At 41.9% G+C, this 72,089-nt stretch overlaps 2 protein-coding genes across 9 annotated transcripts; both read left to right on the plus strand.

The window, feature by feature from the left end:
- Positions 1-12,954: 12,954 nt before the first annotated feature.
- LOC132829039 (polypyrimidine tract-binding protein 1-like) lies at positions 12,955-38,641 on the plus strand. 8 transcript variants are annotated; one of them, XM_060846319.1, is made up of 16 exons: positions 12,955-13,021; positions 14,838-14,868; positions 22,601-22,682; positions 22,937-23,112; positions 23,436-23,582; positions 24,826-24,993; positions 26,013-26,123; positions 26,594-26,789; positions 28,237-28,311; positions 28,687-28,713; positions 29,235-29,386; positions 32,970-33,003; positions 33,424-33,516; positions 34,583-34,799; positions 35,093-35,170; positions 35,295-38,641. In XM_060846319.1, exons 1-16 carry the CDS (start codon positions 13,014-13,016, stop codon positions 35,425-35,427), a joined length of 1,728 nt encoding a protein of 575 aa, XP_060702302.1. In that variant the 5' UTR covers positions 12,955-13,013; the 3' UTR covers positions 35,428-38,641. The 8 variants fall into 8 exon arrangements, with proteins under 8 accessions (XP_060702302.1, XP_060702303.1, XP_060702304.1 ...); XM_060846320.1 differs by having other exon boundaries at positions 26,594-26,768; XM_060846321.1 differs by lacking the exon at positions 28,687-28,713.
- A 24,698-nt stretch (positions 38,642-63,339) lies between these two features.
- Positions 63,340-68,814, plus strand: LOC132828954 (ubiquitin domain-containing protein TINCR-like). The gene is made up of 2 exons (XM_060846176.1): positions 63,340-63,786; positions 67,164-68,814. Exons 1-2 carry the CDS (start codon positions 63,531-63,533, stop codon positions 67,166-67,168), a joined length of 261 nt encoding a protein of 86 aa, XP_060702159.1. The 5' UTR covers positions 63,340-63,530; the 3' UTR covers positions 67,169-68,814.
- The last annotated feature ends 3,275 nt before the right edge of the window (positions 68,815-72,089 follow it).

Below are 72,089 nucleotides of genomic sequence, written 5' to 3' on the forward strand. Positions count from 1 at the left end.
GAAAAAGAAGCCCACAAAAGGGAAATTAAGGCAACCATGGCTGACAAGGGAAGTCAGGGACAGCAAAAGAGAAAGTATATAATGTAGCCAATGGCAGTGGGAAGCCTACAAAGGCCAACAGAGGACAACTAGAAAAGAAATAGGAGGGAGAAGATTAAATGAGAGTAAGCTAGCCAGTAATATAAAAGAAGATTACAAGCATTTATTTAGAAATATAAGAGGTAAAAGAGAGGCAAATGTAGATATTGGGTCGCTGGAAAATGATGCTGGAGCAGTAGTAATGGGGAACAAAGAAATGGCAGAGGAGTTAAACACTTTGTGTCAGTCTTCGCGGTAGAAGTTTTGAATAATATCCCAAAAATCCAAAGGAGTTGGGGGAGCAGAGGCAAGTATGAACCATCACCAAGGAGAAGGTGCTAGAAAAACTGAAAGGTCTGAGGGTGAATAAATCACGTGGACCAGATGGACTACACCCCAGAGTTCTGAAAGAGATAGCGGAGGCATTAGTGATTGTCTTATAGTCAGGGATGGTCCCAGATGACTGGAAAATCACTAATGCCCCTGTTTAAGAAGGGAGTGAGGCAAAACATGGGGCATTAGAGGCTGATTAGCCTTACCTCAGTCATTGGTAAAATTTTGGACCCCATTGTGAAGGATGAGATTTATGAGTACTCAGAAGTGCATGGTAAAATAGGGCAAAGTCAGCACGGTTTCATCAAGGGGAGGTCATGCCTGACAAATCTGTTAGAATTCTTTGAAGAGGTAACAATGAGTAAATGGATGTTATTTGCTTGGACTTCCAGAAGGCCTTTGACAAGCTGCACGTAGGAGGCTACTGAGTAAGATAAGAGCCCATGGTGTTGGAGGCACAGGAGTAGCATGGATAGAAGATTGGCTCGCTGGCAGAAAGCAGAGAGTGGGAATAAAAGGGTCCTTCTTGGAATGGAAGCTGGTGACTAGTGATGTTCCTCATGTCTCAGTGCTGGGAACCACAACCTTTCACTTTATACATTAATGATCTAGATGAAGGAATCGAGGCATTCTGGCTAAGTTTGTAGATGATACCAAGATAGGTGAAGGGGCAGGAAGTATTGAGGAGGTGGGGAAGCTTCAAATGGATTTAGACAAGTTAGGAGAGTGGGCAAAGAAGTGGCAGATGAAATACAATGTGGGAAAGTGTAAGGTAGGAATGCACTTTAGTAGGAAGAATCAAGGCATGGACTATTTTCTAAGTGGGCAGAAAATTCAGAAATCAGAAGTGCAAAGCAAGTTGGGAGTCTGGGACCAGCATTCTCTTAAGGTTAACTTGCAGGTTGAGTTGGCGGTTAAGAAAGCAACTGCAACGTTGGCCCCTTAATTCGAAAAAACTAGAATATAAAAGCAGGGCTGTACTCGTGAGGCTTTATAAGGCCCTGTCAGACCACATTTTAGAATATTGTGAGGAAATTTGGTCCCCATATCTCGGAAGGATGTACTGGCCCTGCAGTGGGCCCAGAGGAGGTTTTTGAAAATGATCCAAGAAATGAAAAGCTGAACATATGAGGAACGTTTGAGGACTGAGTTATACTCGATGGAGTTTAGAAGGATGAGGAGAGATCTAATTGAAATTTACAGAATGCTGAAAGGCCTGGATAGAACGGACTTTGGAAAGATGTTTCCATTAGTAGGATAAATCAGGACCTGAGGGCACAGCCTTAGAGGAAAGGGAAGATCCTTTAGAACCATGATGAGGAGAAACTACTTCAGCGAGAGAGCAGTAAACCTATGGAATGCATTGCTCTGAAGGCCAGGTCATTGAGTGTATTTAAGGCAGAGATTGATAGATTCTTGATTGTTAAGGGGATCAGAGGTTACAGGGAGAAGGCAGGAGCATGGGGTTAAGAAACTTATCAGCCATGATTGAATGGCAGAGCAGACTCAATGGGCTGAATGGCCTAATTTCTGCTCCTGTGTCTTATGGTCTTATAGGGAGGGAAGAACATAAATAGCAAATATCAATGCAGTATGTGGAGTTGGCGGAGTGAATATAAAAATTTAACGACAACTGAAAATCTCAGACGTTTTTGAAGTGTAGCCTCTGTTGCACTGTAGGAAACACAGCAACCAACTTGTGCACAGCAAATTCCCACAAACAGCAATATAATAAAGACCAGACAATCCATTTAATGGTGATATCAATTGAAGTATAAATATTTGCCCTGGACAGCATGAAGAACTCTTCAAAATTGGGCCATGGGATTTTTACAACACCTTGTAATCTATTCATCAATTGAGAAAGTAACAAACTCAATTGGGTAGACTCACTGGTCCAGACATGTTGCTGATTACTCAAGTATCCTACCATGACCTTGGAGTTACTTCTGAGGTTGAGGTAAGACTTTCCAAAATCAAGTGTAGGGTTAATGAATGGTCCTTAGATTGGAGCTGTTGAAGGTATGCACAGACTGGAAGCATCCAGTGAACACCAATGATAACATGATCACCATCACAGCATTTCTAAACACAGGAGAGAGCTGGATCCTTTATCCAAACAATTCTTTCCTGGAGTTTACTCTCAGGATTCTGTTCTTGGATTGTTTTCAAACTCAGCTCACGCAAGGAGAGCAAAAACAAGTTTGTGATAAATCTGTACTGGATGCAGAATGGAGCAACCCTCAACACTGTGAAGCAGAGATCATTCTCTCCAGCAGAACAAAACTCAGAGGGGATTAAGAGAGACGTTCAAATCTACAAAAGATTCCAACAGATCAAGAGGGAGCACAGTCACCAGTGGCTGAATGATTAGTAGCCAGAAGATACTGATTTAAGCCCAAGTAACCAAAGAAATGGCAAAACCATCTTTTAAAGATGTTTTCCCCACCGCAGCAAGTTATGAATTCATTGCCTAAACTTTACTGCCACGAGTAAAATTCAGAAGTTACTTTGATAAAAACATGAACAGAAATTCTTATGAAGGCTGAGGAAAGGCAGGAACTTGGCATGAATTGGATTTCTCATTTGAAGAGATGGCAGAGATGCTTTTCTATTAACTGGTCATGGGATGTTCAGCATTTATTGCCCATTCCTAATTACCCTGCAGAAAGTAGTGGTGAGCTTCCTTCCAGAACTGTTGTAGTTCTGGGGGGTGTAGGGACATCCACCAATGGAGGGAGTTCCAGGATTATCCCTGGGTTTTCTCAGAGACTTCGAGTCACAGAGATGTACAGCATGGAAACACACCCTTCGGTCCAACTTGTCCATGCCGACCAGATATCCCAACCCAATCTAGTCTGATCTGCCAGCATCCGCCTCACATCCCTCTAAACCCTTCCTATTCATATACCCATCTAGATGCCTTTTAAATGTTGCAATTGTACTGGACTCTACCACTTTCTCTGGCAGCTCATTCCATACACGTACCACCCTCTGTGTGAAAAAATTGCCCCTTAGGTGTCTTTTATATCTTTCCCTTGTCACCCTAAACCTATGCCCTCTAGTTCTGGACTCCCCCACCCCAGGGTAGAGACTTTATCTATTTGCCCTATCCATGCCCCTCATGATTTTATAAACCTCTATAAGGTCACCGCTCAGCCTCCAACGCTCCAGGGAAAACAGACCCAGCCTACTCAACCTCTCCCTATAGCTCAAATCCTCTAACCCTGGCAACATCGTTGTAAATCTTTTCTGAACCCTTTCAAGTTTCACAACTTACATCCGATAGGAAGGAGACCAGAACTGCACACAATATTTCAAAAGTGGCCTATCCAATTTCCTATACAGCCGCAACATGACCTCCCAACTCCTGTACTCAATACTCTGACCGATAAAGGAAAGCATACCAAACGCCTTCTTCACTATCCTATCTACCTGCGACTCCAGTTTCATGGAACTATGAACCTGCACTCCAAGGTCTCTTTGCTCAGCAACAGCCCCAAGGACCTTACCATTAAGTGTATAAGTCCTGCTAAGATTTGCTTTCCCAAAATACAGCACCTCACATTTATCTGAATTAAATTGCTGTGAGGAAGGCATATGGTGTACTGGGCTTTATTGGCAGAGGAATTGAGTTCCGGAGTCCTGAGGTCATGTTGCAGTTGTATAAGACTCTGGTGCGGCCTCATCTGGAGTATTGTGTGCAGTTTTGGTCGCCATACTATAGGAAGGATGTGGAAGCTTTAGAACGAGTGCAGAGGAGGTTTACCAGGATGTTGCCTGGAATGGTAGGAAAATCTTATGAGGAAAGGCTGAGGCACTTGGGGCTGTTCTCATTGGAGAAGAGAAGGTTTAGGGGAGATCTGATAGAAGTGTATAAGATGATTAGGGGTTTAGATAGGGTAGATACTAAGAACCTTTTACCGCTAATGGAGTCAGGTGTTACTAGGGGACATAGCTTTAAATTAAGGGGTGGTAGGTATAGGACAGATGTTAGGGGTAGATTCTTCACACAGCGGGTTGTGAGTTCATGGAATGCCCTGCCCGTATCAGTGGTGAACTCTCCTTCTTTATGGTCATTTAAGCGGGCATTGGATAGGCATTTGGAAGTTATTGGGCTAGTATAGGTTAGGTAGGATTCGGTCGGCGCAACATTGAGGGCCGAAGGGCCTGTACTGCGCTGTATCCTTCTATGTTCTATGTAAACTCCATCTGCCACTCCTTAGCTCATTAGATTAGATTAGATTACTTAGTGTGGAAACAGGCCCTTCGGCCCAACAAGTCCACACCGACCCGCCGAAGCTCAACCCACCCATACCCCTACATTTACCCCTTACCTAACACTACGGACAATTTAGCATGGCCAATTCACCTGACCTGCACATCTTTGGACTGTGGGAGGAAACCGGAGCACCCGGAGGAAACCCACGCAGACACGGGGAGAACGTGCAAACTCCACACAGTCAGTCGCCTGAGTCGGGAACTGAACCCGGGTCTCAGGTGCTGTGAGGCAGCAGTGCTAACCACTGTGCCACCGTGCCGCCCGTGGCCCATCTGATCGACATCCCGTTGTAATCTGAGGTAACCTTCTTTGCTGTCCACCACACATCCAATGTTGCTGTCACCTGCAAACTTACTAACTGTACCTCTTATGCGCATATCCAAATAATTTATGTAAATGACGAAAAGCAATGGACCCAGCACCGATCCTTGTGGCACTCCACTGGTCACAGGCCTCCAGTCTGAAAAACAAACCTCCACCACCACCCTCTGTCTTCTACCTTTGAGCCAGTTCTGTATCCAAATGGCTAGTTCTCCCTGTATTCCATGAGATTTAACCTTGCTAATGGGGAACTTTGTCAAACACCTTTCTGAAGTCCATGCAGATCACGGCTACCACTCTGTCCTCATCAATCCTCTTTGTTACTTCAAATAATTCAATCAAGTTTGTGAGACATGATTTCCCACGCACAAAGCCATGTTGACAATCACTAATCAGTCCTTGCCTTTCCAAATATGTGTGCATCCTGTCCCTCAGGATTCCCTCCAACAACTTACCCACCACTGACGTCAGGCTCACTGGTCTATAGTTCCTAGCTTGTCCTTACCACCTTTCTTAAACAGTGGCACCACATTAGCCAATCTCCAGTCTTGTGGCACCTCACCTGTGACTATCAGTGAAACAAATATCTCAGGAAGAGGCCCAGCAATCACTTCCCTAGCTTCCCACCGAGTACTGATGTACATGTGATCAGGTCTGGGGGATTTATCCACTATTATGCATTTCAAGACATCTAGCACTTCCTCCTCTGTAATATGGACATTTTTCAAGATGTCAACATCTATTTCCCTCCATTCTATATCTTCCATGTCCTTTTCCACAGTAAATACTGATGCAAATACTCTTTAGTATCTCCTCCGTCTCCTGTGGCTCCACACAAAGGCCGTCTTGCTGATCTTTGAGGGGCCCTATTCTCTCCCCAGTTAGCCTTTTGTCCTTAAGGTATTTGTAAAAACACTTTGGATTCTCCTTAACCTTATTTGCCAAAGCTATTTCATGTCCCCTTTTTGCCATGCTGATTTTCCTCTTAAGTATGCTCCTACTGCCTTTATACTCTTCTAAGGATTCACTCAGTCTATTCTGTCTATATCTGACATATGCTTCCTTCCTTTTCTTAAACAAACCCTCAATTTCTTTAGTCATCCAGCATTCCCTAAACCTACCAGCCTTTCTTTTCATCCTAACAGGAATATACTTTCCCTGGATTCTCATTATCTAATTTCTGAAGGCTTCCTATTTTCTAGCAATCCTTTTACCTGCGAACATCTGCCCCCAGTCAGTTGTTGAAAGTTCTTGCATAATACCATTAAAATTGGCCTTTCTTCAATTTAGAAATTCAAGTTTTAGATCTCGTCTATCCTTTTCCATCACTATTTAAATCTAATAGAATTATGGTCACTGGCCCCCAAGTGCCCCCCCACTGACACCTCAGTCACCTGCCCTGCCTTATTTCCCATGAGTAGATCAAGTTTTGTACTTTCCCTAGTAGGTACATCCACATACTGAATCAGAAAATTTTCTTGTACCCACTTAACAAATTCCACACTTAACACTATGGCAGTCCCAGTCTATGATTGGAAAGCTTAAATCCCCTACCATAACCACCCTATTCTTCTTACATATAACTGAGATCTCCTTACAAGTTTGTTTCTCAATTTCCCTCTGACTATTGGGGGGTCTATAGTAAAATCCCAATAAGGTAATCATGCCTTTCTTATTTCTCAGTTCCACCCAAATAACTTCCTTGGATGTATTTCCGGGAATATCCTCCTTCAGTACAGCTATAATGTTATCCCTTATCAACAACGCCACCCCCACCACTCCTCTCTTGCCTCCCTCCTGTGTTTCCTGTAGCATTTGTATCCTGGAACATTAAGCTGCCAGTCCTGTCCATCCCTGAGCCATGTTTCTGTATTTGCAATGATATCCCAGTCTCATGTTCCTAACCATGCCCTGAGTTCACCTGCCTTCCCAGTTAGGCCCCTTAATCTAGCTCAGTGTATAAAGCAATGCCAATGAGCTTTTCAAATCCCACTCTGGCCTGGATTGACCTATTTATACCACTCTGCTGCTTGTGAACCATCACAACTTCCAGGACTCTTCCTAAACTCTGACTGCAACACTTTGCTACAGAGTAACCCCTCAAACTTGACCTGAGATCCAACAGCACAGAGATACTGAACTGTTGATTTTGTGTTGGGGTCCAATTACACAAAATCAGTGTAGCACTAATGTCCTTTAAGGAAGGAAATTACCATCCTTACCTGGTCTTGCCTACACGTGACTTCAGATCCACAGCAAATTGGTTGACTCTTAACTGGTCTCTGGGTAATTAGGGCTGGGCAATAAATGCTGGCCCAGCCAGTGAATCTCATTCTGTGAATGAATAACTTTTAAAAAAAAGTAATTTCTGCATAAAGATTGTTTCTCTTTCTCTTATGATTTCCCTCAGTCCAGTTACTCAGTTAATGATTTCTCTCAGATTTCTCTGAGCATTCTAATCACATGATAAGAATAATGATAAGATCAGCACTCCAAACATCTTTTTCAGTCATACTTTCAGTCTCTGTCTGCAATCTTTTGAACTGTTCTTCGAAAAAACTGCCTGAAAGACTGAGTGAAAAGCTCGCAATAAGTCCCTCCCCTATTTCTGGGCAGCATTGAATGTTTCTGCTGAGCAACGTTTGGAACTACAAGGTTGATAAATGTACCAGTCATGGATGGCTTGTTTGTTCAGCACAACACAAATGTATATAACTGAAGGACTTCATCACAGTATACTATCTGGGACTATTGATCTTCATTGCATTGCATTGGCCGCTCATCTTCATTAGTCATCTTGAGATGAATATCATTTTATATTTTTAACCTTATTTTTGAGAGCTTCATTCTTTTGTGATTGTTTTGAGCCATTTTTCCCAGGTCTGGCAAGCTCATGAGATTGCATGAAGCCCTAATGACTGACACTTCATGGGAATTTGATGCTCTTCTTTTGCAGTCATAATTCGAACAATTACAAACCAATTTTTCACATTACTGGGCAAATGCCAGCGTTGTAACTATACTGGAATAGCTTGGATAGGTCACAGCTAGTTCTAGAGTATTATCAGAAAGTGGGAAAGGGTCACCTGATGCTGCCAACTTGTATGGTGTGGCATTATCAGCTGACATCTTTCCTGTAGGCATCTTTATAGAGTTGCTTTATTTCTTTCTTGCTGAATATTTTAGGTGCAAAGTGATTCAAGTTCTTGCTGATAAAGCTCTGCTTTCCCTAAGCTAGATCTGCTTCCTTTTCTTTCTGTGTTGTCCTCCACAGTATTACATCCTACTCTCTGTTTTGAGTTTTCTGCGGGATCTTCTGCAAACTTTTTTTTGCAAAATGTTGTTTTTGTTCATCCTGGAATGTCAGCATAATGTCTTGTCTGTTCTCCCATTAATATGTTGAAGCTAATATTTGTCATTTCAAGACCTTCTGCACATGTTAATAACATAACATTCTAGAAAATATGCTTCTCCCTTCTTAACAGGTGTGCTCCATGTTGGGACAATCCTATCTGATGCAAATTGATTCAGTTGTCCAAACTCTCAGGATTCAGTTAGATCATCACATTCTAGTCAAAATGTCTCCCTTTCCTCTGAAATCTGATGTTGAATCAATATTATTCATAAATAATATTAAATGGGATCCAAAGCAGCAGTTCAAGGTGGTCATCTTACCAAATTGATTGAAAGTTAGAAAACGTCACCCCACTATTTAAGATTGGAGAGAAAGAGAAAATGGGAAATTACAGACTTGTTAGCCTTGCATTAATAATAGGATATATGTTAGAATCTATTGTAAAGTATGTAATAAATAGAGATTTGGATAATAATTATCTAATTTAGTATAGTCAACATGAATTTGTGATTGGGAAATCATTTTTGATAATCTTTTTTGAGTTTTGTCAGGACATTACTAGCAATCCCACAACCAGTGGATCAGATTTAAGATCTACAGTACTGCCACATCCAATCATGAATGGTGGTGGACAATTCAACAACTCACTGGAGGAGGCGGCTTCACGTGTCCCCATCCTCAATGATGGAACATCAGTGCAAAAGATAAGGCTGAAGCAGTTGCAACAATCTTCAGCTAGAAGTGCTGAATAGATGATCCATCTCGGCCTCCTCCAAAGGTCCACAGCATTACTGATACCAATCTCCAGCCAATTTGATTCACTCCACGTAATATCCAGAAACGGTTGGAAACACTGTATACTGCAAAGGTTATGGGCCCTGATGACATTCCAGAAACAGTATTGAAGGCTTGTGCTCCAGAACCTGCCACTCCCTTAGCTAAGCTGTTCCAATACAGTTACAACTGCAAATGTGTTGCTGGTCAAAGCACAGCAGGTTAGGCAGCATCTCAGGAATAGAGAATTCGACGTTTCGAGCATAAGCCCTTCATCAGGAATAAGAGGAATACAGTTACAACACCAGCATCGACCTGACAATGTGGAAAATTGCCCAGGTGTGCCCTGTATGTAAAAAGCAGGACAAATCCAATCCATCTAGTTATGACCCCATCAGTTTACTCTCGCTCATCAGTGAAGTATGGAAGATGTCATCGATAGTGGTATCAAGCAGCACCTGCTCCTTGATGTCCAGTTTGGGTTCTGCCAGGGCCCCTCAGCACTTGACAGTCTTGGTTCAAACATGGACAAAACAGCTGAATTCCAGAGGGGAGGTGAGAGTCACAGGCCTTGACATCACTTTTTCACACAGAGGGTGGTACGTGTATGGAAAGGACTGCCAGAGGAAGTGGTGGAAGCTAGTACAATTGCAACATTTAAAAGGCATTTGGATGGGTATATGAATAAGAAGGGTTTGGAGAGATATGGGCCAGGTGTTTGCAGGTGGGAATAGATTGGGTTTGGATATCTGGTTGGGGAAGGGTCTGTTTCTGTGCAGTACATCTCTATGACTCTACAGTGTGACATCAAGGAGCCCTGGCAAAACTGGAATCAATGGATATCAAGGGCAAACACTCTGCCAATTGGAGTCATACTTGGCACATAGGAAGATGGTTGAGATTGATGTAGCTGAAAATGTGTTGCTGGAAAAGCGCAGCAGGTCAGGCAGCATTCAAGGAACAGGAGATTCGACATTTCGGGCATAAGCCCTACTTCAGGAATGAGGAAAGTGTCCAGCAGGCTAAGATATAAGGTAGGGAGGAGGGACTTGGGGGAGGGGCGTTGGAGATGCGATAGGTGGAAGGTGGTCAAGGTGAGGGTGATAGGCTGGAGTGGGGTGGGGGCAGAGAGGTCAGGAAGAAGATCGCAGGTTAGGAAGGCAGTGCTGAGTTCGAGGGATTTGACTGAGACAAGGTGGGGGGAGGGGAAATGAGGAAACTGGAGAAATTTGAGTTCATCCCTTGTGGTTGGAGGGTTCCTAGGCGGAAGATGAAGCGCTCTTCCTTCAACCGTTGTGTTGTTATGGTCTGGCGATGGAGGAGTCCAAGGACCTGCATATCCTTGGTGGAGTGGGAGGGGGAGTTGAAGTGTTGAGCCACGGGGTGGTTGGGTTGGTTGGTCCGGGTGTCCCAGAGGTGTTCACTGAAACGTTCCGCGAGTAGGCGGCCTGTCTCCCCAATATAGAGGAGGCCACATCGGGTGCAGCGGATGCAATAGATGATGTGTGTGGAGGTGCTAAATTTGTGGCGGATATGGAAGGATCCTTTGGGGCCTTGGAGGGAAGTAAAGGGGGATGTGTGGGCGCAAGTTTTGCATTTCTTGCGGTTGCAGGGGAAGGTGCCAGGATTGGAGGTTGGGTTGGTGGGGGGTGTGGACCTGACGAGGGAGTCATGCAGGGAGTGGTCTTTTCGGAACACTGATAGGGGAGGGGAGGGAAATATATCCCTGGTGGTGGGGTCAATTTGGAGGTGGCGGAAATGACGGCGGATGATACGCTGTATATGGAGGTTGGTGGGGTGGTATGTGAGGACCAGTACGGTTCTATCCTGGCGGCGTTTGGAGGGGCATTGCCTACAGTTCTGGTCACCGCATTATAGAAAGGATGTGCAGAGGAGATTTACTAAGGTGTTGCCTGGTTTGGAGGGCAGGTCTCACAAGGAAAGGCTAAGGGACCTGAGGCTGTTTTCATTAGAGAGAAGAAGATTGAGAGGTGACTTAATTGAGACATCTAAGATAATCAGACGCTTAAATAGTCTGGACAGTGAGAGCATTTTTCCTGGGATGGTGATGGCTAGCACAAGGGGCCATATCTCTAAATTGAGGGGTGATAGATGTGGGGCAGATGTCAGAGACTAGAAGGGGTGTGGAATGCACTGCCTGCAACAGTAGTAGACTCGCCAAATTTAAGGGCATTTAAATAGTCATTGAATAGGCATGTGGACAAGAATGGAATAGTGTAGGGGTTTTGCAGGTCAGCGTAATATCGAGGGCCGATGGACCTGTACTGCACTGTAATGTTCTATGTTCTAACTCACTTAAACTAATCTATATCCCTTTGTAGTCTCCTTGTATTCTCTTCACAAGTTCCTTTCCTACCTATCTTTGTGTCATCAACAAATTTTGATGTCGTATTTTTGGTCCCTTCATGCAAACCATTTACCCTGTATACAAATTGTAAAGAGTTCAGGCCCTATCAAGACTCCCGTGGCAAACCACTTGCGAAATCCTGACAGCGTGAAAACTCAATTATTCCTACTCTCTGCTTGGCGAGTCCAATACTGTTGCAGGCAGTGCGTTCCACGCCCTATTACTCTCTGAAATCTATCACCCTCAATTTAAAGCTACACCCTCTTGTGCTTGCCATCACCATCCGAGGAAAAAGACTTTCAAAGTCCACCATACAGTGTCTTAATTAAGTCACTCGGGGCGGGCACGTGGCTGCTCGCACAGCCCGCGCACTTTCCACGCTTCAGGCCCTGGCTCAGTCCCCGCTCTTTGTCTGTTGAGATGCCCTCCCAGGTCTCTGACTTAATTTGAGACGTAGACTGCAAACTTTTTTGATGTCACCGTAGTTCAATAGAAAGATTGCTGTCCTTAGAGCTGTGTGCAATTTATTGGGGGATTAATTTGTTAAAATTGCGGTGCTGGAGAGCTTACATGCTTGGTTCCAGTTGTGCATAATTCTTTTAGTTTATTTAGGCCAGTTTCGCTGAGATGTAAGAAGTGCTCCCTATAGATGGAGCGTACTTCTACAGTCAGTCTGCGATCGGGGGAGTGGGGGTTCCCTCGAATCATCCTTTGGCTGTATGTTTCACTGCTCAATCTTCTTCTCTAACAAAACCAGCCTCCAGTCCCTCAGCCTTTGCTCATAAGACCTTCCCTCCATACCAGGCAACATCCTAGTAACACTCCTCTGCACCTTTCTTATAATGCAGTGACCAGAACCGTACCAAGTGCAGCTACACCAGAGTTTTGTACAGCTGCAGCATGACATTGTTGCTCCATAACTCAATCCCTCTACCAATAAAAGCTAACACACGGTATGCCTTCTTAGGTTCCTCAGTGATTTGCAGCAACATCGGGGATGCACTAGTATCCTCCCAAGAGAAGAAGGGCACTCCTCCATCTCCAAGCTTTCCACCCCATTCCATCATCTTCCAGTACCTCCATTCTCCAGCCCCTCCCCCTCTAACGGTTCATCGCTTGCCGTTGGAGTGGGAGGGTCCAATCTCCGTCCCCGTGCCGCGTATTGCTGGCGCGCGGGTCCATCCTCAGCCCCTATGAGCTTCTGTCCAATCAACAGGGCGGACTGAGTTTGATTGATGGTGGTTTGGGTTCTGTTTCCGGTCTCTGGTCTGATTGACAGACACACTTGCCCCACTTCCGGCCCGCGGACTGGATTGACAGGAGGCTCCACGTTTACTCTTTGGAGCCCTCCTATCAGAAGGGCAGTAGCCACGCCCCTTGGTCACCCGCCCCCCAATGGGGAGCGGCGGCGGGCCGTGATTGACGTGGCGCCATTTTGTGTGGGTATATCTGAGACGGGAGGGCACGGTCGCGGCTTTTCTTTCTGCGATCTCTGGTCTGCAATGGACGGGTAAGGAGTTCCAACTTCTTGACCGCAGCGAGCCGTTGGGCTTTGTCACGCTTCACTGAGGGTGTTGTGCCTCGGGCGGGAGTGGAGTAGCGTCTGAAGATCGACGCAGGCGTCGTGGCAAAAGTCTCAGAAAAGTTGGGCTCGAGCGGCGAACTCGGGCTGCGCGGATGCACCAGGCCCGCGGGAGGGGGGAGGGGAGGGGTGGTAGTGTGGAGTCTGTCGAGGGGCAGCGGTTAGGGGATCCTGGAGAGTGTGTGTGTGTGAGAGAGGAAAAAAACTGGCCAAGAGGCCCTGTTTGCCCCGAGTCTGCGTCCGTCTCTCCCCGATCGGCGGCCCGTGCTGTTGGAAGGTTTCGAATCGGAGCCCAGCTCTCGGCGGGTTTCCGGGCTTCGGGCTGGGCTTCGCGAAATGGCGGCCGACTCCGGGTGGAAGCTCTCGCTCTCTTTCCCCGTCCCCGTCCCTGTCCCGTCCCCCCCCCCCGAGTCCGGGGTCGGCCGGTTTCTTTGCCGGGGCCGCCTCGCCCTGATTGCGCTCGGGGCGGGCACGTGGCTGCTCGCACAGCCCGCGCACTTTCCACGCTTCAGGCCCTGGCTCAGTCCCCGCTCTTTGTCTGTTGAGATACCCTCCCAGGTCTCCGACTTAACTTGAGACGTAGTCTGCAAACTTTTTTGATATCACCGTAGTTCAATAGAAAGATTGCTGTCCTTAGAGCCGTGTGCAATTTATTGGGGGATTAATTTGTTAAAATTGCGGTGCAGGAGAGCTTACATGCTTGGTTCCAGTTGTGTATAATTCTTTTAGTTTATTTAGGCCAGTTTCGCTGAGATGTAAGAAGTGCTCCTTATAGATGGAGCGTACTTCTACAGTCAGTCTGCGATCGGGGGGGGGTGGGGTTCCCTTGAATCATCCTTTGGCTGTACGTTTCACGGTAGGTTTCCTTATAGGCATTCCTACCTCTCGTCATGCGATCGAGCAATTTACGAATGAGGAAATTGGCTTATAGCAATGACTCCACCCTTTTGATATGGGCGTGCTTCTTTGAGATCGGTTGCACAACCCTTAACATTCCTGTGTCCTGCATAGACGTGACCGTCAGTCTCTGGGGTGCAGGGAAATAATGGAACTGCTTTCTGGTTTTTGTCGTGAATTAAAGGCATCGTGCTAGGGCCCAGTAGCGGGGAGGTAGTTGGGTGCTGGAATTGGTCTGTTGTCCACATGGTTGTAGTCTTTGGTGGTAGATAGTGGCTGATATGTAGCTTCGGTTTCATAAAAACTGATTTCCTATATGGTGATGCCACATTTGTATCCAAAATCCTTTTATTTTGCTGAGTCTTAAGTACATCTAATCTGTATAGCACTGTCTGACCTCTGCTTAACCATGCTTTTTTTCACATTATCTTACAATTATTCTGCTTGAATCACTGGCTGTAAAGGACATACTGTTCTGAAATTTAGTCAGTTGCACTAAAGGAGATGCAGTGAGTTCTGGGCAAATTATACTTCCAAATGTGAAAGCCAGCACTTGTGTAAGATGGGTTCTTAAATTTGAGTGAGAAATTTTTATGTTGTAAATTTTGTGCTTTATAAATTTTAGTTATTTTTCAGGACGTTTTGTTGACCCTATGATTAAATTCCGTTTTTTAAAAGTAAAGCTTGTAGTAGCACTGGAGGTGAGGTAAATTTAAGTGTTAGGCTGACTGGCTATGGCGATGCCTGGTCCATCCCTTAATTTGAGGCTTTATTGAATGCTTTGCTCTGTTCTTATAGCTCCTTTGTATAATGCATTTGCTAAAAAAAATTCTGTTTTCTTCTACAGCATTGTCCAAGATATAACAGTTGGTACAAAGGTAGGCATTGTTGCTGTGACTTTCACACCTGAACCTATGAATGTTTGTACTTTCAAATGCGAAAACTGCTATGTTTGGCTTCACTTACATGGATGTAATTACCTGTTTTCATTTCTTGTCAGCTTGGGTTTTAAATCTGTTCAGTAGTCACAATTTTCTAAAGTGGGAGTATTGGATTTTCAAATAATTCACTCCAGGCTAAAGGTATAACTATTGTGTGGAACTTCTGATTTATTTCTTGATGTGAACTGATGGCTGGGTGTTGATTGAAGATCTTCCAATCAGGTTCCTCTCTGGAGTCAGGAGAGAACTATTTCACATTTGATGGCGTCATCTAGACTTGAAACATTTAACTTGCTGTCTCTCCACTGATGCTGGCTGTGTTTGACTGGTTGTGATCTCCAGCATTTATTTTCAATAGCTTTACATCCTTAGTATCAACTGTCTTTTCTGTTGGGAGATGGTCTCTATTTGGGATGCAATTCCACTTTCTGGTGAAACATCCAACTGCATGAGGAGACACATTACTCTGTTTCACTGGTATGTTTGCTTAAGCGTCACCTTTTGACTTGAACTGAACAATAGCCTAGCAATGGTGGTTTATATTTTACTTGAGAAAGCTCATTTGTTAATTCTCTTCTTCCTTGAGAAAGGAGGCTTACACTGCTTTACAAACTAAAAATTTGCAATAACGATGTGAGTGAACAGGTCTAAAGATCATTTTCAACCTATCTAGGGTTTATTGATGCTTCTGCAACTGTCGTATCTGGCCATACTGTGCACACTCTTGATATTTTTACTTGTGCAAGTTTGTACCAGCAGGAGAGTAAGGCTTGTTTTCTCCAAGTGCCTTCGGAGGTGCAGGGAAGCCACTTTGTGGATTAACGTTTTGGACTCTACTGTCATAGTGTAATTATGTTGTAACAGACTGCGATTGTTGGCTCTTCTCAGATCCTTGAGTTTGTGCCCAGTTCAGTTAGAATTTGCAGATAGGTTTTTTTAAATTCAGAGCTCGCTGCTTATTTAGAGAACTGATACAAGCTAGTAAGCTTGCCTTTTATGAAGAGCTGTATGAACTCTTAAATGTTTTCTGTTAATTTTCACACACCCCCTCTGTTCACTGGGCTTGTCAACTTGGCATGGTTTTTGTTTAAGAATTGGTGCTGTAGAAATCAACAGGTCTTGAAGCAGCATCTGAGAGAAAGTTGATGTTTTGAGTCAGACGTAACTCCTCTTTGTGGCAATTGTTTCTCCACTTTTTATTTCAGGTTTTTAACATCTACAATATTTAGTTTTATTAATCCATTCCATGTTGTATGAATATAGCTCTTCTGGAGAGCTTCCGTGCAAGCTTGTGAATTGTTTTAAGAATTGTTCTGTAGCCCTTTGCGTTTTAGATCCCATAAGATGATGATATAACAAAGTGATCTTATCACTTTGAAGCTGTCCTTGTGGTATTTATAATATAACAAGCCACTTGGAACATGGTTTACCAGTAGTGATGCAGACCTTGATTAATGGAATGCAATTGTAGTGATGGGTTTGAAGTCATGTAAGCAGCTGCTGTTTCATCTAACTAAATCTAGAGCTGGCAGCTGATTGTAACCCTTGATCTGTTTCATGATGTCTGCTGTGACCTTTTGAAGAGTTTGAAATGGAGTTGTTAAAATGAACTGTGGTTGTGGATGCTGTCTGGTTGTAATTCATCAATGTTGTGATAATTTTGAAATTTTGTTTTAATTTTTGAGATTAGTGTATATTTGAAGGATAAAGCTGTGAAAGTGAGATTGGGATGAAGCTGAGCATTTATCTTGAGCTTCCATTAATATTGAATGGTCTTCTGAGTAATTTGATGCTAGTACTGAGCTGGGCATCTGCTCTAATTTCAGTGACTTGTCTAAAGTTTGCAGGCAATATTTCTCCTGTGATGCTGTTACTGGAGCTCAAATTGGCATCTGTGCTTGCTAATTCCCAAATAAATGTTTTGACCAAAATTTTGGACTTCAAGTGAGCAAGGCATAGTGACTACTCTTCCTCATTTCATTTTCTCTCCTGCCGCAAAGGAGGTGGTTAAAGTTGAGATGGAGTTTGGAGAGGGAGACAACCTACTGTTAAATTAAGGGCCAGATATAGGTAAAATTCAGAACAGTGAAAGGCAAGCATGCAGCATTATGTAAAGTTATTCAATTCATCTGCACACTGGAAGGATTGGATCAAGTTTTAAGAATAAAGCAATGCAGATAGAGTATAGTTCAATGGTAGTAATGATCAGTACAGTAAAATAATTGCTCACAGATTTAACAAAAAACAATTGGAAGAGAACCTATTTGAGTTATTTCTACGACTGGAATATTGATGCTGATGGACAGAACTGAAAAGATTGGGTAGAATAACTTGTCCTTTTAGATTGAAGTAGTTGTCTATGATACATGTGCATTCTCCAGAGTGGTAGAGGATGGTAATGGTAGAAGAAAAACAATGCAGTGCAGATTGTGCAATTTTTTTGCACGATTATGAACCTGATGAAGGGCTTTTGTCCAAAATGTCAATTTTCCTCCTTAGATGCTGCCTGACCCGCTGTGCTTTTCCAGCACCATTCTAATCTTGACTCTGATCTCCAGCGGCAGTAATCAGTTATTGAAACATGTTCAATTAATGACACCCAACTGGCCTCAGGAGTTAGGGATAGGCTAACGTTACTGAGCTGACTAATGATGTCCCCATTCTGTGAATTGATTTAAAGTTATAAATTAACGCAATTCTGCTGAGATGAAAAGTGTGTAAAATTGTGGGTGGTGGCAACTGGGGATTGCAGTTGACTAAGGATTGAAACAATCATAGATCTATTTTTTTGACTGGGGGTATATGAATATAGATTGTGAATTTTTACATTTAGTTTGTACTATTTGGTTCACTGTCATGAGGACAAATACTAATGAAATTGAAGCCAAATGGTAGCTGCCATTTATTGAGGAAGAGTACATTTTGGAGAAATTGTATGGTGAGGCATACAATTGGTGTTGTGATTTTTGGGGAGCAACTAATTAATGCTTAGATGCAGATTCACAGATAATAGAGGGTGGCAAGGCAGCTCTGATATTATGACTCAAAGCATAGGACACTTGGCTTTATGTTGGATGTTTGAATATGCAACAGATGAATTATTGAGACTAATTCTGGGCTACTGATGTCCATTGGTGACTGATGCTAATTTGTTCTGTTATTCAGAAATCTGGTTTCAGTGACAAAATATTGTTTGCTACAACATTCCTTTATTTAATTTGCAATTACTTATCCTGTTTTATGGACCTGAGATTTTAATCATTCCAGGGAGCTATGTTTCACATCCATCAGTCTTAATGTAAAGAGGTGACTGTCTGGAGCTTGTGGCTTACAAGGTTCTGTCACAGCAATGTGCTGTGTAAAATTTAAAAAAAACACCACCACTTTGATGCAGGAGAAACTTTGTTGCTGCAATATTGCTATTTGAAACAAATATATTATGCAAAATGAGTCCTGGTTAATTAAAATTGTACATTTCCTGTTCCTTGTCACTATTATGCCTAATTGTAGCCTTGTCCAGAGTTTTCTGGCAAATGTCAAGCAAACGCTAATGCTAAAATCTGGAAAGATGCATTTAACACCCTTGCATGCAATCAGCCAAACATCTGTTTCCTCTTTCAGAATGAGGAATTTGTTTGAAGTTCCAATTTTTCAATAGTGTTTTGTATCTCTGGTTTCTGTAGACATTTTTAATAATACTAAGCATGTTTTGCCATGTTGAGTGTTCATTTCACAGTGGATCTTCTAAATTAGGAAATTAAGTTGATTTTGTGTAGATTGTCTTTTATTGCTTTATTATTGTGAACAGAGTCACTCTTCTGTAGTAGTGAATGCTGTAGAAACCACTTCAGACAGAAGTGCGTCTGCATTTAATTTGAAAATTGACTGATTTCAGTGCCAGGCTGTGAATGTATTTGAAATTCAAAGTTAAACCAGTGTATTTCATGTACAATAAGGCAAAAGTGTTTTGGTTAGCATTCAAAGAACTCTTGGAATTTTGAAGAGCAAATATGCCAGCAAGGGTCTATTTGAGATGTTCCGCCTGGTCTTGAGTTGGCACATGTGCCAAAGTCTAATCTAGTGAGTTGATGAGATTATTGGAAATTGCCCAGAGCTATGTCTGATGTGCTTTGGGGGCATTCACATCCTGTTTTTGCTGCAAACTCATTTAGTAGCCATTTCCTTTCATTATTTGATCTCAGTACAGCTTTCCACAGAGGAAGTGTATAGGCCGCCTGTTTAGCAGGAATTTTTGTTTCACTCTACACACCTTTTCTCCCCTGTAACATTTCAAATAAGCATCAAATGTCTGAAATGAATCTTAAGAAGAAACAAGTCCATGTTGGTATAAATGAGATGCTGGGCAAACCAGGCAGTGTTTGTTTATTTTCATTTGAGCTTGTTTTTTTTTTTGTTGACTGAGCTTATTTAGCTGTCTTAATAGCTTCTAACCTGATATGAATTGCATTTTTTTTCTTTTGAAGTACTAATTATGGTGATCCTTAAGCATAAACCATGTGCACTTGGCACAATACATTTCAAATGCTGGGTTCTAAGTTGGTCCGATTTTGTTTTTGTTTCCTTGAGATTAACTCCAGTTTTCCTGTAATTGGATACTACTGAAGCTGTAAAGTTTCAGTAAACAATTGATTCACTCTGTTGTCATAGCAACTCCCTTTTGTATGTTCAGTTTTTTTTAGTGCCTGCCTGTACACTGAAATAGTTTCAAGGCTCTCAATTTTAAAAGCTTATTAATTTTAAGTTTGATTTGGTAAGCAGTGGTTTTCCAAGTTTAAAATGTGTCTAATTGTCCCATTTGAAAATGTGGAAGTGAAATAGGCAAGCTGCATAGTACCATGTTTAAACTGCTTCATTGGTTGTAGTGTTTTGAGATCGGCATGCCAGTGTTACATACATTTTGGAAAGGCTTCTAACTTGGAATGGATGTTGTCATTGGCCAGTGAACTCCATGAATCTCCCATGTCAGCACTGTCAAGGTGCTGCACTTTTTGAAATAATTTTAAGGTCCTGTGTAAGGAAGTAGTAACTAATGGCCTACAACAAGCACACTCTAGGGATGTGCAGAAATCATCTGGATGTTTTCTTGTGCTGTAGGCTAACTTAATGCTTATAGTCATGATTTGGAGATGTCGGTGCTGGACTGCGGTGTACAAAGTTAAAAATCTCTCAACACCAGGTTATAGTCCAACAAGTTTAATTGGAAGCACACTACTTTCAGAGCACTGCTCCTTCATCAGGTGATCCTTCATCACAGCACTGCTCTGAAAGCTAGTGTGCTTCCAATTAAACCTGTTGGACTATAACCTGGTGTTGTGATTTTTAACTTAATGTTTATAGGACACTTCTGTAGCATTTCTATCAAGGCTATGGTTGTCATCTAAAATAGCCATTTTCCTTTTTAGATGTAAAGTTGGTATAGCACTCCATTTGACCTTTCAGTTATAGGTCACCAAACTCTGCAAACCAGCCTTACCATGTAGTCAGATCTGGGATTGAGGGTTGATCTTGCTGCTGAATTCACACAGATTAGGTTACTCTGAGTGTGCCTTGCTGACGCTCCCTAAAATCCCAGACATGGGTTGCAGCTAATCTAATGTCAGCCAGCAGCTGACAAATATTTCTCCAATTAAAAATTTGAGCAGCAGAGTTCATTCCAATCCATTAAATGATCAAACTTTTATTTTAACATTACTACCATAATCAATTCAGAGCTTCAGTTGGACAGTGGGGATGAATAGGGAGAGTATGGTTGCGTCTTTTGAGACCTGATGAACAGTACAGTAGGTGTCGTATGGTTGATGTCTTCAGTATCATAGTGTAAATAATAGATGTTGACTATCACTGTTGTGATCCTGCCATCAAATTTGAGATATTGCTAGTATGAAACAAAACCCTTTCAATGTTTATTTATGATGCAGTTGCATTCTATTATTTTCCATAGATTGTCCCATCTTTGTAGAAGGGGCAATCTAATGTGACCAGTACATAGTAGTTGCTCCCACATATATTTTGCTACAGAATGTTAAGATCTCTACTAACACCAAGTTGTGTGTGCACTGACAGGTTTGTTTTTTTTTGTGAAAATGTTGGCCACTCTCCCAGACCAAGTATGAATTGTAGGGGCTCAAATTACCTTGATTTGGAGGAGCTGGCCTGGCACTAACTACTGACTATTCTAGCTGACTAAAACATTACAATGTATCTACTATCAATATAAGGAAAATCGGCAGTGACATTCTTTGTCGTCAAGTGGTTTGCTTAGTAATTTGCTTTACAGTTGAAGTGTAGTGATGGGTAGGAATGTGATAGGCTTTTAGCTTGTCTGTCTAAGATTGTTAGATGGATTTCCCATTTTTGAAGTTATCCAGTGTTTTAAAGTTTTTTTTTAAACTGAAGGGTGGGAGGTTTGCTGTTATCTTTTTGACTCAGTGGTGTAACTTCATACCATGACTGGCTGCTCCGCTGTGCTATTGCCTTGTGGCGTAATTTAAATGTTTACTTTGAGCTGGTCACTTCCTGAGGGCAAGCATGTTAGATGATCCCTCGGCAGCTCTGATTATGCAAAAAAAAATTCTATGATTGAAAACCCCATTTCTTTGAGAAGGCGCACTTGAATCTGTTTCCACTTAAAATGTCAATTTTTCTTCATTAGCTAGAAAAGCTAAAGGCTGTTCCCTCTGCCCTAATCAAACATGGACCACTTCTACCAACTTAATTGATGGATCGTTACTAGAAGTCTTGCAATGCTTAACTTAACACATTCCTTCTATTCCATAGGATGAGAGGTTGTGAGCTGACTCGGGCAGGATACTGCTAGGGGACTCCGTAACAGGAGTCCATTCAGTCTAACAAGACTGGGTTAGCCCTTCAGAACAATCCAGTTGCTGTCGTACTGAGCTCCTGTAGACCTGCAGGTTTATGTTCAAATACACTTTTTTTTGAAATTTGCTTCTGTACATCTCTAGGATCAGAGTGCATAGTTTAACTGCATGTAAAACTGATGCCCGGTAAAGGAAAGTTGAGACCTCTACACGGGAAGGTTCTGAGTTTTAATTGTAAGATCAATGCCTGCTCTTGGGAGTCTATTAATGGGTATCAGTTTGAGATTTAGTTAATGCTAGTAGTGTCTAATTGGATGGTGCAACAACTGAAGTGCCAAGTCCTTGTTTCTGATGCTTCAAATCAGTTAGTGGCTAGTAAGTGGAAAGTGGCCCTCACACCAAACACACTGCCTGGTTTACCACTTCATAACCTGTCAACTGCTTCCAGGCATCTGTACACAGAATTTAACCACTGCTTAATAAGTGATGCAGGATATATCTTTGTGACCAAGGAATAGATAGGGTAGTTCACTCTTGGCTGTTGTATTAAGTCACAAGCACCTGATCACATGCGAACAGAAGTAGGCTTGATGACAATGAGAAATGGAGGGCATACTATGGTGTGGAACAGTTTTAAAATCAAAATGTAGAAGTTTAGCAACTTATGAAAGAAGAAAAAACAAGGTTCTGGAGAAAAGTCATTAAGTGGAAAAATTCTCATCCCTCTCGACAGGGAAGCTACCTGATCGGAGCTTCCAGCACTTTCTTTTCTTTTGGGAAACACTGCTTGGGGAGATGAAAAATTGGATTTCTCTTTTTTTTTGCAGCGGGGATCTGACGAGCTTCTATCTGCTTGTGCTACTAACGGTCCCTTTATCATGAGCAACTCTGCTCCATCTGGTGAGTACAGTAAGTATCTTTTTAATAAACAATACCTTTTTGAGCTATAGATTGAGAGAAATTAGCCCCATGGCATGGGGTTGAGCATGAAATCAATATCTCTGGTTGAAACGCTCTTTAGCTGAATTGTGACACAAGTTAACTGTAGTTTTGTTTTTAAGCAGTAAACTTGTTTGGGCTGATGGTTAATGAAAAACATATGTGTTTTAATATACCATGCCGAGAGAATGCTAGTGCCTTCACATTGTCTCAAACTTTTCTAGCCAATGGCAACGACAGCAAAAAGTTCAAAGCAGAGAACAGAACGTCGGGAATCTTACCTTCTAGAGTCATTCACATCCGTAAACTTCCCAATGATGTCACTGAGGCAGAGGTCATCTCCTTGGGCTTGCCTTTTGGCAAAGTAACCAATCTTCTCATGTTAAAAGGCAAAAACCAGGTGGGTAACTCTTGACTTCTCTATGCCTAAGCAAGTTCTTTGAAATGACAAGCAAATGTTGCTTAAAAATGCCTAAAGGTAAACTTTCTATCTGGGTTATTGATTTGAAGTGAACCCTTTATGCAATGATTGAACCATTTGTTGTTGGCTGAAATGTTAATGACCACTAAGTTTAGTAAGTAGCTTTTCAATGTCTCCAGGCAGTCATGAGAAGACACTTGTATAATCCCCAAGTTCGAGTTTGCTTTATACAGTTGCTCCACTATGCTCTGCACATTGTGTGATTGTTTTATAAGATTATTGTATGAATTTCTAATTTTCAGGCTTTCATAGAAATGAACTCTGAAGAAGCTGCTAACACAATGGTGAGCTATTATAGCACTGTCACTCCATACCTGAGAAGCCATCCTATTTACATTCAATACTCTAACCACAAGGAACTGAAGACTGACAACTCTCCCAATCAGGCTGTGAGTACTCTTGACCTTTCTGTAGGATTGTGTACCTTGGTTTACTAATGACTTCCTCTCAGTTTTGAGGAAGTTTGGACTGCAGCTGATTTACTTGTTGCCATGACTTTAGTGGGAAGGGGGTGTCAAAGTTGACCCCACCAGCTGTACAAATGTCTAAATACCTCATTTAAGCCAGAAATAACCACTCTGACTACTATTTGATCAAATCAATTCAAACCTGGTTTCGTTGTTAATTGAAAGTAACTAGTGAACTGCATTTGGCCTTGAGGCTTGAGGCCACTTTTTTTCCCCCCAACTGTCTTCTAGTGCCCTCAAAATCAGGCTTCTGATGAAGTAGTTTATTAATTTAATCGTGCGAATCAGGTAAACTAGACAAGGCATGTGACAGTTAATAGATCAATGGTCTTTGAGTGGACTGATGTACAGTGAGTAATGATCAGTGTGTCGTTACACTGTCTTCTGCCTCCTAACCTTCCTGTGTGATAAAGGATGAAGCCACAAGAGATCGCCTGGAAAAGCTTGCCTATCTGTTTCCCTTGAGCTTTTTTAAAACTAGGTCATGAAGTTTGCATTTATTAGGATGCCACTCCCACTAGAGTTCTCCATTTAGCATAGCTAACAGGGAGCTTCCTTAAGGTGGTTTCATTGTTGGATAAAATTTTAATACTTTTTTCTATGTTGCTTAACTGGGCTTCTGTGCAACATTAAAACAAGAATAGGCTATTTTGATTTGTTCAACCTTATCATGGCTGATTCTCTCCTGCCTAATATTGATGGGTCTGTTTTTTTTTCCTCTGCTCTCCTTTTTATGGGTTGGGAGGCATGAAGAATCAAACTTTATTGAGAGGCAACTTTTTCATGCAGAGGGTGATATGTGTATGGAATGAGCTGCCAGAAGTAGTGGTGGAGGCTAGTACAGTTGCAGCTTATAAGAGGCATTTGGATGGGTATATGAATAGGAAGGGTTTGGAGGAATATGGGCCGGGTGCTGGCAGGTGGGATTAGATTGGTTTGGCATATCTGGTCAGCATGGACTGGTTGGACCGAAGGGTCTGTTTCCATGCTGTACACCACCTTGACTCTATTGAGGGGATTGTGAATTTAAGGCTGGTCAGTTCAAAAGGCCTTCCTTAATTTTGGTTTAGTGTAAACTGGAGGCTGGCTGAAGACAGTTGTACCTTGAGCAGCAATGTGCATGATATTTAAATCAATGGCTTAACATCCTGTTTTTCTTTTTCAGAGAGCACAAGCAGCTCTTCAGGCAGTCAATGCTGTGCAGACTGCTAACATGGCTATTGCTGGTAGTGGTGTGTCAGATAGTGCAGCTGGTCTTGCTGGTCAGAGCCCTGTTCTTCGCATCATTGTGGAAAATCTCTTCTATCCTGTTACTCTAGATGTGTTGCACCAGGTAAATCCTAATTTTCAAGTTTTCAATGATAAATTATCACCCCTCAGGATGTAGAAATGATGAGAAACACTGTAACTGTCAGTTTGTATCCAAGGAGGGCGTGTGTGGATGTTGAACACTGGGAAGTAAGTCCTGCCTGGTGGGTTGGGATACAGTAGCAAATTTGCACTAGATGGTTTGGACATGGGTGCTAATGATGATTTGAGTTATAAATATATGCTGGGACTTCCACTGGAGTGTACAGTGTTGAGGGGTGACCTTTAAAGTTCATAAAATCATGAGTGGCATTGATAAGGTGAATAGCAAAGGTCTTTCCCTAAGGTGGAGGAGTTCAAAACCATGGGACATATTTCATGTGAGGAGAGGGAAATTTCAAAAAGAATATAAGGGCAAGTTTTGTTTTAGTGGTTAGTGTTTGGGATGGAGTGCCAGGAAGTGGTGGGTGCAGCTATAGTTAAAATAGTTAGAAGACATTAAGTACTTGACAAGGAAAGGTTTAGAGGGATATGGGCCAAATGCAGGCCACGTTTAGTTTGGAAACATGGTCTGCATGGACTAGTTGACTGCAGGGTTTGTTTGCATGCTGGATGATTGACTATTGTAGTTTTTTGCTGTTCTTTACAGCTCAAACTACAATGAAAGCTTAAGTGTTTTTGTGGGACCTGTGGAAAGCACAACTGTCCTGATTAATAAGGCCATCAAAATGAGGACACTGTGGTTCCTTGTGAGCCATGTTAATTGTCCAGCATGGATGGTTTAAAGACCATAAAATGGTCTGGTTCCAAGGCAGGTATTACACGGAGGCTCTGAAGAATGATTACACCTGAAATGTTGACTTCTCCACCACCTGATGCTGTCTGGCTTGTTGTGTTCTTCTGGCCTCCTGCTTGTCTACATTACACTGAGGTAGACAGGCCAGAGGATCTGCTTGGTTCTGTGCACGGTGACTCATTTTGATGCAAGAGCTATGCAGTTAACTTAATTTTTAAAAAACATTTTGAACACTATTTGGATTTCAGATTTTCTCCAAGTTTGGCACTGTAATGAAGATCATCACTTTTACAAAGAATAACCAATTCCAGGCCTTGCTGCAATATGCTGATGGTTCCAGTGCACAACATGCAAAACTGGTATGTTAATTGTTCTCTGAACTGGGAGTTTTATCAATGCTGTCTGTGGGTGCAAGTTTTATTTACTCCAGGAAACTAATGAAAGTATCTTTAGATAGTAAAAAGTTAGGAAAAGTCATTGTGTTTAAGTATTGTGAAAGTGGATGACTTTTGAATCACTTAATAAACTTTCTTCACCCTTTTTATATCTTTGTTGTCTGTTACTTGTGCTTTTCATCAATCCTTGTCGGTATGCTGTTTGCTGAAGATATAGATTAAACCAGTTCCAGTCTTCACATGAATCTGCTGCCCTACAGAAAACAATTAAGCTTATCTACTCTTTTCCCCGAATCTAGCAAAGAATAGTCTTAATTCTACAGGACTTCAGCACTAGTAAATATTAAACATAGTATCTGTTCTTCTTGACAAGGCTGAAATATAACATGAGCTCATTGAATAATTGTTTTAACCTCCACATGCCCTCCTTCTAGGCCCTAGATGGACAGAACATCTATAACGCCTGCTGCACTCTGCGTATTGACTTCTCCAAATTGACGAGTCTTAATGTTAAGTACAATAATGACAAAAGCAGAGACTACACACGTCCTGACCTACCATCTGGTGACAATCAGCCAACCTTAGACCAAACCATGGCAGCCGCTTTTGGTAAGGAAGCCTCCCTACTAGGTAAATACATCTTCTGTGATTTTGCTGTTTGCTAACATTACAACAGTGGATTCATGTGCGTTCAAGCAACTTTGTGCAGTGCTGTTTTTAAAATATAGCACTATAACCAAACTATAGGGGATTCAATGGGCTGTTTTTCTACATATTTATTTATAGCTGGAATACTGAGTGACCTGGAGCACTGAACAGTTTGAATTTCATCCATTTCTAGGGTTTAGAACACTGAGGGTATGGGTGAGGGAGTAGGAGATACATTTTTGGCCATTTTCTTGATGCTGAGAGAGTACATAACTTTTTAGCAACATTCTCATTGTGAAGGAATGAGAGAAGATTGAGCTGAGCTGTCTTCAATCCACAGGACTGCATCCTCCCTGGTCTTGGTGAGGAAATAAGTACTCAAGGGATGTCTTTGTTTTCACTGACCTTTTTTGTCTACCTTGGTTATTGCTACTTCCAGAAAGCCACTGTCCATATATTATCAAGTTCTGCTTGACAGCAGAACCTATGTTTGCTTTTGGAAGCAGTGTTCTGTCCGGTTACATTTTAGCCTGGAGAGTTGATTATTGTAGAGGTGTTGCTAGACAGCAGGGCCCCTGGTATCTTTCCTCATGTCCTTTCATGGAACTGTACTGATAAATAGGTAAGCATGCTTCTGTGTTTAGCCACTTAAGTCTATGCAAAGTCAGTTTGAAAGGGCGAATCTGGAAATGACTAGATTTATGCTATGTTTCTACTAGTAAAACTTAATTGGAAATTCCAACATGAGGACTTTTGGCTATTGATGTACTAGGCATGTTGATTTAATCTTAATTCTTGTGGCTACAAAACCAGTCATTGGGAAGTAGATGGCACAGGTGAAGTATATGCTAGAATCAAGATCACACTATAATGAGACTGCTGTTGTTAATGTTTAACCTCCTCTGTCAGTTATCTGATTTGTTTTACAGGTTGGAACTTTCCTAGCTTAATTTGCATATTGGTTTTAGTTTCAGTAATACTTAAGTTCAGTTTAACTTGTCTGTTGCTTAGCTGTACAAACTGTACACTGGTGTTTGGACTGTCGCCCAAATACAGGATTGAATGGTGGTTTTCCCAGCTGAGTTTAATTTTCCACATGTTTAAATCTGTAACTCTCAATCTATAACTGACATTTGGCCCTGTGCTATGAAATCCAAAACCGACCGACCATGTACTTAACCAGAATTTTGCTGCTAAACTTTGACTGTGAATTAATAGCATTGCTAGGGTGTTTTGGCAATGCTTGTTTCAAAAGCTTGGCTGTAAGTGCTGCAAAATTGACCTGATAGCAGCTTAAGATTGAAGTGAAATTCTGCAGCATTCCTGAAACTTATTGACACTTGACAGGAGGCAGTGCAGGCAGAGAGATGAATTGTAAAAGCTATTTTTGTTACAAAAGTGCTTACTGACAGACTTGTTCTCTCGTCAGGTGCACCAGGTATCATCTCCTCGCCTTACGGAGGGGGAGCTGGTTTCCCTCCTAGTATTGCCTTCCAGCAAGCTGGTGAGTTGCTAATGCAGGAATTTTATTTTTGAATGGCCTTGTGTATTAAAAATCTTCTGTATTCGGGCCTAACATTCTTGAGTAGTCTGGAGTGCTATGAAATAACCCTGAAAGCTTTGAGCTCAGGTGTTCCCTAGATGAACCTTTTTGGACCAAGCTTCTTTGTGGCTTGTCAAAGTAATTCACTTCTATTGAGTGGCTTGTTGCATCTGCCTGTAATATGAGCAAGTGGAGATCTAAATCCAGACTTGGGAAAGCCACACATTCAAACTTGATCTTGCACTTCAGGAAGGTCATCTTATTAAAAGTATACGGTTCAACAGGCACCTCTATATTTTGAAGTTGCTTATTATTTGAAAACTTGTGTCTCTACAGACTTTCTCCAACATCCATCAGATTACTGTATGTACACTACTCATAGACTCTGCCTTATTGCCAGTATCGTTCTGCCATTCTATATATTCAATGTTTTAACTGCTTTGTTTACAATGGCATTTGTGCTGCTCAGATTTGGACAAAAGTTTGGGTTCAATATTGAAGGAAATGTGTAACCACATTTGTGAATGGGCAAAATGTGGAGTATTGGGTGCAGTTTTCGTGCTGGTGGGTAGCTTTTTTCCTTTTGGTATCTAATTAGAAATTATCTGTACATGGCTGCACCATCTCTCTATTGGGTTTCACATAGCTTGCTATCGTGAAGTTAAGACTTTGTGCCTGTTTCCTTGCAGTGGGCAGGATTGTTTTGGGTGTGGCAGTCAGGCTTCAGCCAAACTGCTGTAATTTTAATGGGTAGATTTGGACAGCTTAAGGACATTGCTAAATCTGAACACTCCACATTGTCTATCTATTTAATGTGCATTCAACAAAACTGAATATTATCCGGTGAAATGTTTTGTCTAATGACTTTAGTTTCTCATCAATAGGTTTGTCCGTCCCAGGGGTTCATGGAGCTTTGGCTCCACTCGGCATGCCGTCAGCAGCAGCGGCTGCTGCTGCAGCAGCTAGTCGTATTGGCATTCCGGGATTTGCCTCTGCAGCCAATGCGGTCCTGCTGGTTAGCAATCTGAATCCTGAGGTTAGTGTGGTGTCCTAGTTTTGTACTAAATGTCTCCTTCAGCTCAGTCCCCTTGCCTGAATCTTGGCAGCAGCTACCCCAGACATGTTTTAGATTGACTGAAGGAGTTCTCTGTGACTATCTCCTTTTGAACTAATTGGCTTTGAAAATATCTCTCTTCTATTCTCCCACCCTCTAACTTAATAATGCCTTATTGTCTTTTGTTCAGCTTTATCTAGAAGCTTCTCAAATGTGATTTTTAAGAAGGAAATGTAATTTGACTAGTCATGACTTCTTTCCTTAATTCCCAACACCACAAATCTCTGGTCTTGTCATTTTATATTCAGTTGAAATTTGATTCTTTCACATACATTGCTTACATTTTGCAGTCTTTTGCAGTTCTGTGCATTCCAGGTTTCCAATGGTTTTTATGGTTTGCAGGTACAGGTACACCTATGCTTTCCTGGCCAGTCTGGGTTTGACATCAGTAATATCCTAGTATAAACAAAACAGTAGGTGTCTCTTCAGTTAGACACTTTGCAGTTAACTTGCATGCCACTTCTAACTGAATTCCAAAAGTTTAGGAATATAACAGGATGAAGCAAAGTTGCTATTTGAATTTTATAGCCTGTTTACTTTGCTGCCCTTCATGTACTGCATGTATTAAGATTTGGCCTTGACCTTATTTTTAGCATTTGGGTGGCTTTTAGTAAACAAACATCTCATCTTAGTAGATGCAGCACCTGATGTGGGATCTGGACACGGGAGTCTTCTAACACATAAATCACTTATCTCAGACCAGCAAAGCTCAACCAATTGTGTGAATTTTTGTCTTGTTTCTTTTCCCTTTGTAACTGTTTAACATTGTGTGTAGCTAATATCCATTATTGCCAGCTTGTACAGCTGTGACTGTACAACCAACAGAGGCAATTACAACTATCCTCCTAGAAATAACTTGAAGCATATACCTGAGTAATAGTCGATCTCGTGTAAAGATCAACCCCCTATTTTTGGCCAAAAAGCATGGAGTTTTCCATATCTCATGTATAAGTTGACCCAAGTACTTCAGTTAACAGATCACTATTTAGGACTTGGCTCCCCCATGTCACTGTTTTGAGGATTAATGTAATTCATTTTCTTTTGAGATCAATTGGGCTTTTGCTAATATGGCATGACCTTTCAGCATGAATCTCAGCAACTCAAAAATAGTATTCATGTAATCGAACCCATAAGTTTAACTTTAAAATGGTCAAAAATTGACTGATTTCAGTATATACAGTAGTTCATATACAAACTTGTTCTTGGCTTGGAAATAAGGGCATTCAAATATATCCTGTAATAATTGATGCCAACAATTGGTGGCACAGTGGTTAGCACTGCTGCCTCACAGCGCCAGAGACCCGGGTTCAATTCCCGCCTCAGGCGACTGACTGTGTGGAGTTTGCACGGTCTCCCTGTGTCTGCGTGGGTTTCCTCCGGTTGCTTCGGTTTCCTCCCACGGTCCAAAGATGTGCAGGTCAGGTGAATTGGCCATGCTAAATTGCCCGTAGTGTTAGGTAAGGGGTAAATGTAGGGTTGCGCTTCGGCGGGTCGGTGTGGACTTGTTGGGCCGAAGGGCCTGTTTCCACACTAAGTAATCTAATCTAAATTCTGAATGTATTCCCTCATTTCCTTCAGTCTCTGAAGGGTTTCCTGCTTAATCCCTGCCTTTTTTCCTGATATGTCTTTGGTACTGGTTACTTGGTTGTAACTTTATCACACTTTTTTGCCATACGTTGTCGCCCACATTACGATAGAATACATTTGAGCTATTTCTGGCCACAGCTGCCCATATGTTTAGAACTGGTTTCTCTGAACTTGTGTAGAATCCATTTTCAGGAAGTTTGCCTTATCTTGTCAATTCTCTATCGTTAAACCTAACTTTAATTTGTTCTTAATTACTTGGCTTAACTGTATATGAATATATTTAGTATTCAGCCATTTGTCTTTGAGCCTGCTCTGCAGGCTGACATGGTTTGAATTCAATTCTACTTTTCCTGTCTGCCCCACACCTTGGATTTTTGATTTTCTTTTTATTGCTGACTTTGACTTTCTTAATGTCCTCCATCTCCACACCCTGCACAATCAACACTTTTTTTTCTCCCATTCTGAAATGGGCGACCTCTGTTTTTAGGCTGTTCCCTAGTTCCTGTGTCTCGAGGGGAAGCATTCCTCTGTCAAGTTCTTTCAGGGTCTTGTATTTCAATAAATCATCCTTAATTTTGAGTTCCCAGTAAATATAGGCCCACCCGGTGCAATATTTCCTCCTAACTGTCACATTCCAATGTCCAGTTGAGCTTTGTTCCAAGATAAACCTGTTTAGCACTGAGGCACAGATGAAGTTGATTACTTGACTGTTCTACCAACGAAAGTGACACTCCCAATGTCAGGACTTGGGATGATTCTGCAAGATAGGCTTGTTATACATCAATTTGTTATTGGTAACTAGCTTCTGATTTGTGTGTAAGTGACCATCTCATCCCTGGTGGGGCAACTGTTTGAGTGTTGCATTTTGATACTGAAGTAATTACATATGCCATTCCCCTTGTTTTCAATAATCCCAGTATTGTTCCAGCTATCTATTCAGTTAATTGTAGTTTGAGTGCTGTGAACTAACTGATTTTAGATGCACTGTTATGCATGCTTGTGTGATGGTCTCCTGTTTTGTTTTATATTTTGAGACTTGCATCATTTGGCAACTCTAAGGTTGTTGGTTTTTAAGAGCTGTTGAAGTATAATCTGCAAGAGTCCCTGCTATATGTTTAAGGGAGTCTAACTTGCAGGTGGACTTCTAAGTAGGGAGGCATACTGCGGGATAAAATATAACACCTCTGAAGCTTGGATTCAGCTCTAGATTGAGCCCTGCTGAATCTAGCATAAATTGTAGTTATCTTGATTCCTGTTTTCAGAAATTTCTAAACATTGGAAATTGACATTGAAATTGAAGAATTTCAAATGTTTAGCTGAATTCATTATACTGGTAATACAAACTATGATGTCATGCATGAAGCTGGATTTGAATTTGGGTGGGGACAAGATTCATTTTCACTAGCTGCTAAAACTTTCGCCCATTTCAGATTTGAGATGTTATCTACAGCCTTTGAGCAGTAAAAGGATACAGTCTCTCTTTAACCTTCTGTATTACATTTTAAACCCTTTCCTTTAGCATGTGTTCCTCTAGGTGAAGCCATACAGCTTTTTATTTTGAAGTAATGGAAGAGAATGCATTGATCAACCAGATGGAACACTACATGTTTCTCATGTATACTGACCTGTTTTATGCTACTTTTTTTCTTTCTTCCCTTCCCCATCCCTTTCTCCCTTCCCAAACTTGATGCGGATTCCTTTGTGAACTGACTGCACGGTCCCCATGCTTCCTGTGCTTCAACAATGCTCTTCGGACCAACCTGCCCCTCAATTAACCATCTTGAACCATGATCCATGAACCAATTCACCATTCTGTGGGAACCACCCTTCGTTATGGATGATTCGTTCCATCTTCGTTCTCCCTCGATTCCTTTCCTCTTCCTGTCTTCCGCTGCCTTGCTCTGCTGTCCTTCTAAAGAGAGTTACGCCCCAATGCCTCTTTATTCTTTTCGGTATGTTATCTTTAGCACTTTTATTATCTGTTTTATTATTTCTTGTTGGAACTTTATATTTGAAGTTTGCAGTTTGCTATTTCAATGCATAATTTCAGTTCAACTATAATTTGACATTAGTTTTATTCTTTGATTTTTGCATACATTGCTCAGTAATGCATGTTTGGGTGCTTTGCATGCCTTTGTAAATCTTTAAACTTGTATTGGTGATCTCAGTAATTTCTTTGGCTTTTAATTTAGCCTGACACTGAATTCCATTCTCCTGAGTGCTATGATTTTCATGGCATCCTAATTCTGAATTTAACTAGGATTTAAAGTGGATACATTGATTTTTTTTTGAAACTTGGTTGTGATTGGGTTGCATATTGAATTGGTATGGAGTAGGAGGACACCTCTTAACTTGCTGTATTTTCTGTTAAGGAGTGTATGGTGATGTGCAGCGTGTGAAGATACTTTTCAACAAGAAAGAAAATGCCTTGGTACAGATGTTTGACTGTACACAAGCTCAACTGGGTACGTCTCCATTAAATCAGCCAAGACGTGCTAATCCTACTGTTTTTTTGTACTAAAATTGATTGTGAATTATATTTCACTTTAATATTAACCACTTTAAAAGGAGGTTGTGTAACTAATTCTGCTTGAACTAATGTTCAGTGCTCTGCTTTTCTAATCCCAATTATCGAGTACTTATTATTGAATAAATTAAATTATAGGCTGGAATAGAATGCAGTTGAGAAGCTGGTCATGTCTGCCTGCTCTCGGCTAAAGTAACCATTAGCCCCACTCCCCTATCTTTTGCCCTGTAGTTGCTTTCTTTTCAGATATATAACCAACTTACTGCTGCCACCTACTCTGGTATGTTCCTAACTGTTGCTGCAATATTTTGTTCTACTTTGCCATTTAAATTGGTGTTCTGTGGTTCTAATATTCTCTCCCAGTGGTGTAATTTATCTTTGATTGCAGCTAATGTGATTTTTGAGCACCTCTGTTGCATATCCTCTTAAAGAAGCAGGTTGTTTTCTTTCCATCAACTGAAGTCCCACTAGAACTGTTTGAATATTATCTGGACTGTTTTTGCCTTTTTCACATTGTTTCCTGTTGTGCTCAGAACTTGATTCAGTGTAGTTGAGCCTAAATTGATGCTGTTTAAATGTTCATAATTGTTTCTGTACGTACCTGGGATCTCCAGTTCTGCAACCCTCTATTTTGTGGTATTCTAATCTCTAATTGTTTCACCATTGTTGGTGTGGCTACGAAGTTCTAGAATTCTCTCCCCTTTGCTTTCTTCCTCCCTCTTCCAATATTGCTTCAAAACCATCTGTCTAGTTTGGCCAGATAAGTCATTTTTGTTGTGAAGTGCTTTTTGGGACTTGAGTTACAGGAACTGTAATTTTATTCCATTCATCTTTGAACAGAGCTGACCAAGTCTGAACCCCACAAGGTAGCAGCCCTTCTAGCATTTGCTTGTCTGGCAGCCAACCTAAATCTATCTTCAATTGTTCTAACTCTGGTCTGTTTTATTTTTGACTTGTGTATTGTATCCCTGTTGTCTCGAGATTAATTCTTGGACTTTCTGTAGCTATGAGCCATCTGAATGGTCAGAGGCTTCATGGGAAGGCCATGCGAGTGACTATGTCCAAACATCAGACAGTTCAGCTTCCCCGTGAAGGCCAGGAGGATCAGGGTCTGACCAAAGACTACAGCAGCTCTCCATTGCATCGCTTCAAGAAGCCTGGGTCGAAAAACTTCCAGAACATCTTCCCTCCTTCTGCTACACTCCATCTCTCTAATATTCCGTAAGTGACTGGTTTGCAAGTAGATGCCGAATAATATGTAGCTTACATTTTTTATTATATCTGGCATTTAGTTTAGTTGACTGTTTCAGCTCTTTGCACTCCTTTGTATACATTTTGGGTCACAATGTCCTGCCGCAGTGCAGCATTGGGCAGAGCTGCAGTGCACAGCCTGGGCCAGTCTTGGGTACATATGGCATGTTAAATGGGATGAATTGGATTGAATTAGCTCTGGAATATGTATTGAATTGATTTTGTTTGGGTCATCTGTGAAGGTTTTATTTATCTTATTCCAGACCATCTATAACTGAAGATGATCTGAAATTGCTTTTCTCAAGCACAACTGGCATGGTCAAAGCATTCAAGTTCTTTCAGTAAGTTGTGATGAGATTTTTTTTATCACTGGGATTATACCTTTTTGTGACCATTTTTTTCTGTTGAACACTGTATGACTTTAGCTCAGTCTTTAATATTGGAATATTGCTTTGTGATTTTTAGGAAGGATCGCAAAATGGCTCTTATCCAGATGGGTTCAGTGGAAGAAGCAATCCAGGCTCTCATTGACCTTCATAATCATGACCTTGGAGAAAACCATCACCTCAGAGTTTCTTTTTCCAAGTCAACTATCTAATGCTCTGACGGGACTTCCAGCCATTCTCTGGAGTCCTGTCTAGCCTATGGGCGCAACGATTATCCTATTCCAGAGACACCACTAGACCTCAAAAGCAGCTACATAGCTGAAATTACCCAAAAGTGACCATAGTTCTCTTTCTTAAAAAAAACTGCAATGACATCCTGTTTTATGGTAGCAATGCTGCCAGTTTCAATCAGTTTATCACAGATTGGCTTCTGCTAGTGTTGCTCTTGATTCAGCCTTTGAAATTCTTCTAAAAGTTTACAGGTTGCAGATTTTCTTGGATCATTCAAGCCTGTGCATCTAATATCAGGTTGTGTAATAAGCCTTTTAATTCTTCCCCTTTGGGTATCCATACCACTATAATACAGAAGTGTGGATAATTTAAACATATATTCTACTTTCATTTAAATGATTATCCTGTGCCTTATGTCTTTATAACGAACCAGGGGCCATTTTATAAATTAAGTCTGTTTCTGGTTATGTGCTTTACGGTTTGTTTTTGAGCAGTGTTTTTCTGCTTGTTTGCTCATTGATGTTATTACTTACCCAATTTGCAGAAGGTGTATAGTGTCAGTGGAGGTGAGGAACTGGATGGAATTGGCCTGTAGTAGCTTTGAATTAGTAAGACTATCCAAGCTACAGTTTTGCCCATCTAATTTTATAGTTTAGATATATTGGCCATTCTGCTACTGCTGTTGGGGCAGCAAGTATTCTGGACACCAGTTTTTATTTCCTCCTCCTTCACCTCTTCCCTTTTTTCAATCTCCTTTTCCCACCATTTGGGGGTGATTAATTACTTTCACCTATCTGGTGGCCTTGCCTTTAATCTACAAGTTTTTCAACCATAGAGCTATGCTGTTGAATATTCATTTAACCAATTGAAGCAGTGTAGATTTGAAGGTTGCTACAGCTTGAGCAGCTGTAATATTTGTACTGCAGCAGTGTTTAATTTCAGCTTGATAGCTTAATGAAGTTTTCCTCTAAACAAAATGACCTAGCTCTGTGGCAGTTTAGGTACCACTTAATCTAGTTTAATACCGACGCACAGCCAACAAATTGTATAAATTTACATGCTTCTTTTTGTCCACCCCACATGCATCACCCCGTTGTTTGTGATGAAATGTGAATCTGTCAGCCTCGATCCAGAAGGGCTTTAGATACCATTGTGGTCTTAGTGATGTGCAATACCCTCTGGTGGGAGCTTTTTCTATTCCTCCTTTTCAAAAGAAAATAGTTGTCCAGTAACCAGGAACAGTCCCAATTTTAAATGACCTAGGCTTGTTGCCTCTATATTCAATAGCTTGTATGTATCTTATAGTTGGGGATGTTTTATTATCTTAGTTGATAGAATGTGCATTTTCTACTTGTATTTTGTTTAGTAAGATTTTTGATTTTAATCTGTTTTTGAGCTGCATTTCTACTCTGTACACCTACATTAAGTGAGATTGGCAGTAATGTCATTGTCCTGCCGTGTGCTCCATCACCTCACTGACTTAAGTCAGCTGAAGTTCTGGCATGGTGTGCAATTATTTTAATTGTTAATTTGCTTTCATTTAATTTTGCTTTTGATTTATATATTCATTTTGGGTTCAAATGAAAACAGATTTGTATTGTTGATCTATCTTTGGCCACCTAGTATTTGATTCCATTTTTACCCTGCCTTGTTCCCTTGTGCAAATGTACAGCATTGACAAAGAGGTTCCCACAATTTTGGTGCTCACTGAAGTACTTAACTTCTGATTATGTACATGTCCATAATTTGGCTATTTCTGACCCTTTATCAAGTATTGAACATTGGGCCATGTACAAGTACTTTATTGATGCACTTAAGCAAAAAGGCATTGGTAGAGTTTTTTTACAGTATGATTCAGCAGATAAATTAGCAGGAACACAGTGGGAGTAAAATGGTAGGTTTCCAGAAAGTTGGAAGTCTGCACAGTAGTGTGGGATAGATTAATGTTCCATTTGCAAAATGAGTATTCAGGTAGAATAATTTCTTAAGCTACCTGTAAGGTTTTTTTGTTCTATGGGGTAAGTGTTTTATTTACAGATGTTGCTTTCAGTCTGATCTAGTAATTTCAGGTTTACGTCTAGTTTTTTTTTTGACATGCTGTAGCAACCCTATAGCATTTGAGGTCACCTTGCTGCAGAATCTAACTTTTTTGAATGGGTAAGGGCACTTCTGCTTTAGTTGTGTAGCTTGCAAGTTGACATGGTAAGAGTAACTTGACATGTCAAGCCCTTCTGGAATGTACTGAGCCCCACCACCACCTGGAAACTATCATCCACTCCTGTAAAATCTTTAGGCATTTGACTTAAAACAAATGTTTTTGCTGACCAATCATTTCCCTTTTTTATCTAAGTGTGATGAATCTCTTTCTTAGTGGAAATCCACTTCCCAAACATTCCGTAGTTTGGGCTAAATGCTGGAGTTATGGTAGACATTGATATGCTTTTGCCTGATGTTGTGTATGGGTGCTCATTAATGACCATGTTAGTGATCTTGTGCCTGAACTAATGAGCAATAGTTTACTTTAAGAACAATGTTCTGATTTGATGCATGTCAACCGCTTAATGGATTTTTTAGGTTTTCTTCAGGGTTTTGTGGACCAAAGTTGTTGTGCCTTCTGAAGTCTTGGTTCTTCACGTTTTGCTATTCCTCTTCAAGTCCTCAAATGTGGTGACTAATGCATTATCTACCTAGACTGGTAGTTGTATGATTAGGGGATTCACTGCTGGTCAATCTGTGTTCCTTTAAAATTGCTGGAGGAGCTGCCTACTCAATATGTGCAGTTTTCAAACTAGTACAACTCCACCTGTTTTTGTCTTTGGTTTCTTGAAATAGTCCCTCTTTTTCAGCTGTAAAGAATGTTTGAGGAAAAAGGTGTAAATATTCATAACTTTTTTACCTAGAGAGGCTAAGGGGAACAAAACCGGTTTTTATATGGAAGCATTGTCTTGTATATTTTGATTAAAAAAAACAGCTGTCAGGTTTCATATGTAAAGGGTTTTTCAGAAAACAATTCATCTTCTATTGAATGTTTGTAATGCAAAGAGAAGATTAAAAGATAATTTTCTAATGAATTTGTAGCTGTATGAATCCATTCACCAGTGTACCACCATTTCAGATTATGCCATTTTATTTTACAACCATTAACAGCTCTGGCCAATGTAGTACTTGCACCTTCAATAAACTGCTTCATCTTTATTTTCTGATCTTTTTGTGTCTGATTGCTGTTCCTTTTATCTAAATATTTCAGCTCGACTACTATTTATAACTATCATCACAGCTACTAAGGGCTTATTTTAACAGCCCCATGTTGGGAAGAAAATGCATTGCTATTTCTGTTTGAGTTTCCTGTTTTTCACTTAATTGCTTCTCAAATTGAAACTATAGTTTTCCTAAAGCAGCGGTGATCTTTTACAGTGATGCACCTTGTTTGGCCTTTCTCTCCTGTCCTGTGATCTGAGAGTATCTCTATCTGTCTCACTTCAGAAGGCTTCCCCCTGCCAAAAAAAACTCCACTTTTACACACCTTGCTGACTGTTGGAAAGCCAGTTTAGTGTGAATATTCAAAGTTGATTCTTTAATGACCTAGCCTTCCTGGGTAGACATTTTGGCAGATTTGTAGCTTAAGTTGCGGTATATCAATACTTTCTGGTCCCATTCTGCAGTTTTAGATCAAGGATGTTGCAATTTATGCTAGGAGTTGAACCTAGCTGAAATTTATTTGAAGTATGACTGGGGCCAGGATAAAGGTAGGAGTGGAACATCGAAAATATTGTCTTTTCTGGCAGCATTTGCAGAAAGAGAAAGTTAATGTTTTGATTCTGGTATAATTTTTCCAGGTACTGCTAATTTACTGACTTTCTCCAGTATTTTCTGAATTTGTCTGCAGTATTTTGTTTTTGGCTTTCATCGCTACATTATTATCTTTCTCCTGCAGTGCTGCCTCATTAACTCTTTGCCCAAATAATGCGGGCTGTCTTATTGGCCATTTTTCAATCTTTAAAGGAAGGTGAGATTCTATTTCCTCCTGCAATAAGGGAAAATCAAGGTGACTTCTCCAAGTTGCCCCACAACCAGAAATGTAATGTACATCTTCAATTTTGCTCTAACTGTGGTAGAGTCAACCCTTGCATGGAGTCAAGAATTCTCCTTGGTATCTATTTGTCAATTTATTATAAATGTTCAGTCTATCTACCATACATTGGTACAGTTCCTGTGGAGCACCGTAAACCAAAAGGGCTAAATGTAATGAGAGTCTCTGAAATGAAAGGTTTTTGTATGTAACCTAATACTGCACACCATTGGAGCAAATTAGTGCAAACTGTAAATTTCAAGAGCAGAAGAAACACTCATTGCATCATTCATATCACTTGCTGCAAAATGTTGCACTCTGCAATCTTGTCTTTTCAACATTGTTTGGAAAGTAGATTTCACTTTTGGAAGGTGGCAGTGTTTAGCACTGCTGCCTCCCAGCATGGTTTCCTCCAGGTGCACCGTTTTCCTCCACAGTCCAAAGATATGCAGGTTAGGTGAATTGGTCATGCTAAATTGCCCATAGTGTTAGGTGCATTACTCAGCGGGAATGGGTCTGGGTGGGTTGTTCTTCGGAGGACTAGTTGGATTGAAAGGTCTGTTTCCACACTGTAGGGAATCTAATCAGTCTAATCTAATCAAGTGCATCTTGGCTTGCCTGTAATATCTCTGCTCCCATTTTGAAATCCAACCCATGATTGAAATCTTACAATTAGTGGGGCATTAATTGCCAATTATTTCCTAGTTTCATTCAGTTATCTTAATTTTTGGGCTTCTAGTTCTAGACTCTTTAATTTATGATCTAGGTTTAAGAAACTTGGGAAATTAGATCAACCCTTTGGGCTCCAGTACATTCAGAGCTTGTAATAGCACTTGAATGTTACATGCAACATTTTTTTGTTCTGGTCCTATGTAGTCCCATTTTCAAGTGTGTTTACATATGTCTATCCCTGCTGTCCTTGAACTGAAATTTCAAACTTCTAACTTCCATTCTTCCCTTCATTTACATAGTCATCTCTTGTTCCTGCTGTGAACATTTTGTCCTAATCCTCTTGCACCACTCCAGTGCAACACCATTGTATGCTTGATTAATACTAGATAACTTAAGCACTTTCAGACTTTGATTTCTGATGTAAGGTCATATACCTCATTTCTCTTAGCTAAGCTGAGTATTTCCAAGGCAGATGAACTGGGAACCTGGCTACTTGTCAGCTGTGAATGTACAAGCTAAATATTCTTGTAAAAACCAAAGGTTGGGGGCCAAGGCCAGAGACCTGGATCATAGAATCCCTACTCTGCCCACCAAGGCCACTTAGACTCTGCCCTATCCCTATAACCCTGCATTTTCCATGGACAATCCACCGAGCCTGCACATCTCAGGACACTATGGGCAATTGAACATGACCAGTCCACCTAGGCAGTGCACCTTTTGATCTGTAGCCCCCACAGATATGGAAAATGTGCAAACTCCATAGTTGCACATGGCTGGAATCGAACTTGGATCCCTGGTGCTGAGGGGCTAGAGTATTGCCATGGATGTCAAAGGATGTAAAGTAGCATTGAGGGACGGGGGAAAAGGAACCAGTAGAGGGTTCATTATAGCATGTTTGTAAAGGGGTATAGAAAGTATTGTGATAGGATATCAGTGTAAGTTTCAGGCAATTAAGGTATGTTTTAGAAGCAAAAGTGAGATTTTGTAAGTATTCATTTTTACATTTAATTGCATTCTGTCAGTTTAAACTCAGTATAATGCATGGCTTAGATTAGTTTGCAGATTTCTGTTCACTCAGCTTCTGCACAATATATAATGTTCTGAACATAAAGAATAATTTGAATTCTATTTAATCAAGGTGGTGAGGGAATTTATAACATAAGTCAAGAGTTTCTATAAAACAGGTTTACAACAAAATTTGAAATAGGTATATCTAGTAGGACGCGCCCATTGCTTTGAGAGATCATTCTGCAGTCCCAGTTTTCCTGAGAAAGTTGATGCACTTAAAGAACATTGATTACTCTTGTTGCTACATATTGTGTTGTAAAATGCTCTATAGCATGGGGGTGACACCTCTCTTTGCAGAGGGCAAGAATCCAGACCGTTGTGTTGCATGCCAGGTCATGGCACATTTGCTCAGGTGCAAGAGGACCTGGAGGATGGGGACTAGTTTGTCATGTTCTGTGTAGGTACTAAAGACATGGGCAGGGTAAGGAAAGGTATGTTGACAGTATGAAGAACTAGGCATCTTTTTTTTTAAAAAAAGCCTCAAAGATCATTTGAATCTGGGCAGTTTTGTTTCCCTACACCTGAAGCATGTTGGGACCAGTTTACTAACCAGGTGATTGCTAGAGGTAACTGACTTTTAAACTCTGTAGAGCAAATTTGAGAAGATGTGATGTATCAGTGAACAGTATTATCTGATAATAAAAACCTAGCAGAAAAGGATACAAATGATTAAAACAGAGGGTTAGAGTTTTCAAAATTATAGCAAACAGGCAGAACCCAAAAGCATTCGGGATAAAACATGGTGCAAACAGAACTGAACAAGCATGATCTTACAGCCACTACAGAAATAGGCTGCTGGATGTGATAGATTTGGACCTCCATATTGAAGGGCAATGTGAGATGACCAAACTAGAGGGAACTGAGAATTAGAAGCAGGTTGGTTCAAGATAAGAAATCACTATTCAATGGGACTCTTCCTTTTTATAATCAGTCAGATGCAGTGCAAAAATGTATTGTAAAAGCGGTGTACTGCACTGGAAATTTTTACAAAACTGGTCTGGCAGCTTCTATGAAAAGAACCGTTACATGATTTGAGTAATTCAATAAAAGTAGCTTAGAATGCTTTCAGGTTCATCTCAGAACAACACATGCTGCAAATGTCCATCGCATTAGCTGGTCAAGCTCTTCTAGATCATGTCCCTGCTCCTCGTGCGGTTCCCTCTATGGGGGAGGCAGGGTGCCTGCTTGTGGAACATTTCCGAGCATCTGCAGGACCTGTGCACGAAGCAACCCCACCTCCCACAATACAAAGATGTACTAGTTAGGTGAATTGGCCATGCTAAGTTGCTGTAATGTTCAGGGCTGTGTAGGTTAGGTGTATTAGTCACAGGTAAATGAGGACTAATAGGGGAATGGGTGTTGGTGGGTTGCTCTTCAGAGGGTCCGTGGACTTGAACCAAAATGGCCTGTTTCTGCACTGTAGGGATTCTATGATTCAATGAATTTATTAATGACTGTTGTGGTTCTGTTCGCCGAGGTGGAAATTTGTGTTGCAGACATTTTGTCCCCTGTCTCGGTGACATCCTCAATGCTTGGGAGTCTCCTGTGAAGCGCTTCTGTGATCTTTCTTCCAGCATTTGTAGTGATTTGAATCTGCCGCTTCCGGTGGTCAGTTCCAGCTGTCCGTTGCAGTGGTCGGTATATTGGGTCCAGGTCAGATTCAATCAATAAGCACATCGACCTGGACCCAATATACCGACCACTGCAACGGACAGCTGGAACTGACCACCGGAAGCGGCAGATTCACACCACTACAAATGCCGGAGGAAAAATCACAGAAGCGCTTCACGGGAGGCTCCCAAGCATTGAGGATGTCACCTAGAGAGGGATGAAATGTCTGCAACACATTTCCAACTTGGCAAACAGAACCACAACAACGAGCACCCAAGCTACAAATCTCCTCCCAAACTACTTTACTTCCTCAAAAAGTCATTAATGTGCTGTGGATAACGGGAAAACTGTAGATGTACTCAGCTTTTCAAAAAGTGCCACTGAATGCAGTGTAACATAGAGCAAAGATGGTAGGCATCATGTCTCTTTCTGTGTGGCAAATGTAAGTTGTGCCACAGGGATCTATGCTGGAGCCTCAACCTTTGCAAATATATGCAAGTGCAAATATCTGATGTATGGGAAGGTGCGAAATCCATTTTGGTAGGAAAAACAAAAGCCATCTAAAAAGTTTTTAGATTGCAGAACTGAGATGCATGTATTGCACAAGGTTATGTAGTAATTAAGAAAACAAAATTGCGCTTTGTTGCAAAGTTATTGATGCAAAATTAAGTTATCGCTTAGCTCTGCGGGGCCCTGAGACTGAAATATTTTACCGAGTTGATACTTCTAATGAAAGAAGAATATAAATACATGGAGCAGTTCAGACAATGGATGGGTTGGTCAGGAAAGTTGGTTAGAGACACACAAACCTGCAGATGCTGGAATCCAAAGTCGACAAACGTGTACAACATTTCCTGAGTATGCAAACAGGAGGCTGGATAAACGCAGCAAGCCGGACGCATCAGCTGCTTTAGGGAGTGAGGAGGAGCGTTACTGCAGTATTCTTAGCTTCTGACCTGCAGTTGCTACTGTTTGAGGAGTCCAGTTGAGTTTCTGATGAATGGCAAGTCCCTCAGGATGTTAATTGGGGTGTTAGTGATGGTAACACCATTTGAATGTCAAGGTGTGGCAGTGACATTCCATCTTATTGGAAATGGTCATTAGCTGGCATTTGTGAGATGTGAAGGTTACTGACCATGTGTTGGCTCAAGCAACTTTTGCAATTAAAAATAGTTCCTGAAGAGTCAAAACTGGTGAAGTGATTCAGTCATCAATGAATGACCCTACTTTTGCCTTTCCTCAAGAGGTCATTTGAAGAAGCAGCTGAAGATGGTTGAGCCTAGGACTCGACTGCAGAGAGATCCTGCTGCTGAGATGACTGACCTCCAACACCTATGACCATTTTCACTTGTGCCTGATAGGACTCCAACCACCAGAGCTTCAAAGAATCATAGCATCCCTACAATGTGGATGCAAACCATTCCACCCGTTAGTGTGAACTCAATCAGACCCAACACCTATCCCTGTCACCATGCATTTCCTATGCCAAATTCACTTGGCTCTCACGTCCCTGGACACTGCGCTTTTCCAGTGTCATAAACTCATACTAGAAGTTGCCCAATGAAGGACTTATGTTTGAAATGTTGATGCTGCTTGCATGCTGCCTGACCTGCTGTGCTTTTCCAGCACCACATTCTCAACTCTGATCTCCAGCATTAGCAGAGTTCACTTTCTCCCAATTTCTAGTATGGCCAATCCACCTAACCTGCATATATTTGGACTGTGGGAGGAAACCAAAGTACCTGGAGCAAAGCCATGCAGGCATGGGGAATGTATGCAAACTATACAGTCCCCTAAAACTGAAATCTAACCTGAGTCTCTGGTGGCCTTGTTAAGAGTTGGCACTCTCTCCCCTCGAATTCAGCTCTCGTTGTCTATGTTTGAACAAAGACTGTAATTAGGTGTCAGTGGGGAAGTAGTAGAGGCTCTATTCTTGATCAGAAATATTTCAACCTCTGCATTTCAATACTCCTGGCAAGATATGTAACTTGCAAAACAAAATCTTAAAAGCTGAAGGCAATTCCAGAAGAAAGCTTTCATCTTCAGCTGATAGAGAAGTTTGAATGAAGGCATTTCTTTCAATGGGAATGGAGTATAGGGACTATAATAAAACAAAACTGCAGCTGCTGAAAATTTGAAGCAAGCAATAAATTGCTGGAGAAACTCAGCAGGTCTGGCAGCATCTGTGGGAGGAAAGCTTAGTTAATGTTTTGAGGGATGTTAGATTAGCTGTGCCATTGTTGAATGGTGAAGCAGATAAATGGCCTACTTCTGCTCCTTTATTTTATGGTGACTTAAACGTGAATGTGGAAGATTATTTAACAGGAAGTTGGTGTCAATATAAAATCATAGGTCTGGGTAATATATTAGTATAGATTAACAATGGAGTTGTGCTGTTAATCGCAACCTTTTTTAACCATAGTCTTATTTCTACAATCTTTACAAGCAAATTAAACATTTCAAAAATGTTTCCCCTCTGCAGATGATATTAATATTAGTTTTACAATTTAATATCCATTCGTTAATTCTTCCGATCCTTGTAATTAAGATTAGATTACGGAGTGTGAAAATAGGCCTTTGCCCCAAAAAGTCCACACTGACCCTTCGAAGAGCAACCCACCCAGACTCATTCCTCTACATTTATTCCTTCACCTAACACTACGGGCAATTTAGCATAGCCAATTCACCTAACCTGCCCATTTTTGAACTGTAGGAGGAAACCAGAGCATGCAGAGGAAGCCCACACAGACACTAGAAGGATATGCAAACTCCACACAGTTGCCTGAGGCGGGAATTGAACCCGGTTCTCTGGGGCTGTGAGGCAGCAGTGTTAACCACTGTGTCGCCCATGATATTTCACATCCAAATATTTTAAATTTGGGGACAATGCATTCAGTTATATTCGTTCCCATAATATATTAAATGGATGTAACATAATGCTTCACCTAGAGTCTTTTATTTCAATTTTTAATATTTTCAATGAGGGCTAGTGGATTATGATCAGTAAGTTTTTAACATTTCCTTGTTAGATCTGGACTTTAATTGGCTTTTCAACACTTTGAAGTCCTAAAGATGTACCAGCACGGAAACAGACCCTTTGGTCCATTCGGCCATGCTAACTAGATATCCTAAATTAAGCTAATCCCATTTGTCAACACTTGGCCTATATCCCTTCAGACCTTCCTATACATGTACCCATCTAGATGCTTTTAAATGTCGTAACTGAACCATCCGGCACTTTCTCGGACAGCTCATTCCATATACCCCACCCTCTGTCAGAGTTACCCCATAAGTCCCTTTTAAATCTTGCCCCCTCACCTTTTCAAGTTTCACAACAACTTCGCTGTAGGACGGAGACCATAATTGTGTGCAATATTCCAAAAGTGGCCAAGCCAATGTCCTGTACAGCTGTAACGTGACCTCTCAACATTTCTACTCAATGCTCTGACCAATAAAGGAAAGTGTATCAAATGCCTCCTTCACTCTCCTATCTACCTGCAACTCCACTTTCAAGGAGCTATGAGCACCTTTAATTGTTTCTTTACAAATTTATAAAATTACAGCTATCGTTCTGCAATTACACACCTTTCCAGTAAAGGAACCCATGTGTTCCTAGAAACCTCATGATTTTTCATTTAATTTTAAGAAGAGAATTGTATTAAAGCTTTCACTTTGGCAACACTTGTGCTTCCAATATAATATCTCCCAGTTTTCTTGCTTTTCCACATTAAATGATTAGTTTAGCTTCCCTACAGTGTGGAAACAGGCCCTTCAGCCCAACAAGTCCACACCAACCCTCCCAAGAGTAATCCATCCAGACCCATTTCCCTCTGACTAATGCACCTAATACTATGTGCAATTTGGTATGGCCAATCCACCTGACTTTGGACTGTGGGAGGAAAGCAGTGCACCTGGAGGAAACCCTCACAAAATGTTAAAACTTATTACTAAACTAGCCAACTATAATTGCTTAAACAGATCTTTAACTTGTCTCCTATATTTTACCCATGTGTAAACTAACATCATCTAAATAAACTGCACAGTTACAAATTTCAGCTGACTTGATTCGTAAGCCTCTGGAATGTAACTGGGGCATTCTTTAACTCAAGTGTTAACACGTAACCCATTGTTACACCAAATGTCATACCGAAGTGGATATTTATTTCAATGTTAATGGTATGTGCTAGTAACTCTCCAATGGTTGACTCTTAGAAAGAAATGAGGCACTGTCAACCCCATCAAAGCAGCCTTGCAATCATGGACTTTGGTATGAATCGGTCTTTATGATCATATTCACCTTTCTTTAAGAAGTAGAGAGTTGAGATGATTCATCTAATTTAGGAACCAATTCTCTTGGTGAGCACTAGTTGTTTTGACTAGGTTCCATCAGATGATTTCCCAGCATGTCCTGAATATCTGTTTCCCCTTCAACCAAACAACCAACTTTTCTGGGCTCGACCATTAACAATGTTGTTGTATCGGTCCTGAATCTTCCACATTCATTCATGTTTTGCTAATGTAGTGCATCCAGGTGTAGTGCTATTGTAACCCCCTTGTTCAAGAAAGGATCAAGATAAAAGATGGAAAATTATAGGCCAATTAGTCTAACCTCAGTTGTTGGTAAAATTCTAGAATCCATCATTAAGGATGAGGTTTCTAAATTCTTGGAAGAGCAGGGTGGAATTAGAACAAGTCAACATGGATTTAGTAAGGGGAGCTCGTGCCTGACAAACCTGTTGGAATTCTTTGAAGAGGTGACAGGTAGGTTAGACCAGGGAAACCCAGAGGATGTGATCTATCTAGACTTCCAAAAGGCCTTTGATAAGGTGCCACACGGGGAGGCTGCTGAGCAAGGTGAGGGCAAGGTGTTCGAGGTGAGCTACTGGTATGGATTGAAGATTAGCTGTCTGACAGAAGGCAGAGAGTTGGGATTAAAGGTTCTTTTTCGGAATGGCAGCCAGTGACGAGCGGTATCCCACAGGGTTCAGTGTTGGGGCCGCAGCTGTTCATGTTATATATTAATGACCTGGATGAAGGGACTGGGAGCATTCTAGTGAAGTTTGCCGATGATACGAAGTTAGGCTTACAGGCAGGTAGTACTGAGGAAGTGGGGGAGGCTGCAGAAGGATCTAGATAGTTTGGGAAGAGTGGTCCAGGAAATGGCTGATGGAATTCAATGTGAGCTAATGTGAGGTCTTGCACTTTGGAAAAAAGAATACAAGCATGGACTACCTTGTAAATGGTGAGAAAATTCATAAAACCAAAGTACACAGGGATCTGGAAGTGCTAGTCGAGGATTCTCTAAAGGTCAACATGCAGGTTGAGTCTGTGATTAAGAAAGCGAATGCAATGTTGTCATTTATCTTAAGAGGGTTGGAATATAAAAGCACCATTGTGCTACCAGAGACTTTATGAAGCTCTGGTTAGGCCCCATTTGGAGTACTGTGTCCAGTTTTGGTCCCCACACCTCAGGAAGGACATTCACACGGGTGATCCCTGGAATGGTAGGTCTAACATACAAGGAACGGCTGAGGATCCTGGGATTGTATTCATTGGAGTTTAGAAGATTAAGGGGAGATCTAATAGAAACTTACAAGATAATACATGGCTAGGAAAGGGTGGACGCTAGGAAATTGTTTCCGTTAAGCGAGGAGACTAGGACCTGTGGACACAGCCTTAGAATTAGAGGGGGTAAATTCAGAACAGAAATGCGGAGACATTTCTTAAGCCAGAGAGTGGCGGGCCTGTGGAATTCATTGCCGCAGAGTGCAGTGGAGGCCGGGACGCTAAATGTCTTCAAGGTAGAGATTGATAAATGTTTGATATCACAAGGAATTAAGGGCTACAGGGAGAATGCTGGTAAGTGGAGTTGAAATGCCCATCAGCCATGATCGAATGGCAGAGTGGACTCGATGGGCTGAATGGCCTTACTTCCACTCCTGTGTCTTATGGAAACAGACCCTTTGGTCCAGCCCATCCGTGCTGATCAGATATCCCAACCCAAACTCGTCCCACCTGCCAACACCTGGCCCATATCCCTCCAAACCCTTCCAAATGCCTCTTCAATTTTGCAATTGTACCAGCCTCCTCCACTTCCTCTGGCAGCTCATTCCATACACTGACCATCCTCTGTGTGGAAAAACTTGCCCCTTAGGTCTCTTTCCCCTCTCGCCCTAAACCTATGCCCTCTTAGTTCTGGGCTCTCTGACCCCAGGGAAAAGACTTTGTCTATTTACCCTATCCATGCCCCTCATAATTTTGAAAACATCTATAAGGTCACCCCTCAACCTCCACTCCAGAGAAAACAGCCCCAGCCTGTTCAGCCTCTCCCTATAGCTCAATCCTCCAACCCAGGCAGCATCCTTGTAAATCTTTTCTGAACCCTTTCAAGTTTCATGACATCTTTCCGATAGGAAGGAGACCAGAATTGCACGCAATATTCCAACAGTGGCCTAACCAATGTCCATACAGCTGCAACATGACCTCCCAACCCCTGTACTCAATACTCTGACCAATAAAGGAAAGCATACCAAACGCCGCCTTCACTATCCTATCTACCTGCGACTCCACTTTCAAGGAGCTATGAACCTGCACTCCAAGGTCTCTTTGTTCAGCAACACTCCCTAGGACCTTACCATTAAGTGTACAAGTCCTGCCAAGAGTTGCTTTCCCAAAATGCAGCACCTCGCATTTATCTGAATTAAACTCCATCTGCCACTTCTCAGCCCATTGGCCCACCTGGTCAAGATCCTGTTGTAATCTGAGGTATCCCTCTTCGCTGTCCATTACACCTGCAATTTTGGTGTCATCTGCAAACTTATTAGTTGTACCTCTTATGCTCACATCCAAATCATTTATGTAAATGACAAAAAGTAGAGGACCTAGCACCGAACCTTGTAGCACTCCACTGGTCACAAGCCTCCAGTCTGAAAAACAACCCTCCACCACCATCCTCTGTCTTCTATCTTTGAGCCAGTTCTGTATCCAAATGGCTAGTTCTCCCTGTATTCTATGGGGAATCTTGTCGAATGCTTTACTGAAGCCCACATCGATCACACCTACTGCTCTACCCTCATCAATTCGCTTTGTTACTTCTTCAATAAACTCAATCAAGTTTGAGAGTCATGATTTCCCACACACAAAGGAATGTTGACTATCCCTAATCAGTCCTTGCCTTTCCATATACATGTACATCCTGTCCCTCAGGATTCCCTCCAGCAACTTGCCCACCACTGAGGTCGGGCTCACTGGTCTATAGTTCCCTGGCTTGTCTTTACCACCCTTCTTATACAGTAGCACCACGTTTGCCAACCTCCAGTCTTCGGGCACCTCACCTGTGACTGTGGATGATACAAATATCTCAGCAAGAGGCCCAGCAATCACTTCTCTAGCTTTCTACAGAGTTCTTGGGAAAACCTGATCAGGTCCTGGGGATTTGAAACACATAAATGTGGATAAGACATCCAGCACTTCCTCCTCTGTAATATGGACATTTTTCAAGATGTCACCATCTATTTCCCTACAGTCTGTATCTTCCATATCCTTTTTCCACAGTAAATACTGATGCAAAATACTCATTTAGTATCTCCACCATTTTCTTCGGCTCCACCCAAAGGCCGCCGTGCTGATCTTTTGAGGGGCCCTATTCTCTCCCTAGTTACCCATTTGTCCTAATGTATTTGTAAGAATCCTTTGGATTCTCCTTGATTGTATGTGCCAAAGCTATCTCATTTCCCCGAGTTGCCCTTCTGATTTCCCTCTTAAGTATACTCCTACTGCCTTTATACTCTTCTAAGGACTCACTTGATCTATCCTGTCTATTCCGTAATATGCTTCCATCTTTTTCTTCATGAAATTTCTGTCATCATCCAGCATTCCCTATCTACCAGCCTTTCCTTTCACCCTGACAGGAATATACTTTCTCTGGATTCTCATTATCTCATTTCTGAAGGCTTCCCACTTTTCATCTGTCCCTTTCCTTTTACTTCAGGTGAGATAGTTAAACCTATAACCAGATACAGGGACACTTTTCCTGGAGAAAGAATTGGATTTCTCTCAAGAGCTCGATGAGACTTAAAGGGATTGGTGGAAGATATATTACAGTTCACTTATACTTATAACTTTTATTTACTTGGATAACATTGTAATATGTTGTATGACATGGAAGGGATATATAGAATTGTTAGGAAACTTGTTTACACAATTACAGTCAAATCTAATAAAAAGTGAATTTACAAAAGCCAAGCTGATGTACTTAGGACATGTTGGAGGACAAATGTCATTGAGAACAACAAAAGAAAAAGTAATAATTCACTTTCCCGCTGCTAATGAAAATGAGAGATAAGTCCTTGGAACTATGCAGATGGATTTTTATCAAACGTTTGTGCCTCATTTTAGCATACTAGCCATGTCTTTGATTAATTTGTTACATAAACAAATGAACATGGTATAGCCTACAGACTACCAGGCAGCTTTTGAAAAGCTGAAAACAATTTTAATGAATGAACCTGTATTAACTGCACCTACTTTAACAAATCATTTAAATTAGCAATAGACACGAGTTATTTGGAATTGGATCAGTACTCTTGCAGGATGGTGAGACTGGAATAGAAAATGATTTACTTTTTGAAGAAATTGAAGAAACATCAACAAAAAAAAAATCAATGATTAAAATGGAAGCATTGATGTGATGTTAAGAGGTCTGAAACGGTTTATATGTGAAATAGAATCTTTCAAACTGGCATTTTTTACAGCCATAATCCACTGAGATTCATGGAACACTTTAGAAATAAGACTAAGGTTTTCAGTTGGACTAAAGGTCTGCAGTCATTTAATAAGAAAATTGTACATATTTCTGCAAATAAAATGTAATTGATACCTTATCTTGAATGTAAAGTGCTGTAAATTTAAGAATATGACCAAGAAAGCTGAATAGTGAATAAGAATCTGGTGTGGAAAGAAGAATGAATGGGGGTGAGTTTTGTATCTTGTTTGCCATTTCAGTGTTGCTAACCGTGTTGCAAAATGCATTTCTTTTTTACAAAAGTCTTTCATGTTTTGTGGGTAGAGGCGTGTTAGAACCTTTGCTGATTTTTTCATTGCTTTTATTTTTCATTCTTCTATCAATTTGTATTAGGCGATGAGAACTGGGCATTGTGAGTTGACGATGACCTTTTGGAATTTGGGAAACAGTTTGTGGTGAAAGGAAAAGAACAGACCAAACCAGCTTTTGGCAAGGCCTACAAGTTAATTGATTGATTAGAGAGGCTTCAGCTGACACAGCAATCCCAGAACGAACATTGTTTTTAACCAGATAACTGAAGCTGGCTACTGATGAGGGCAGAACCTTGGAATTGGTTCTAGCAACTCTGGAAGAGACCCTATGTTCAAGCAGAAGACAATGGTTGAATGATAATTGATGCCTTGGAGAAAGACAATCCGCGTGGGACAAGGGTTGGAGTTCTTTTTTAACTGGAGTTTTCTAGGGAGAAGAGTTGATGACACAGTCTGAGAATTTGAAATTTCCCTGCTTAAACTCCCTCACCAGCTTCCGAAGTCTAGAGAATAGAAGCATTGCTACCTTTTACCTGAGTGAACAGAAAAGATACCCCTGATCAATGTTGCCAGAAAAACAGTCAAGAACTCCACATCTATGCCTGACACAGTGGCCTAGTGGTTAGCACTGCTGCCTCACAGCACCAGTGTCACAGGTTCGATTCTAGCCTCTGGCTGGTCTATGTGGAGTTAGCACATTGTCTGCGTGGGTTTCCTCCGGGTGTTCCGGTTTCCTTCCACAGTCTAAAGATGTGCAGGTCAGGTGAATTAGCCATGCAAAATTGCCCATAGTGTTAGGTGAATTAGTCAGAGGGAAATGGGTCTGGGTGGGTTACTCCTCAGAGGGTCGGTATGGACTTGTTGGGTCGAAGGGCGTTTCCACACTGTAGGGAATCTATCGACAATTAATCATGAAAACTATTTAAGTAATCTGGCTAGTTTTGTTCTTTTATTCATCCATTAACTGTTAACGGTGTTTGTATGTGAATGAGGATTGAAAACAGAAGTTTCAGGTTTAAAGCATTAATTAGATTATGTTGTTTAATTTTTTTCTTTGCTAAAATTATGGTATATTTAATAAATTTATTTTTGTATCTTAAACAAAAGAACTATGTCTGCAATTAATGATGGGGGCTTGTGACCAGCAGTGTTCTGCAAGGATAAATGCTGGGTTGCCTTTTGTTTATCATTTTTGTAAATGTTTTGGATGCGAATTTAAGAGACGTGGTTAGTAAGTTTGTAGATGACACCAAAATTGGTGGTATAGTTGATGGTCTTGTTCACTATCGAAGAATTCAAAGGGATCTTGATTAATTGGGCCAATGGGCTGAGGAGAGGCAGATGGAGCTTAATTTGGATAAATACAAGATATTGCATTTTGATAAACAAACAAAGGCAGTACTTATACAGTATCGAGAGTGTGGCGCTAGAAAAATGCAGCAGGTCAGGCAGCATCCGAGGAGCAGGAGAATCAGCTTTTCAGACAAAAGCTGTTCATCAGGGATCTTTCACTCAGGATGAAGGGCTTTTGCCTGAAACATCGACTCTTTTGCTCCTCAGATGCTGCCTGACCTGCTGTGCTTTTACTGCACCATACTCTCGACTGTTATCTCCAACATTTGCAGCCCTCACTTTTTCCTAGGACTTGTACAGTAAATAATAGGCCCCTGGTTGTCAAACAGACACCTACGGGTTCAATTACATAGTTGTGTTAGAGGTAGGATGGTTAAGCACATCGTTAGCATGTTTGCCTTTATTGCTCAGACCGCTGAGTATAGGAGTTGGGACATCATGTTGAGATTGTACAGAAAATTGGTGAGGCCATTTTTGGAGTACTATGCACAGTTTAGGTGGTTCAGCTGTGGGACGGATGTTATTAAATTGCAGAGGATTCAGAAAAGATTTACCAGGATGTTGCAGGACTGAAGGGTTTGAGTTGTAAGGATAGGCTGGCCAGACTGGGACTTTTTTGACTGGAGCGTGAAAAGTTGAGTGACCTTAGAGACTTATCTATGCCTTCATGATTTTATAAGGTGAATAGCAACGGTCTTTTCCCTAGGGTGGAGGAGGTCAAAACTAGGGGGCATATTTTAGGGTGAGAGGAGAATGATTTGAGGAGCAACGTTTTCACATACAGTCTGGTTCAGGTGTGGAATGAATCACCATGAAGTGGCAAGATGCTGGTACAGTGACAGCATTTAAAAGGCATCTGGAATTTGAGGTTCAGAGGGATATGGGCCAAAAGCAAGCAACTGGAGCAAGTTTAGTTTGGGAAACTGTTAGCACGGATTAGTTGGACCGAAGGGTTGGTTTCAGTTCTGTGTGACTGACTGTTTGTTTGCAAGGTCTGGATTGATTATTTTTTTTTTAAAAAAGTGGTGGTTAGGAACTATTGGAATAACCTTTTGAGGGTATTTGATAAGTTTTAATTTTACTGTTCTGTTAGCACAGAGATAAAGAGGCTGATTTTGTTCGGCTGTCTGTCTCTGTGTTGAAACAACATGTTGAAGTTTTCTACCATCTGTCATGAATGACCATGTTTTGTAAAATTCTGGCCATGTAAAATTTACCTGTTTATCAATGTCTGCATTTTCCATTTTTTAGTCTTTACAATGTGGAAACAGGCCCTTTGGCCCAACCGACCCTCCACAGAGTAACCCACTCAGACCCATTACCCTCTGACTAATGCACCAAACACTGTGGGCAACTTAGCATGACCAGCGCATCTTTAGACTGTGGGAGGAAACTGGAGCACCCAAGGAAACCCACACAGACGTAGGGAGCATGTGCAAACTCCACACAGACAGTCACCCGAGGCTGGAATCAAACCTGGGACCCTGGTGCTGTGAGGCAGCAGTGCTAACCACTGAGCCACCATGTCGCCCTATGTTCCTATATGTCTTGCCATTGGAACCTCTCCTGTTTCTCACAGTATCTCATCTTATCTGGGTGGTACCACTGTCTGTGATGAACAATTGTCCATTCTTCATTCGCAGGGAATGTCTCCACTTCCTCATCAAAAATCTGTTTTTAATAAACTTGCTGGATTATAACCTGATGTCGTGTGATTTCTGACCTAATGGTATTAACATGAGCTCTGGTGGAATACTTTGCTTCACCGTAGTTCTGGTCACTACACATGGTGGAGGTAGTGAGGAAAGGTAGGGAGGTAGTACCTACCCTTAGTGAGGAAAGAGGTCAATCTGAGACTGGTACAGACTGAGAACAAAAGTGAGTCAAACAGTCAGGGCAGGCAGGGATAAAGTAGAGAACAAGGTAAGACTGAAAACCTGCACTTATTTCAATGCAAGAGGCCTAACAGGGAAGGCAGATGAACTCAGGGCATGGTTAGGAACATGGGACTGGGATATCATAGCAATTATAGAAACATGGCTCATGGATGGGCAGAACTGGCAGCTTAAATATTCCAGGATACAAATGCTACAAGAAGGATAGAAAGGGAGGCAAGAGAGGAGGAGGAGTGGTGTTTTTGATAAGGGATAGCATTACAGCTGTGCTGAGGGAGGATATTCCCAGAAATACATCCAGGAAAGTTATTTGGGTGGATTGAGAAATAAGAAAGGAATGATAACCTTATTGGCATTGTATTATAGACCCCTAATAGTTAGAGGGAAATTGAGAAACAAATTTGGAAGGAGATGTCAGCTATCTGTAAGAATAATGTGGTGGTTATGGTAGGGGATTTTAACTTTCCAAACATAGACTGGGACTGTCATCGTGTTAAGTGTGTGAAAGAAAAATCTCTGATCCAGTATGTGGATGTACCTACTAGAGAAGGTACAAAACTTGACCTACTCTTGGGAAATAAGGCAGGGCAGGTGACTGAGATGTCAGTGGGAGATCACTTTGGTGCCAGTGACCATAATTCCACTAGATTTAAAATAGTGATGGAAAAGAATAGACAAGATCTAAAAGTTGAAGTTCTAAATTGGAGAAAGGCCAATTTTGACGGTATTAGGCAAGAACTTTCGAAAGCTGATTGGAGGCAGATGTTCGCAGGTAAGGGGACGGCTGGAAAATGGGAAGCCTTCAGAAATGAGAAAACGACAATCCAGAGAAAGTATATTCCTGTCAGGGTGAAAGGAAAGGCAGGTAGGTATAGGGAATGCTGGATGACTAAAGAAATTGAAGGTTTGGTTAAGAAAAAGAAGGAAGCATATGTCAGGTATAGACAGGATAGATCAAATGAATCCTTAGAAAAGTATAAAGGCAGCAGGAGTATACTTAAGAGGGAAATCAGGAGGGCAAAAAGGGGACAACTTTGGCAAATAAAGTTAAGGAGAATCCAAAGGTTTTTACAAATACATTAAGGACAAAAGGGTAACTATGGAGAGAATAGGGCCCCTCAAAGATCAGCAAGTCGGCCTTTGTGTGGAGTCGCAGGAGATGGGGGAGATACTAAATGAGTATTTTGTATCAGTATTTACTGTGGCAAAGGATTTGGAAGATATAGACTGTAGGGAAATAGATTATGACATCGTGCAAAATGTCCATATTACAGAGGAGGAAGTGCTGGATGTCTTGACCCACATAAAATTGGATAAATCCCCAGGACCTGATCAGGCGTACCCGAGAACTCTGAGTGAAGCTAGAGAAGTGATTGCTGGGCCTCTTACTGAGATATTTGTATCATCGATAGTCACAGGTGAGGTGCCGGAAGGCTGGAGGTTGGCTAACGTGGTGCCACTGTTTAAGAAGGGTGGTAAGGACAAGCCAGGGAACTACCGACCAGTGAGCCTGACCTCAGTGCTGGACATGTTGTTGGAGGGAATCCTGAGGGACAGGATGTACACATATTTGGAAAGGCAAGGACTGATTAGGGATAGTCAACATTGCTTTGTGTGTGGGAAATGACGCCTCACAAACTTGACTGAGTTTTTGAAGAAGTAACAAAGAGGATTGAAGAGGGCAGAGTGGTAGACATGATCTATATGGAGCTCATAAAAGGGTTTGACAAGGTTCCCCATGGGAGACTGGTTAGCAATGTTAGATCTCATGGAATACAGGGAGAACTAGCCATTTGGATACAGAATTGGCTCAAAGGTAGAAGACAGAGGGTGGTGGTGGTGGAGGGTGTTTTTTCAGACTGGAGGCCTGTGACCAGTGGATTACCACAAGGATTGGAGTTACATCCTCTAACTTTAGTTGTTTATATAAATGATTTGGATGTGAGCCTAAGAGGTACAGTTAGTAAGTTTGCAGACGACATCAAAATTAGAGGTGTAGTGGACAGCGAAGAGGGTTACCTCCGATTACAACAGGATCTTCACCAGATGGGCCAATAGGCTGAGAAGTGGCAGATGGAGTTTAATTTGGATAAATGTGAGGTGCTAAACTTTGGGAAAGGAAATCTTAGCAGGACGTAAACATTTAATGATAAGGTTCTAGCGAGTGTTGCTGAGCAAAGAGACCTTGGAGTGGAGGTTCATAGCAAGAAGGCATTTGGTATGCTTTCCTTTATTAATCAGAGTTGTCCCTTATGTCCCTTTTATATCTTTCCCCTCTCACCCTAAACCTATGCTCTCTAGTTCTGGACTCCCCGACCCCAGGGAAAAGACTTTACCTACTTACCCTCATAATGTAAACAAAGGTAGTAGAGAATGCTTGTCTAGCTATTTTTTCAATGACATGAACAATGCCTCCACAGTTTTCTTCTGAAATTTCAGTAGGGCCTGTGCAAAGTTCAATATTTCCTTACTGGACCTCAAATTACCACTCCCCGCCAGGGTGTGCGTCAGTATCATGTTATCTTGTGTTTCATGTTAGCTTTATATTCATGCTCTCTCACTTCCTCTTCACTTTGAATTCTACTTTTCTCATTTCCATTCCTGCCTTTTCTTTTCTGTATCCGCCTTCCTTTCCTCCTCTTTCTCTTCCCTTTGGAATTCCAGCTCCAGTTTTTGCATTGTCTCATTATGCTCCAGCTTCATTAATTATTACTGATATCACCTGATTGTCATTTTTCAATGTACTTAGCCACCTTCACAAAATCACTGGGTTACTAAAGTCACGCTCAGTAAATCTAAGTCATTTAAACTCAGGTTCCATTGCCTTTCTCAGTCTGTCAGGCAATGCCACCTCCAGTTTACCTGTCAGGTTGGTCAAACTGGGGATTTGATAGTCCCTCCTCCCTACCTTTTATCTTAGCCTGTTGGACACACTTTCCTCATTCCTGAAGAAGGGCTTATGCCCAAAACGTCGAATCTCCTGCTCCTCGGATGCTGCCTGATCTGCTGCGCTTTTCCACCAACACATTTTCAGCTCTGGGGATTTGATAGTTCCCTAGGAGCAACTCTGCCACCTGCAGGAAATCCTTTGTCATTTCCAATGCCATCTCTTAAACACAGTACAGAACCTGTTGTTTTCCTTCATCTGTGTTAGTTATTAATACCACTCCCGTAATCCTCCATACTTTGTTTCCAATCCAATCCAGGGCAAGAGCCTCTGCATTCAGTAGCGTTCTGGAAATCCTCTTATTCCTGGAGACATCACAAATATAAAGGTTTCAAAAAGAAATATAAAGTACTTGACTTTCACACCCAGGTTAATCAAAAGCACAGACCAGGTTTCTTTATGTAACAAGAAATCACTATTTATTATGCATTGCTAGATTCTAGCTACGGCCAAACAATTAATCTATATTAAATAAACACGACAAATTAAAGCTCTAAATCCCTTAAAAACTCTTAATTTACACAGATACACAGACAAATATAAACGGGGAATAAATAAAATATGGACAGAGGGAAAACTGAGAAGAGTTCTGTTGTCCTTGCTCAGAAGACTTGTTGGCCTGGTTCTTGCTTATCCAAAGTTTTCTCCTAGACTTTCCTTTTTCTGAATACTTCCACTGGTTTGCAAGAGGCACAGGGTGGCTGGGTGACTTATGAAAGATCTCTAATTTCTCCAAGTCAAAGTCACAACTTGGAAAGGGAAGCTGATTTTCTCAGGTTGAAGATGAGGAGAGCGACAGTGGGGTTTTTTTTTGGTGGTTACAAACCTACTGCTCTCTGTTTTATTCACATTCCAAGCTGTTTAGCAACAAAATCAGAAATCACTGGAAAACATCAGCAGTGTCGGTGAGAGAAATCAGAGTTGACCTTTCAGGTCCAGTGATCTTTTCTCGTAATTAATTGTGGCTGGGAAAGTGTTGATATATATTCTGAAGGTGGGGTGGGAAGAGAAGGAAGGAGTAAATGATGGATGGGAGATGGACTCCAGAGAGAGAGAGAGAGAGAAAAGCTAAGGAAAAGGAACGGCTACTGGTCAGGCTGGGAGAATGAGTAGGTGCTAATGGGGTCCATTAGTGGCTGATAATGGGCTGTTTATGGCAGCTGTCCATGTGATGACAAGGCCTGGTGTGTGTGGGGATGGGGGTAAGGACATGGAGGAAGGTTCTCAGCCCCTAAAATTATTGAACTCAATATCAAGCCCAGAAGGTTGCAGGTTTCTCAAGCAGAAAACAATGCGTTGTTCTTCCAGTTTGCACTGGGCCCCACTGGATCACTGCAGCAAGCTTGAGACAGCAATGCTGGCCATGCCAATGTGTCTAAATGGGAGGCAACTGGAAGCTCGGGGACATTTCAAGGACAGAATATAAGTGTTCTGCAAAGCGGTCACCCACTCTGCACTTCATCTCCCAATGTAGAGACCACATTGTGAGCGGCGAATAGAAAAGATGAGATTGAATGGTGTGTATGTAAATCACTGCTTCATCTGGAAGGTGTGTCTGGTCCCTTGGATACTGAGGAGGGAGGAGGTCAACAGGCAGGTTTCACACCTTCTGCCATTGCAATGGACAGTCTCGAGGGGGGATGAGGGGGTGTCAGAGTGAAGGAGGAGTGGACCAGGGTAAGACTATAAAACTATAAGGCCATGGGAACAAACATTAGGCCATTCAGCCCATCACGTCCATTTGATCACGGCTGATAGGTTTTTCAACTCCATTCTCCTGCTTTCGCCCAGTAAACTTTGATCCCTTGGGCAATCCAGAATTTATCCATCTCTGTGCTAAATATATCCAATGACCTGGCCTCCACAGCCCTCATTGGCAATGATTTCGACAAATTTACCACTCTCTGGCTAAAGAAATTTCTCCTTATCTCCATGTTAAATGGTCTTCCCTTTACTCTAAGGCTTTGCCCTCGGGTCCTAGTCTCTCCTGCGAGTGGAGATATCTTCCTATTGTCCATTCTGTCCAGGGTGTTCAGTATTTTGTAAGTTTCACTCAGATCCCACCTCATCCTTCTAAACTCCATTAAGTATAGACCCAGAGTTCTCAAACATTTCTCATATATTAAGCTTTTCATTCTGGGATCATTCTCATAAACCTCCTCTGGACCTGCTGCAGAGGCGTAGGGCCCAGAATTGCTCCCAATACTCTAAATGTGGTCTGACCACAGCCTTATAAAGCCACAGAAGTACATCCCTGCTCGGCGATGTCCCAGAGGGAATGAGCCCGGCGGATGGTTGATAAGGAAGGAGATATGTGTCTAGAGGTGGCATCCCAGTGAAGGTGGAGGAAGTGGGAGATTGGAATTGAGCCTTTACGGAATGTACAGTCAAGGTAACTGTGGAAGTCTGTAGGTCTCTAATGGATATTGGTGACCAGTCTAATCGCAGACATGGATACAGAGTGTCGAGGAAGGGAAGGGAGGAGTCAGAGATTTTTCTTTAGAATCCCTACTGTGTGGAACCAGACCCTTCAGCACAAGTCCACACGACCCTCTGAAGAGTAACCCACCCAGACCCATTTCCCTCTGACTAATGCACCTAATACAATGGGCAATCTAGCATGGCCAATTCACCTGACCTGTACATTTTTGGACTGTGGGAGGAAACCAGAGCACCCAGAGGACACACCCACACAGACACGGGGAGAATGTGCAAACTCCACACAGCCAGTCATCCAAGGCTGGAATTGAACCCGGGACCCTGATGCTGTTAGGCAGCAGTGCTAACCACTGAGCTACCGTGCCGATGGGCAGGTGAAGATGAGAGTAGGGTGAAAATTGGAAGAAAAGTTGATGAGTTTTTCCAATTCTGGATGAGAGAGGTAAGTAGCACTGATGATGTCATTGATGTACCAGAGAAAGTGTTGGAGGGAATATTTCACATACCCTCCCCCAAAGAGACTGGTGTCACTGGAGGCCCTGTGGGTGTGAGGATGGGCTTGGCTGGGCGGAGGAGGGTGATGGTGGTGGGTGGGAACAGTTCAGGCCTTTGTTCCAGGAAGAAATGGAAAGCCCTGAGACCAGCCAGGTGGGAGACAATGAGGACTGTAGATGCTGGAGATCAGAATTGAGAGTGTGTTGCTGGAAAAGCACAGCAGGTCAGGCAGCATCGACATTTCAGGCCTGATGAAGGGCTCCGGCCCAAAACGTCGATTTTCTTGCTTATGCCCGAAACGTCGAATTTCCTGTTCCTTGGATGCTGCCTGACCTGCTGTGCTTTAACCAGCAACACATTTTCAACTGCTGAGCTTTTCCACCACTATACTCTCAACACCGTCCTGCTGGGGGATGGATGTGTAAAGGGATTGCACATCCATGGTCAAGAGGCAGCTGGAGCTCGTAATCTGGAAATTCCGAAACTGGCGTAAAGGATCACGAATGTAAGTGGGAAGGGATTAGACGAAAGAAGAGAAGCCTGAGTCAAAGTAGGAAGAGATGAGTTCCGTGAGGCAGGAACAGGCAGAAATAAAGGGTCAGTCTGGGTAATCCTGTTTGTGGGATTTGGGAAGGAGATAGGAGCGGGCTGGGCGGGATTGAGGGATTATCTGCTTGCAGGCAGTAGAGGGGGCATTATAGGTTGAAATGAGGTTAGTGACTACAGTAGATGCAATGCCCTGATGTCCATGCTGAGGTCATGGTCTGGGGGGGAATAGAAGGAGGTAATCTCAGAGCTGGCGTTCAGCCTCCACCAGACAATAACAGCACCAAGCTTGCTGACAGGGTTAATTACAAAGTCAGGGTTGGATCTGAGAGCACAGATTGCAGTCAGTTCGGAGGGAGGTAGGTTCAAATGGGTGGGGGAGGGGTTGCAGAGAAATTGAGGTGAACAATGCTACTCCATTAATTCTCAATGGACAGGCCAAGTGCCAGTAAAAGGCCAGAGGTTCATACAGAGGGAGAGTGTTGGAACAAGTCTGTGGGATGGGGAGCGGACTATTGTCCAAACAAATGGGCTTGTCGGCTAAGGCAATGGGAGAAGAGTTCAACATCACGTTGTGCCCAAAATTCACTAAGGTGGGGATGCAGATATATAAGTATAGCACTGGTTGTTCAGCTCATTGAAATCACCTTGTTGTTGGCAAGCATAGGACCTTTGTCATTAATAACTGGCCCCTGATCCAGAAACTACCTTAACTTACAAACAAGCCCCTCAACTCCAGTTTATCTGCACGTTGCTGGAACCTAAAGTTGCATAAACAGAGTTCATGATGGGGATCAAATTCCTCACTTTCAAAACATGTAGCTGCTCTTGTAAATCCCTGGTTTAAAACAATTCTCTCTCATTTCAGTCCAATGTATTTCACAAAAGCACAAAAATTGAAAGCACAGTCCTCCAATATAGTTGATGCTTTGACCTGCTGAGTCGTATTTTCTGCTTTGATTTCAGATTTCCAGCTCCTGCGGTATCTTTGATTTTTATGCTCTGACCATTTCAGTTTATATTGTCGACACTCTATAGAGCTCTATCTAGAGAGTTCGGGATATGTCCATGCAGGGTAATTTGTTCAAATGTAGAGAGTTTTTGGACCTCAGCATGTGAAAAGATTCTTTTGGGAAAAACCCACAAAGTGTCTTCAAAAAAACCTAAAAAACACCCAACCTTAAACTCAGCTATCCCTCGATATTTATGATATTTTCATGGTTATAATGAATGATTCATTCATCATATTATCAAGTTGTTTTTCAGCACAATGTCACACAAACAATTAAAACATAGACCGAGCTTTTACTTCTGGTGTAAAAACTACACGAATGTTATATAACTCAGCGAGTGAACTTAATTTCTAAACCAAATTAGCGATGACCACCAAGGGCATGCACTGGGCCCTGGGTGCAGAATCCAATGACAAAACAATTCTATTGCAACTTCACCATCATCACCATGGGATGGGAACAAACGTAGTCAATGACAATATCATAAGGTAATGCAGGAAAATGATCAAATCTAATGTTTAGATGCATGGATTTGGTCTATGTAACAGGGTACCATGAAAAATAAACCTAGATTTGGAATGAAAAGACCTAGAAACACAGAAAGGACCAAAAAAAAATAGATCCAGGTGTAGCAGACATGGGAGTGACAACACTGACTTTATGTGTTGTTGGGAAACTCCAGAGCTAGCGTTGTGCAGTGTTGGGGCAGATACACTGACCCAGCAGGTTTCTGCGCTGCCAGTAAACGTATTGCTGAGTTCAGGCACATGCCGGTAAGTGAGTGAAGGAATGTCGGAGAACCAGTTGTTGGGTGTAAACCGAAAGGGTGGGGAGATTGCCTGGTTTCTCAACACAGTCAGCTCTCAGCAGTCAGTGTGTCTGTTCAGTGGTTGCAAGGATATCCGTGCCACACTGACCGACAATGAACACCATGCAGAAGCTGATGGCTCACTGGATGCGATGTGATGTCTGTGTCCAACTTCCTGATGGTCAGCGGATGGTCACTATCCGGGTCAGGCCAAATGACACCATCAAAAGTCTCCGGCTACACTTGGTGAGGCAAGGAGTCACATCCTGGAAGATGGATTTCACGTACAGAGGCAATCAACTGGGAGAAAATGAGACACTGGAAGAAAACCACATCACAACAGGATCAGTGCTTATATTAGTCAGGAATGGTGAGTGTATCTCAACAATCCTATCTGCCCAGTCATCTGTGGCCAATCTGTATGGTGCAGTTTAGAAAGAGATTTGACTATTTTGTTCTTATTCCACTCTCAGCTCCAACTGAGGAGATATGATGGCTCAGTGGTTAGCACTGCTGCCTCACAGCACCGGGGACCCGGGTTCGATTCCAGCATTGGGTGACAGCCTGTGCACACTCTCCACGGGTTTTGTCCCACAACCAAAGGTGTGCTGGTTAGGTGGATTGACAATGCTAAATTGTCCAGAGGTGTGTAAGGTGGATTAGCCTTAGGAAATGCATGGTTACAGGGATAGGGTTGGAGAGTGGGTCTGGATGGGATGCTGTTCAGAGGGTTGGTGTGGACTTGATGGGCCAAATGGCTGGCTTCCACACTGCAGGGATTCCATGATCTATAACTGATTGTCACCTTTGCCCGGCTACCCAGAACAGTGACCTGGTGTGGGTGCTCTGAGCCAGACCCTCTGTCACCAGCTGTGGGCAGGGAGTTGGCAATAGGAACACCAGGTCACCCTACTGGAGTGTTTGGAACAAGGCAGGTGAGTTTTGCATTTTTATAGTGCCTTTTACAACCATCACATGTCCCAAAGCACTTTACAGTCAATAGCTTGAAGTGTAGTCGCTTGTAATGTAGAAAATAGAGCAGGGAATTCGCACACCACAAATATGACAATGTGACAATGACGGGATGGATGTTTTTATGATGTGGATATTGGCCAGGGAACCAGGCATAACTTCACTGTCCTTCTTTAAATAATGCCAAGGGATCCTATATTTTCCTCTGGCAAGTTAGATTGTGCCTCAGTTGAAGACTATAAAATGCACAAACAGAAGGTGGCCATTCAGCCCACTGAGCCTGTACCGCCATTCGATGAGATCACAGCTGATCTGATATTTCAACTCCACTTTCCTCCCTTATCTCCGTAACTCTTAATTCCCTTCTGGATTAAAAATCTGTCTGCTTTAGCCTTGAATATATTGATGAAACAGCATCTTCAGCCTTCTGCACTACAGTAGTTCCATCTATTCAGTACCTACTGAGAGAAGAAATTCCTTCTCATCTTTGACTTAACTGGACAATCCCTTAACCTGAGATGGTACCCTCTGGTCCCACAGGGGAAACATCCGTTCCACATCTACTCTGTCAAGTTCTGTAATGACTTTGTATGTTTCACTCAAGTCACTTTTCATTCTTATAAACTCTAACGAGTACAGGTCCAACCAACTCAACACATTATCATATCTTCCATACAAATCCTTCCATAGCCAGGATTAATCCAGTGAATCTTATCAGGATTGCCTCCAATGACAGTATATATTTCCCTACACAGGGACGGCACAGTGGCTCAGTGTTTAGCTCTGCTGCCTCACAGTGCCAAGGACCCAAGTTCAATTCCTGCCTCAGGCAACTGTCTGTGCGCAGTTTGCCCATTCTCCCTGTGTCTGCGTGGGTTTCCTCCCACAGTCCAAAGATGTGCAGGTCAGGTGAATTGGCCACGCTAAATTGCCCATAGTGTTAGGTGCATTAGTCAAGAGGAAATGGGTCTGGGTGGGTTACTCTTCAGAGGGTCAGTGTGGACTTGTTGGGCCGAAGGGCCTGTTTCCACACTGTAAGGAATCTAGTTTTTTTAAAAATCTGCGTTCACAATATTCTAGGCATAGTCCAACTTATGCCTTATATAGTTTTCCAAGGCTTCCAATGTTATACTCCTTTCTTTTCAGCAAGGCCAATATTTAATTTGCCTTTCTTACCTATTGACATTGTGTACAAGCTTTTATGAGTTATGTACAAGGATTCCCAAATCCCTCTGTGCCGCAGTCTTCTGTAAACGTTCTGTATTTAAATCATATTCAGCTCCTCTGTGCCTCCTGACAAAGTGCACAAACACTTTCCTATCTTCTAATCCATCTGCCAAGCGTTTGTCCTTTGGCATAATCATAAGACCATTAGAAATAGTAACACAATTAGGCCATTCAGCCCCTTGAATCTGTTCCTTCAGTCGGATCAATAGGAACAAGGCTAATTCGAATACTTTTCCAACAATAGATGTTCAGCTGTTGGGAGTCTGGAACGCCTGGAAGGGTGGTTGAGGCAGGAAACTTCACAACCTTTAAAAGGTTCTTGACTATGCACTTGACATTCAAGGTTATAGCTAAGTGCGTGAAAGTTGGATTAGTGTAGATTTATAACAGTTTTATCAATGTGTACTTGATTAGATTACCTGCAGTATGGAAATAGGCCCTTCAGCCCAACAAATCCACACCGATCCCCCCCAAAGAACAATCCACCCAGACCCATTCCCCTGCCCTATATTTACCCCTGACTAATGCACCGAACACTGTGGGCAACTTAGCATGGCCAATTCACCTGACCTGCACATCGTTTGGACTGTGGGTGGAAACCAGAGCACCACACAGACGTGGGGATAATGTGCAGACTTCACACTGACAGTCAACAGTGCTAACCACTGAGCCACAGTGCTGCGTACTTGATGGGCTGAAGGGCGTCTCTTGTACTCAATAATCCTGTGAACAGTGTAAACAGCATTCACAAGAAGTGTTGGCCGCTTTTTGAGTTAATTGGTCCTACTACATTTCATGAGGCTCCTTTGATGCAGTTTGGATACATTCCACTATGTGAAAGGTGTTTCATAAATGCATGAACAAGTTGAGGTTGAGCCCATACTTGTACAAGATCAATAAAAGATTAAGTGTTATTGGGTTAAGTCAGAATGGGATGAATAGCATTGATGCAAGACTGAACGATGTTGTTCCTGTTTGGTCATTAGTCATATGTATTTCTCCTTCCACAGAAAAAAAAAGCAGGGTGGCACAGTGGTTAGCACTGCTGCCTCACAGCGCCAGAGACCCAGGTTCAATTCCCGCCTCAGGCGACTGTGTGGAGTTTGCACATTCTCCCTGTGTCTGCGTGGGTTTCCTCCGGGTGCTCCAGTTTCCTCCCACAGTCCAAAAATGTGCAAGTTGGTGAATTGGCCATGCTAAATTGCCCGTAGTGTTAGGTGAAGGGGTAAATGTAGGGGAATGGGTCTGGGTGGGTTGTGCTTCGGTGGGTCAGTGTGGGCTGAAGGGCCTGTTTCCACACTGTAAGTAATCTAATCTAAACATGGGGAGGTGTAAGACCTCCACCTTCAAAAAAAAAGATCAGGAGAGATAATTGCAACATCCAATTTAAAAACAATTGGGACAGAATTGTTTCCTGATAAAGATAGGTTTTTCGGACTGAACTAATGACTGCTGTGCAGTCTCTTAGATTCAAACACTGTAAATCTGAAATGGAAACTCTTAACAACTGCTAAGAGAGGTCTTCATTTTTCTTTTGAAACTGTCTAGAATGAGAGAAAATCCAGCTCGTCTCAGCAAGGGACAATGGCGAGAAAAGTCCACGTTGGTTTCAGAGACGCGGGAGCTCTGAGCAGGTAGATATTCTTCCAGAAGCTTCTCTGTCCCCTGACCAGGGTACCTGAGCTGATCAATCACCAGACACTGGCAAGAAAAGTCCACGTTGGTTACATAGACGCGGGGAGCTCTGAACAGGTGGATATTCTTCCAGAAGCTCCTCTGTCCCCTGACCAGGGTACCTGAACTGATCAATCACCAGCAGAAACAAGTGACCAAGCCGGTCAGCAGTTCTCATGCTATTCCACTACAGACACAAGCGTTGACATCAATCAAGTGGGAAATGGATGGATCTCAAATGGAATCCCTTCAGAGGAAGACTGCGTATGTGGTGGTGACTGTGAAAAAACAAACTGTTGGTCAATCTGTCTCTGGTCAGAAGGTGCCCCATTCCAAACTGTCCCAGTGAAGAGAGATTGGGCTGGTTTCCCTCGGGCAGAGATGGGAACATGATTGAGATGTGTAACATTATGAAGGTCGTGGATAAGAAAGATCCTTTCCCCTTGATTGAGGGATCAATGATCAGGGGCACAGGGGTTGGAAGTTTAGAGGGGATTTGAGGAAGAGGGGTTTTTTTTCACCCAGAGGGTGGTGGGAACCTGGAATTCATTGCCTGTAAAGGTGGTACGGGCAGAGACCCTCATATTATTTAAGAAGTATTTAGATGTACATTTGAGATACCAAGGCATACAAGGCCATGACCCAAGTCCTGGAAAATGGGATGAGAATAGTTACAAGGCTGTTTTTGACCAGTGTGTTTAGGCCAAAGGCCTTTTTCTGTGATTCAATGACACTGGTACACTGAGTCTGGAATCCCAGGTTAACATCAAATGTAATTCTTTTGTTCAGCAAATATGGCTGTTTCCCCAATAAAACTGTATTACAAATACCACCACTGTAAAGCACCAACCTCAACGATTATTGGAATAGAGCTGTTACAGCCAGAGGAGGGCTGTTCATGCTGTGAATTGTGACGTCAATTCATGTCATTCTCGCGGGGAAGACTGGGAACTTATGAGCCACATTAAAACCTTTCACCGAGGGGTTCTGTCACTGAGGTTTCTGTCAAAAGCTACTTGGACACATGAGTGGAGTGAGTAATCTCAGTTCCCAGTGTGTCTCAGAAACACATTGCTCCTGTTGTGGTCAGGGATCTCTGACTGGAGAACAGTGAGTGTTCACAGTGAATCACTGGGCACTTCAGCTCATTATATGCCAGCTGTGCCTGGGCAGGACATAAAGAAATTAAGAAACAAAAACAGAAATTACTGGCAAAGCTCAGCAGGTCTGGCAGCATCTGTGAACAGAGACCTTGTCCTGGTGAAGAGTCACTAGACTTGAAACATTAACTCTGCTTTTTCTCCACACAGCTACTGCCAGACCTGCTGACTTTCTCCAGCAATTTCTGTTTCTTGTTTGTTTCACAGCACCAGCATCCACCGTTCTTTATTTTATTTCAATTGAAAGTGAGATCTGTGTTTCTCCACAGGCCAGAGCACGCTGTATCACTCTGTATTGTTCTTTGTGCTCTTGTGTACACACTGGTGTTGTTGAAATTATATTTAATAAATTTGCTGAAATAGAATATTTTTAGATTTTCTCTTTTTTGGTTGATTTAAAAGCACAGATCAGATGACCACTCTCTCAGCTAATGGCAAAAGACACTTTATTCAGGAATTCTCTACAGCTGAGTGATGGTTTACTGTAACACACTGATATCACTGTAATATGCTGGCATCACTGTAACACAATGATATCACTGTAACACCCTGATATCACTGTAACATTGACATCACAGTAACACACTGATATCAAGTAAAATACTTGCATCACTGTAACACATTGACATCACTGTAACACCCTGGCATCACTGTAACACACTGATATCACTGTAACATTGACATCACTGTAACATACTGACATCACTGTAACACACTGAGATCACTGTAATATACTGACATCACTGTAACACACTGACATCACTGTGAGACACTGACATCACTGTAATATACAGACATCACAGTCACACACTGATATCACTGTAACACACTGATATCACTGTAATATACTGACATCACTGTAACACACTGATATCACTGTGACACACTGATATCACTGTAATATACTGGCATCACTGTAACACACTGATATCACTGTGAGACACTGACATCAGTGTAATATACTGACATCACTGTAACACACCGACATCACTGTGACACACTGACATCACTGTAATATACAGACATCACAGTCACACACTGATATCACTGTGACACACTGATATCACTGTAATATACTGACATCACTGTAACACACTGACATCACTGTAATATACCGACATCACTGTAACACACTGACATCACTGTAACACACTGACATCACTATGACACACTGACATCGCTGTAATAACACACTGGCATCACTGTAACACATTGACATCACTGTGACACACTGACATCACTGTAATATACTGACATCACTGTAACACACTGATATCACTGTGACACACTGACATCGCTGTAATATATTGACATTACTGTAACACACTGACATCACTGTAACACACTGACATCGCTGTAATAACACACTGACATCACTGTAACACACTGACATCACTGTGACACACTGACATCGCTGTAATAACACACTGGCATCACTGTAACACACTGACATCACTGTAATATACTGACATCACTGTAACACACTGATATCACTGTAACACACTGACATCACTGTAACACACTGACATCATTGCAACACACTGATATCACTGTAATATACTGACATCATTGTAACACACTGACATCACTGTAACACACTGATATCTCTGTAATATACAGGCATCACTGTAACACACTGTCATCACTGTGACACACTGACATCACTGTAATAAACTGACATCACTGTAACACACTGACATCACTGTAACACACTGATATCACTGTAATATACTGGCATCACTGTAACACATTGACATCACTGTAACACATTGACATCACTGTGACACACTGATATCACTGTAATATACCGACATCACTGTAACACACTGATATCACTGTAACACATTGACATCATCGAAACACACTGACACCACTGTAACTCCCTGATATCACTGTAACACACCAATATCACTGTAACACTCTGACATCACTGTAACACATCGGAACTGCTGTAATGCACTGGCATCACAGGAATTCATTGACATCATTGTAACACACTGGAATTACTGTAACACACTGGAATCACTGTAATCCATTGACATCACTGAGACACTGGCATCACTGTAATAGACTAGCACCACTTTTTAAAGTTCACCCATGAGACATGAGTGATGCTGGCTGCGCCATCATTTATTGCCTGTCCCTAATTGCTGTAACACACATCACTGCAACACACTGGCATTAGTGAAACAGTGGCATCACTGCACTACACTCTCATCATTGCTGAACACTGTTATCACTATTACACTGGCACCACTGTAATACTGGAATCACTGTACCACACTGGCCTCACTGCAAATCACTGGCATCACAGTAGTATTGTCATCATTATTGTGATAGCATCACTGAAACATGGAAGATGGAAACAGGACTAGGCCATTTGACCCCTCCATCCAGCTCTGCCATTCAATATTATCATGACAGATCATTGAGCCCAATACTCTCACCCTGCCTGCCACCATATCCCTTGATCTCTTTAGCACCAAGAGCCATATTTACCTTCTTTTTATTTTCATCATTCTGGTCTCAAACACTTCCTGTGTCAGTGAATTCCACAAGGTGGAAGAGATTTCGCCTTATCTCAGTCCTACTCCTTATCCTTAAACTGGACTCCCTCACCATCAGGAGCAGCCTTCCTATATCTAATATATTAGAATTTTATAGCTTTCTATGAGAATCTCCCCTTATTCTTCGGAACTCCAGTGAATACAATCCTCACTGATTCAACCTCTCTCATAAATTCATCATTGCACTTCCTCTACAACAAGAACATCTTTCCTCAGATAAGGAGACCAAAAACTGCACACAATACTCCAGGTAAGACTTCACCAAGCCCTTTGTAATTGCATCATTGTTCCTGAACTTGAATTCTGTTTGCCTTCTGAGAGGAGGCTGTCACTTTAAAAAGGTTCTTTTTTTTGAAAACAGGTCGTAAAGGCAGATATACTGGAGTGCCTACTTTAACAATGGAAGGGGAGTGTTGTGTTCTCCCAGTTCAGCTTTTATTTAGTTTGGTTTAGCTGTAGCAGTCACATGATGTATGAGTCCAGGGGAATTGTAAGCTTCAGTGAAGAACTCCGTTGATTTTCTTCTGAAATCTCTCTCTGGAAGCTACTCCCTCCTGTGTCAACATATGTTTGAATTTACTTTTTTTTTGGCAAGGGGTGTGTTTATTATGGCTCAATGGTTAGCATTGCTCTCTCACAGCTCCAAAGACCCGGGTTCGATTCCCGCTCGGGCAACTGACTATGTGGAGTTTGCACATTCTCCCCGTGTCTGTACGGGTTTCCTCCGGGTGCTCCGGTTTCTTTCCACAATCCAAAGATGTGCGGGTTAGGGTGAATTGGCCACGCTAAATTGCCCGTAGTGTTAGGTACATTGGTCAAGGAAAATGTAGAGAAATATGGGAATGGGTCTGGGTGGATTACTCTTTGGGAGTTGGTGTGGACATGCTGGGCTGAAGGGCCTGTTTCCACACTGTAGGGATTTAAAGTTCTACATTCTAAGATCCTAAGTTACTATATTGGAACAGGTAATTAGTTGCTGCATTGTGTCGGTTAAGTTTTCCAATAGTTAAATTACTATAAATTCCGCTTTGTTTGTGTTTCAACTGTAGTGTGTAAATAAATAATATTTTGCC

This window comes from Hemiscyllium ocellatum, chromosome 28 (genome assembly GCF_020745735.1).
Source record: "Hemiscyllium ocellatum isolate sHemOce1 chromosome 28, sHemOce1.pat.X.cur, whole genome shotgun sequence".
Lineage (NCBI taxonomy): Eukaryota > Metazoa > Chordata > Chondrichthyes > Orectolobiformes > Hemiscylliidae > Hemiscyllium > Hemiscyllium ocellatum.

Coding starts and splice junctions, on each gene's coding strand:
- LOC132829039 (XM_060846319.1), top strand. Junction 28,714..29,234: donor CCAACATCCATCAGATTACT/GTATGTACACTA, acceptor TCTCATCAATAG/GTTTGTCCGTCCCAGGGGTT. Junction 34,800..35,092: donor CTCCATCTCTCTAATATTCC/GTAAGTGACTGG, acceptor ATCTTATTCCAG/ACCATCTATAACTGAAGATG.
- LOC132828954 (XM_060846176.1), top strand. CDS start 63,531: ATGAACACCATGCAGAAGCTGATGGCTCACTGGATGCGATGTGATGTC.